This window comes from Ornithodoros turicata, unplaced genomic scaffold (genome assembly GCF_037126465.1).
Source record: "Ornithodoros turicata isolate Travis unplaced genomic scaffold, ASM3712646v1 Chromosome134, whole genome shotgun sequence".
NCBI lineage: Eukaryota > Metazoa > Arthropoda > Arachnida > Ixodida > Argasidae > Ornithodoros > Ornithodoros turicata.
Genome location: NW_026999311.1, coordinates 21,177 through 93,265, shown reverse-complemented (window position 1 = coordinate 93,265; position 72,089 = coordinate 21,177). Strand labels below are relative to the sequence as shown.

Here is a 72,089-nt window from a genome sequence, read left to right as displayed (position 1 = left end):
GCGCGACAGTTCAGATTAAATTAGGAGAACGTAATTACGAGGGAAAATGCGTTATTGCTCGACTCGAATGCTGGGTTAGGACAGAGCGCGTGTGTTGGTAACACAAGCTACACACTAAAAAATTTCACACCTCTTTAGGTGTTAAAAGGGCGTGTTGCACAATTTACACCCCACACTTAACTGTCTAACACCCATTTGAGTGTAAAGTGGGTGTATCCTGCTGTTTACGCCCTCCTGCCTGCTTTTTACCCCCCCTCCGTGAGAAGGTCATCAGGCCCATAGTGTGTAAAAGGCGGGTGAGCTGCACACAGCATTTCTGTAATTTTAGCAGCGATGGGACTTATGCACCTTAGGTTTTGTTCGTTCTGTGCTGTGATGATAGTCTGTGGCGGCCGGTGTGTGATGACGAAGACGTGCCTTTGCTGCCACGCGCTACGGCGCTGGCACGGCAGTTCTACCGGCACCGTCCTATCGTGAGGCCACGACCATCTGCCCGCTGGGACATTCCATCAACGCCGGTCAGGACTCATGTAGAGGAACACCACCTCCTCTACAAGTCCATGCAGTCCAGTGTTTTTAAGTGTGGCACTGAACATTATGCACATTACTTAGAACTGCACAGAATTAAATGATATGCAAATGATGTCAGCCGACTTCTTACCCAGGCCAACTACGAAGACCCTATATATACAGTGTGGCGCAGGAAAAGTGGACCAGAGCACCCCAAGCGAGCGATACACAGAAACCTGAGGCTATATATTTATGGTACCAGAGTTAAACAAGTGTTACTGTTGACGTGCACCTGTATGTAACTTAAGTACCACAAGTATAGCCTCAAGTTTTCGTTGATTGCTCATTGGGATCTGCCACTTTCCTTGGGACACCCTGTCTAGTACGTTCCCAGTGGTCATTAGGGGGACGAACCAGGTACACCGCTCTAGGGGGTGTCACTGCTTACACCCTACAGACTTTACACCCAAACAGGTGTGAGTTATCAAACACCATTTTTACACTGGAAAGGGCGTAAAAAAGTTTAGTGTGTAGGATGGTGCTACAATGTGCTTTGAACATGAGTGTAGTTTCTGAGCTTCTTTTTTTTTTTTTTTCGGGAGACACGGTCATCTGTCTTGACAATTTATTTTTGCCTGAAAGTGGTGACTAAATATAGCTCTCGATCACGATTCCAACAACCTTCTTCGTTCGCCAATTGCCTTTACGTTCTGTTTTATACTCTGATGATTTCAAGTCTGAACTGACAAGGCCATCACTAATAAGCGAGGTGGACCGAACAAGATAAAGAGACAAAAAAAATATGAAACTTTTGCCCGCTACGAGGCGCTCTCTGATAAGTTTAAACTGTCAGCGGAGGGAAAGAGGGAAATGAAGATAAAGTGGATGGCGAATTGTAGTCAAGCAGTGCAGTATTATTCTGTACGTATTTTGAATGCCAAAGTAGTGTTTCAGTATCGACATATCATATCTGGCGCTTCGTAACCTGGACCTACAGTCACGGGGCTTTCTATTGTCAGCACTGAATGCATTCTGGAGGGAAGGTAAATTGCCCGGAATCCTAGAAATGCGCACGCGTTGTTCTCTCGCTGAGCCCAGACAAGGTTCCTTCGCAATTGTCCTTATTTAGGCCGGTGAGCCTGACCAGTTGTGTCGAAATCCTCTTGTAGCGCATCATACCTCACACACTCCAGTGGTGATTCCAGAAGAGAGATCATTTTTCCGCCAAGAAATGTATGGTTCCCGTCGGCATCACTCGGCTGTCCTGGATTCTGTCCGCAGCACAGGAAGCAATGGCTCGCAAAAGAATAATGGTGGATTGTATTCGTCGACCTGAAACGGGCGTATGGCACAGCCAGTTGCCTTTTCGTCTTCAATGTGCTTACTTGTGCTTCTTTTCGGCATCAAGGGGAAAGCGTGTGGGCACAGATTTCCCTCGCGGTAGTACCCTGTTCATCCACACATCTGAGGGAAATCCCGCACCCGTTCCATCAGACTACGGCGTACCACACAGGAGTACTCTTCTCTTCAACGTAGTTATGGTAGGGTCTTAAGGACCTACGTCTCATCATAAGCGTCATAAACAGAGATGTTGCCTACTCCGCCCTGTCCTAAACCAGCGTTCAAATCAAGGTACTGTAATACAGGGCCAACCCGAAACAGAGGTGAACTTCAAGCACTGCGGCCGCATTCCAAAAAAAAAATGTTTCATATCTTGAGTCCAAATAGGACTCGTATCGGATATTAAGCTGATATAAGAACAGAAACACACAAAAAAAATCAAGCCCTAACATATATTCCTCGTAATCACGTTCTCACAATTCAGTTGAACTGTTACCCACCCAAAAAGTGAACTGCCGAACCACAGTTTCATCATAGAAGATGAGAAGGGTATACCGCTGTGGATTTCACATTCCAATTCACACCTTCAGCCTGTCTCGCTGACATTCTTGCTCGACGATTGCTCGTTTCCTGTCCTTCCCAGGTGGGAAATATCAAGTTGTTTATGAAACAGGTACCCCTTTGAGAAACCACTTAAAAATTTTGCGCTTTAAAATCCACTTGGAAGCCGTTCCACTTTGGAAACCACTTGGTAGTGGTTCCACTTCGGAAACCACTTACATACGATTTTCCACTTTGGGACCTATTTGCAAGTGGTTCCACTTGCAGAACCACTTGCTAGTGAGTCCACTTCAGTTTTCAGCTTACACTCTACGCCCAGTAACGGTTACGTACCGCGGCTAACGTGATAAAATAATATGTACCTCATGCACGTACCGTTTCGTGCATGAGGTACATGATGCGATACGATGCGCCTTCGCCACGTACGAACGAGATCAGACAAACGTCAAATATTGTCACTTCTCATTTCAAGCTTCCAACCTGACATGGACAGGGGAATCGTGCCACCAACGAAGTCCAAACTGAAACAGTCTCACACATTCGCGACGTGCATAAAACACACACACACACACAATGAGGTATTGAGCAACACACTATTTTATTACGAAAATACATACCTTGAAAGTGGCACACAGGTTGACACAATAATGGAGGACACCTCGCGCGCACTGTCGGGAAGTGTTTCACAAGTATAGACATGTTTCAATGTCACAAGGTATCGCAGAACGGACAGACAATATGGCTAGCTGCAGACCGCGTTTCTTAAGGTGACCAGGGACGACATGAATCCCGGGAAATTTCGAGATCTAATATTGAAGTGCAGCATGAAGAAAACCAAATCTGAATTGTTCAAGGAAAAGTTCAGTCATATATTAGTCATGTTGGAACTGTAAGGTGGTCCACTGGCTTACCCTTCCAAGGGAGCTATTCTCGATGAAACTAATGCGTGCATTACTTGCACGTCACGAGCTCTTGGGTGGAGTCCACGCGACACGTTCCGCCCGAACGCTCCGCCCATTTCTATGGACGTTTGTCCCTAGCGAAGTCATTTCCAAGTACATTTTTTGCAGTGGCATGCTCTGTTGTAAGGGAACGTAACGAGGTGGCGCTACGTACAAGATGTAATAAATGTGGGAGCAAAACGCAAGCGAAATCGTAACGCTGCAGTAGAAACGTTCATGAGAAAGCCGTTCATGAGAACATTTTATTTCCAGCTTTACAGTTTCGTCAAAAACTTGCAGAGAGTCCTTTATGTAGACATGCATGTGAAGATTTCCAAAGCGATACACTGGCGCCACACCCTACGCTTTGACTTTTTGCAACATTACATCGAGGAGTTGTCCCTAGATTTTCCCTAGCCGGCAGACACAAGCCAACATCGTGTTAGGCCGTACGTCATTTTGACGTAAGCAATGACGTACGGCATCACTTTTAACGCAGAAAAGTAAGGCAGCGTAGGGGGTGCATTACTTTGATCAAGGACGACGGTATGATCGACATAGCATACATACTTTGGGTTATGGCGTTATATCTTGTTCGGCAACTGTTTTCGCGACTCGACGGTGGCGTACACTGCATTTGTTTGGGATAATGAACACCGGTGTATGTTCCCAAGCAGCACAATGTACTGAAAGTCGGGTGCAACAGGGGTGGACGGTATGTGTCTTATCGATGTTCCTTAGTTTCACGAGTCTGTTCAAGGCCTTCCACCTACCCGTCCACCCCTTTTGCACTCGACTTTCAGTACATTTTGCTGCTTGGGTTGTTGTTGGTCCGTACTTCACCACATAGCACCGCGCGTTCGATGTGCTTCGCCACACAACATCTCCATTGAGCCGTTTCTCCGATGTAACGCCGTGCAAGCAAAGGGATGGTCTCAGTAGTTTACACAGAATTTCTTCCTGCGGGGAGCGGGGTACTTTTACACGCTTTTGACGAAGTATTGCGAAACGTCACAAAATTTAAGGGGGCCTCTTCCAGATTTTGGGGGTATTAGGGTGCGTGTGTGTAGGGGAGGGGGGGACGTCCTCCCATTCGAAGAACTTGGCAAACGCTGATTCTTAAGGGAAATACAAAAGGCGTTGGCTATGCGGCTAGGCATGGTCACTTAGATGGTCACTGTCGGTGATGGTACACTTGCACAAATTTTGTTCGCGCCCTTCGCGCCACTCGATTTGTTCAAAATTGCAGCAAAATTTCATGCGCGAGCGCTGTCAGGAACTTCGTAATGCAATGCGCTCACGTTCACACATTTTCTTCCCTTTAGCTCTTAGAGTCCGAGCAAATTGTCTCGTCGCAATTAAGTTGCATATTGCTACGCTCTTACATATTCCCACAAATATTTCCTTGGCATTGTGCTCTTCCGTTTCCGGTAACGGAATGCAAGGGCGGTCTCGTGAGGCGGTCTCCTAGTGCAACAATGCAACTGCATGCTTAATTGTTTCAGCATTGGTTGCGTGCGCGTGAGGTATCTTCACGCCTTCTTCGCTCGACGACCAATGATAGCTTGGAAACGAAGTAATGCACGCATTACTTCATCGAGAATAGCTCCCCAAGAAGCGAAGTCAACAGGATCGAGACTGAAATTAGCAGATGCAGCTCACGACGCAGAAATCACATTCTTCTTCGTTCTCTACCCGAGCCCGAGGCATCCGAGCGAGCACCGTGGAACGCCTGCGTGTTGCAACTTGCAATCGGGCGATATCAGCAGCGATGGCGGTATCGTGGCGAGGAGAGGCATTGAGTTTCACTTCCTATATGCGCCTAAGGCACTGAACTTGGAGTACAATGCTAGGCAGTTTCAGTAGCTCCATTGTATTGCTCTATCCAACCGACGCGACTTTGAAATCATTCAAATGATACGAAGACATGGATTGGATTGGATTGCTTGTCCTTTCGTGTTTAGTGTTCCTCATGTGATACCCCAAGTGGATCCTGTCTAACCCACTCTGACTTTCAAAGTGGTTCCAGATTAACTCACAAGGCTCTGGCTAAACCCACTTTGACTTCGGATTGAACACAATTTAGCCATAAAATGGCTTTATTTAGAGCCGCTTTGCTGACCAAGTGGTTCCAGTTTAGCCCACAACGGCTCTGACTAACCCACTCTGACTTCTGCTTTGCCAAGATAATGGTTCCATTTCAAACCACTTTGCTGACCAAGTGGTTTCACCTTAAACCACTTTGCTGACAAAGTGGTTCCACTTTCACCCATTTTGTTGTTTAAGTGGTTCCACTATATCCCACTTGGGATTCCACCTTATTTTTTCACCTGGGTTCTCGTCCGATCTCTTCTTCGCGCGTCTTCCAACGCCAGATGCCGTGCCGACGATGATGTTCCACCATTACCGAAGCATGGTATCTCGAATCCCGGGCGCCTCCATCTGCCTTCGCCGACGATATGCCACAACATCCCCGGCTACCTCTCGGGCGCCGTCAACCTGATTTGCGACGTGCTGCAGGAAAGCTCTTGCCTGCTCAACGACTGCCTCGACGCCGTCGGATACATCGTCGCCCACCATCGCCGGCATCTCTCACCCGACGATTCATCGCGCCTCGTTCGTTCCATCGTCCGCGTCATTCTTTCGCCCAACAATAACACCACCGCCATGCTTCAGGACCTCATTGAGGTCCTCCTCAGGCACCTCCACGTACTATGAGGGCTTCTGGATTTTCCTTTTTTCCCGACCCACTTCGACCCACTTGCCTGTCCCCGGACACCTTTACGACCTCGGATTCATTGGCACCCATCAACTGCGGCATTCAACCTCACCTCCCCGTGGTGGGAGCTGGTAACGGGTTCGAAACACCTCGGCGAACCCGGCCAACGAGGCTCTAATGCCACCACCAAACGCAATGGAACGTCTTTACCGCCTGCGCAGATATTATAAAAGAATACTCTGCGCAGGCGGATTGGGTCGTGGGCCAGAGAAAATTGCCATCGGAAATAGAAAATCGTCGAAGTCATCGAAGTCGTCATCTACATTCAGAAGGCTCATGAAATATTCCTCTCGTTGACACAGTCGTTGGGGATCCCGACACAGAAACTGAGACCAAACGGACACATTCTCCTCTGTCAGTTCTTCAGAAGACATGGCGGTGCACAGGACACGGATCGTGAAAGACACTTCGCAATTGGACAAGAAGTCTGACAATGATGTCAGCGCATACCATGTCGTGGAACGAATGGCGAGGCCAAAGATTGTATCATCTACCTTGAAGAAAGACCAAGGACACGAATCGCGATAGACATTTCGCAATTGGACAATAATTGTGAAAACGATGTCAGCGCAGACCATGTCGTGGAACGAATGGCGAGGCCAAAGATTGTATCATCTACCTTGAAGAAAGACCAAGGACACGAACCGCGATAGACATTTCGCAATTGAACAATAAGTGTGAAAACGATGTCAGCGGAGACCATGTCGTGGAACGAATGGCGAGGCCAAAGATTGTATCATCTACCTTGAAGAAAGACCAAGGACACGAATCGCGATAGACATTTCGCAATTGGACAATAAGTGTGAAAACGATGTCAGCGCAGACCATGTCGTGGAACGAATGGCGAGGCCAAAGATTGTATCATCTACCTTGAAGAAAGACCAAGGACACGAATCGCGATAGACATTTCGCAATTGAACAATAAGTGTGAAAACGATGTCAGCGGAGACCATGTCGTGGAACGAATGGCGAGGCCAAAGATTGTATCATCTACCTTGAAGAAAGACCAAGGACACGAATCGCGATAGACATTTCGCAATTGAACAATAAGTGTGAAAACGATGTCAGCGGAGACCATGTCGTGGAACGAATGGCGAGGCCAAAGATTGTATCATCTACCTTGAAGAAAGACCAAGGACACGAATCGCGATAGACATTTCGCAATTGAACAATAAGTGTGAAAACGATGTCAGCGGAGACCATGTCGTGGAACGAATGGCGAGGCCAAAGATTGTATCATCTACCTTGAAGAAAGACCAAGGACACGAATCGCGATAGACATTTCGCAATTGGACAATAAGTGTGAAAACGATGTCAGCGCAGACCATGTCGTGGAACGAATGGCGAGGCCAAAGATTGTATCATCTACCTTGAAGAAAGACCAAGGACACGAATCGCGATAGACACTTCCCAATTGGACAATAAATGTGACAATGATGTCAGCGCAGACCATGTCGTGGAACGAATGGCAGAACGAACAGCATGTCCTGGAAGAGAGAAACAGAATAAATTGTTCCTATTATGTCAATTCAGAAGACGTTGTGGTGGACCTCGTAAACAGCAAAAAAAAAAAAAAACTTGTGCAACGGACAGCAAGATCCACTAGCTCACCGACGAGTCAAGAACAGTCATCTGGAGCGACGTTTTCCACAGATATACCAGAGGCTTCTTCGCTTATACAGCGCTGTAACCACCCTGACTTTCCAAGCAATAAAGGAAGGAAGGAAGGATGTTGGTATTTATTGAATTCTAAACGCCTGGGCACAGGGTAAAGTGGGGCTCCTTTAAGACGGGGACAAGTTTGTGTTTCTTCCAGTGGCATTTTCTTCGCAATGCTTTTTCCTCGTCTGTGGCACCAATTTCAGCACAGTCGTTGTGTTGTCTTTGTTGACGCTCTGCACGTTACTTTTTAGAATGACATGAGACGCTGTTTTGCACGTGTGGTCGAGGTAACAGGGGCCTTTTTTTCGTTCCGCGAGGAACTAAAAAGGTCCCTCTGTGCTTTGTCACGTTGTCCCCTTGTTGGGGTTGGAAGGAAAGACGCGTCTCTAGATACGCGCAATGAATAAATTAAAGAAAAATGGTGTTCTGGCATTACGTTTTAAGGCATAAGCCAAAAAGGCGTCACGTATGGGTTTTCTTCATTTTCCTTTCTTTTTTGCTTTTTTGTTATAGATAATAGCCACTCCAGTATCCTCAAATCGGTGCCCCTAAATCCTTGCAGAAACCACGCTTATAGGTATGATAATTGTAGATAAGTTAGTATATTGCAGACTGGTAGCAGTTGACGTTCAAAGTCATCATCTGTCGTGCCATGCCAGTTTTTGGAGACAGGACGTCGTTTGACAATCCAAAAACAAAATAAGTATTTAAATAGATTAAAACGTTTCTTTTACAGAAAAGCAAGCTTTCGGACGCAGTCCGTCCTTCATCAGGTGCGATACATTGAACACTTGGGAGAGATATTTATACTACTGTACATCAAAGAAAGGGCATACAAAAGAATATACAAAAGAAAGCGATGTACAGTATGAGCATTACCAGAGAGAAAAAAACGTTGAGAGATCTCAGGTGAGCGAACATGGTAAAGAAGACCGCTGGAAGAAATATTACGCTGCTGGGGTTTGAGAACGGATAAACAATGGCAGCACTCGTGTTTAGCCTACATTCTAACGTAGAGAAGCTGAGAAAAGGCTATCGATTCTTAGGAGATTTGCAAAAGTCATACATTCTTAAAATGTGTAAAAAAGGAACAGAAAAGGTAACAAGGAAAGAAAAATAATAACCTGGAGAAATTGTAACACGTCTACTGAGAACACAAGGTATATATGTACCACGGTTTAAAGACAGAGGGCCCAGGAGTTGGTCAAAAAACGGGGATGCATTATGCCATTATACAATACGGTAGAGTTGTATCCAGGGATTTCCCTACACCCCCCTCAGGGGGGGGGGTGCATTTTTGCAACACCCCCCCTGAAACTTCTCAGGTGACTCCACCCAGCTCGGCCACCAACACGTTCTGGTAGTGAGTCCGGCGCAGCGAATTGCATCCTGTGCTGTTAAATTTGGGCTGTAGGACCACAGTCATGCAGATGATCGTACCATGCATTTGTCCAAAATCATTTGAAAGTGACTGTGCAATGCATATATTGCGCGTATGTACGAGCACGCAAACTCAATGTGGATCATCAAGAGCCATTTGCGTCCAACTCAACCAAGCGAGGTATTCTAAGGTTTTCACCGTTGATTGCTAGGTGTTCGCTGGCAAGATGGTAGACACTTATCTTTGTCGGTCGTGTGATTATGCATATTAATGTTGAAATGCCGTTCACAATGAATCTCTGTTCTAATATACTGTGTTCTAAAGTAATCACATGTACAAATAAACCGGGAAAGCTGCGCAGATATGTCACCGTTGTGCCACGATTCTTTCCGTGTCTAAGAAAAATTCCGTAAGTGGAACCTTCACCAAGCATGACCCCCCCCCCCCCCCTTGAAAGCTCGGCACCCTCCAGTAGTGAATTTCTGGGGAAATCACTGGTTGTACCCAATCTTAACGAAGGGATAACTATGAAAGCCACTAAAGCCAAATTTGGGTCAGAACATTAGGAGGCAAAGGGAGGTAGGATGGGAGAAGTTATTTTGCTCTAAAGTAAGTTGAAGTTTAGAAAAGAGTGAACGGAATGGGCATCGAAGAGCGGTAAAGGTTTTCAGCGATAGAGCGGCTTTTCAGGGCGGCTCAACAATGTTACGGGTTCTTGCTTGAACACGCAACTTTGCGATTTTTTAAAAGAAAAACCGTGCGAGCTTCAAACGTTTTCCGCGCATTACTTGGAGAGGTCTGAACTTGTAAAAAATTAGTTGGTGGAAGTTTCTTTCATAGGTAGTCCGGGAAAAAATCGCAAAGTCAGTGGATTTAGAGGGTATCTCACCGAACGCTCCAAGGACAATGATACGCGGCGGACGGGTGTCGACCGGCTTTGGCTTTGTGAAGGCAGTCCAATTGTGACTTTTTGCCAATGTGAAGCCGCACTCACCCAGTGCGCGCTCGCGCGCGCCCTGGTTTACTGCTTTTTGCGGGGCAAAAGCCCCTTGCGGCCATTCAACGCGCTTCCGGGAAAAATGCTTTGTGTTGTTCCAGTTTCCATCAATGCAAACATTATATTTTTTTTCTCAGAAATCCGCGATGGTCCAGCCATATGACTGCGACAATTCAGCTGGAATGACTCTTCACTCGTGCGACGTAGAACCAAAACTTCGTTTGCGGATATCACTTTATATTCTATACAGCCGTGGCTATGAAGCATAATTTACGCATTTGGTGCTATTTATACCGAAAAATCTCGCTGTTCAGTGCACAAACTAAACCCTGAAATATAAAGTACTGTTTCTAATAATCACTGTTTCTTATTGGTGGCGTTAATACTTTAGCTACACATGCACTGACTAATTGTATTGAAAATACAGAGTCACACATCAGTTACTTTACAACTCTACACTGCGAAATCGACCAACAGCTCCTGGTTGTCTGCTAATTGGGAGGCCAGTTGGAGACCGAGAGACCAAATGGAACAGGAGTTCCCTAACAAAGGGACCAATTGGTTCCATAATGTCCAAATGAGTGAGCGATTGGGATGCATGAATCCCTATGGATCTTCCACAACTCCAACTGGACCAATTCCTTTTTTGTTGGTTTGTTTGTTTTTGGCTGGGATAAGTGATCCTGGGAGCGAATGAACAGTTGCTAGAGCACCAACTTAACGCTCCCAGTGGTGGCACTTACACGAAAATATATTACTCTCAATAATTGGATGAGACGCACGCTCATTGGACCTTAGCGAGTGACGTTTTCCTGTTCTTCCAGGCAACGAAATCTGTCACCATTCGCCATCTTCTCTTGTTATGCATTCTATGGAGTCACAATTAAACTACGCCACGATTTTGAGTTTTTCAACGCAAGAGGAATAGCGACTAGAAAGTACCCAGAACGGTACTACTTGGCTACTTGGAAAATTAACCCCATACACTAAAGTGCGTCGTGCAATGATTAAACCTGCGCATGAGTGAGAAACACGAGGAATACTCAAACGTCTTTTTCTTATCTTTATTGGCTGCAACGTCACAGTGGTTATAGTGGAGGACGTCGTTCCAGACGTCTTAACTTGACTGGCGAGTTTGGCATTTTCTTCGCTGTTACAGAGTCCGCTCAAACAGAGTCCGCTCAAACGATAAGGTACATATTTTGCTGGTTTTGCAGATGAAATAATTCCAGGTGCTTTCGTGGATCTCGCCGTCCTTTTGTTTTATTTTGATATTTCGCTTACGGTGTCCACCGCAACGTCTTCTTGGTCTCTGTTCCAAGACATGTCATTGCAGGTGAAGTTCTCCTGGGTTTATACTCTTTAGACTCACCATTCGTTCCACGACATGGCCTGCGCTGACGTTTTCTTCGCTGTTACAGCAGAGTGCTTCGCTCAAGCGATGAGTTGCATATTTTGCAGGTTTTGAAGAATCATACTGCGTTCGTGGATCTCCTCGTCCTTTTTTTACATATTTCGCTTACGGTGTCCGCCGCAACGTCTCCTTGGTCTCTGTTCCAGGATATGTCCTTGCACATGAAATTCTCCTGGGTATATACTCTTTGGCATCACCATTCGTTCCATGACATGGCCAGCGCTGATATTTTCTTCGCTGTTACAACAGAGTCCGCTCAAACGATAAGGTGCATATTTTGCTGGTTTTGCAGATGAAAGAATTCTAGGTGCTTTCGTGGATCTCGCCGTCCTCTTTTTTATTTTGATATTTCGCTTACGGTGTCCGCCGCAACGGCTTCTTTGTCTCTGTTCCCGGACTTGTCGTTGCACGTGTAATCCTCCTGTGTATATACTCTTTGGACTCGCCATTCGTTCCACGACATGGCCTGCGCTGACGTTTTCTTCGCTGTTACAGCAGAGTGCTTCGCTCAAGCGATGAGTTGCATATTTTGCAGGTTTTGAAGAATCATACTGCGTTCGTGGATCTCCTCGTCCTTTTTTTACATATTTCGCTTACGGTGTCCGCCGCAACGTCTTCTTGGTCTCTGTTCCAGGATATGTCCTTGCACATGAAATTCTCCTGGGTATATACTCTTTGGCATCACCATTCGTTCCATGACATGGCCAGCGCTGATATTTTCTTCGCTGTTACAACAGAGTCCGCTCAAACGATAAGGTGCATATTTTGCTGGTTTTGCAGATGAAAGAATTCTAGGTGCTTTCGTGGATCTCGGCGTCCTTTTTTTTTCTTTTGATATTTCGCTTACGGTGTCCGCCACAACGTCTTCTTGGTCTTTGTTCAAAGACATGTCCTTGCAGGTGAAATTCTCCTGGGTATATGCTCTTTGGACTCACCATTCCTTACACGACATGGCATGCGCTGACGTCTTCGTCGCTGTTACATCAGAGTGCTTCGCTCAAACCATGAGGTGCATATTTTGCAGGTTTTCAGATGAAAGAATCCTATGTGCGTTCGTGGATCTCGCCGTCCTTTTTCTTTTTTCGTTTGCATATTTCGCTTGCTGACTTCATAGTCACATTAACTGCCCAACTGCCAAGCGTATATCACGTTCTTATCTTATTTCCGTGCTCCGCCATGCCTTCTCAGGAAGTGACAGAGTAGATAGCGTTCTTTTGGTCTCAGTTTCCGTGTCTGAATCTCCAACGACTGTGTTGACGAGAGGAATATTTCATGAGCCTTCTGAATGTAGATGACGACTTCGATGACTTCGACAATTTTCTATTTTCGATGACAACTTTTTCTGGCCCGCGACCCAATCCGCCTGCGCAGAGTCTTCTTTTATAATATCTGCGCAGGCGGTAAAGACGTTCCAATATCTGCTCCAAAGTGGCTGGCGAAGATGCAACTTTGGATGCCAGACCACGCGGAGCTTGTGTAGATGACCTCGGATTCCAGTGTTGCAGTATGTTGAAAGACAAGATGCTGTTGGCGACGGAGATGTATACAGGCGTCTTTGATCAGTAGTAGAGTAGATGTACACATAGTTTGCTCCATTGGAAGTAGATAGGTAGATGATGACATTTTTCCGTTTTGGTGGCGGCATTCAGAGCCTCGTTGGCCGGGTTCGCCGTGGTGTTTCGAACCCGTTACCAGCTCCCACCACGGGGAGGTGAGGTTGAATGCCGCAGTTGTTGGGAGCCAATGAATCCGATGTCATGATGGGGTCCGGGGACAGGCAAGTGGGTCGAAGTCAGAAAAGGGAATCCAGATGCTCTCACAGTGAGTGGAGATGTCTGATGAGGACCTCAATGAGGTCCGTTGGCATGGCGAGGGATGCGTCGTGGGATGAAAGGACGGCATGGGCTATGGAATGGATGAGGCGATTTGTTTCGTCAGCAGTGAAGCGGCGGTGGTGGCGGGAGACGAAATACCTCGCGAAGTCAAGGCATTCGTCCCACAGGCACAAATTGTCCTGCAGGACATCACACAGGAGGTTGACTGTGGCCGAGATGTAACCCTGGACGTTGAGGCAAAAATGGAGTTCGTTCCGGAGACCGTGAAAAGCCCCCGGAATACGTGACACGATGCGTCGATAGTGAAGGTGTATCATGATGGGCACCGCGTCAGTTGATGGTAGACGGCCGAAAATGAGAGCGGACAGGAAGTTGAGGAATCGACTCATCGTAGAGCGTGGGCGTCAGCGAGGCGAAAGAGGTAGAAGGGGTAAACTGAAATGTGAAATTGTGTTCTCGTTTTTTGTGAAACCCTTCTCATCTTTTGTGAAACGGTGGTTCGGAACTTCACGCTTTGGGTGCGCTACAGTTCATCTGAATTAGGAGAGCGTAATTACTTAAGAAAATGCGTTATTGCTCGACTTGTTAGGACAGGGCTTGTTAGGACAGGACGTTAGGACAGGGCGCGATACAGGTGTGTCCTATCTTGACCGAGGGATAAATATGAGCGCCATTGAAGTAAAATCTGGGTCAGTACATCAGGAGGCAAAGAGAAATAAAATGGCGGGAGTTATTTTGCTCTGAAGCGAGTTGAAGTTTAGAAAAGAGTGGACAAAATGAACGGAATGGGCATCGCAGAGGGATAGAGGTGTGTCCTATCTTGACCGAGGAATAAATATGAGGGTCATTGAAATCAAATCTGGGTCAGAACATCAGGAGGCAAAGGGAAATAAAATGGTGGGTATTATTTTGCTCTAAAGCAAGTTGAAGTTCAGAAAAGAGTGGACAGAATGAACGGAATGGGCATCGCAGAGCGATAGAGGTGTATCATATCTTGAGTGAGGGATAAATATGAGGGCCATTGAAGTCAAATCTGGGTCAGAACATCAGGAGGCAAAGGGAAATAAAATGGTGGGTATTATTTTGCTCTAAAGCAAGTTGAAGTTTAGAAAAGAGTGGACAAAATGAACGGAATGGGCATCGCAGAGCGATAGAGGTGTATCATATCTTGAGTGAGGGATAAATATGAGGGCCATTGAAGTCAAATCTGGGTCAGAACATCAGGAGGCAAAGGGAAATAAAATGGTGGGTATTATTTTGCTCTAAAGCAAGTTGAAGTTTAGAAAAGAGTGGACAAAATGAACGGAATGGGCATCGCAGAGCGATAGAGGTGTATCATATCTTGAGTGAGGGATAAATATGAGGGCCATTGAAGTCAAATCTGGGTCAGAACATCAGGAGGCAAAGGGAAATAAAATGGTGGGTATTATTTTGCTCTAAAGCAAGTTGAAGTTTAGAAAAGAGTGGACAAAATGAACGGAATGGGCATCGCAGAGCGATAGAGGTGTATCATATCTTGAGTGAGGGATAAATATGAGGGCCATTGAAGTCAAATCTGGGTCAGAACATCAGGAGGCAAAGGGAAATAAAATGGTGGGTATTATTTTGCTCTAAAGCAAGTTGAAGTTTAGAAAAGAGTGGACAAAATGAACGGAACGGCCATCGCAGAGCGATAGAGTTGTGTCCTATCTTGACCGAGGGATAAATATGAGCGCCATTGAAGTGAAATCTGGGTCAGAACTTCAGGAGGCAAAGGGAAATAAAATGGCAGGAGTTATTTTGCTCTAAAGTAAGTTGAAGTTTAGAAAAGACTGCAAAATGTTAACAGAATGGGCATCCGAGAGCGACAGAGGTCCGCCCAATCTTGACTGAGAGATAAATATGAGCGTCATTGAAGTAAAATTTGGGTCAGAACATCAGGAGGCAAAGAGAAATCTGATGGCTGAAGTTATTTTGCACTAAAGTAAGTTGAAGTTTAGAAAAGACTGCAAAATGTTAAGAGAATGGGCATCCGAGAGCGACAGAGGTCCGCCCAATCTTGACTGAGAGATAAATATGAGCGTCATTGAAGTAAAATTTGGGTCAGAACATCAGGAGGCAAAGAGAAATCTGATGGCTGAAGTTATTTTGCACTAAAGTAAGTTGAAGTTTAGAAGAGAGTGGACAAAGTGAACGGAATGGGCATCGCAGAGCGATAGAGGTGTGTCCTATCTTGACCGAGGGATAAATATGAGCGCCATTGAAGTAAAATCTGGGTCAGAACATTAGGAGGCAAAGGAAAATAAAATGGCGGGAATTATTTTGCTCTAAAGCAAGTTGAAGCTTAGAAAAGAGTGGACAAAATGAACGGAATGGGCATCGCAGAGCGATAGAGGTGTGTCCTATCTTGACCGAGGGATAAATATGAGCGCCATTGAAGTGAAATCTCGGTCAGAACATCAGGAGGCAAAGGGGAATCAAATGGCGGAAATTATTTTGCTCTAAGGCAAGTTGAAGTTTAGAAAAGAGTTGACAAAATGAACGGAATGGGCATCGCAGAGCGATAGAGGTGTGTCCTATCTTGACCGAGGGATAAATATGAGCGCCATTGAAGTGAAATCTGGGTCAGAACATCAGGAGGCAAAGGGGAATCAAATGGCGGAAATTATTTTGCTCTAAGGCAAGTTGAAGTTTAGAAAAGTGTGGACACAATGAACGGAATGGGCGTCGCAGAGCGATAGAGGTGTGTCCTATCTTGACCGAGGGATAAATATGAGCGCCATTGAAGTCAAATCTGGGTCAGAGCATCAGGAGGCAAAGGGAAATAAAATCGCAGGAATTATTTTGCTCTAAAGCAAGTTGAAGTTTAGAAAAGAGTGGACAAAGTGAACGGAATGGGCATCGCAGAGGGATAGAGGTGTGTCATATATTGACCGAGGGATAAATATGAGCGCCAATGAAGTAAAATCTGGGTCGGAACATCAGGAGGCAAAGGGAAATAAAATGGTAGGAATTATTTTGGTGTAAAGCAAGTTGAAGTTTAGAAAAGAGTGGACAAAATGAACGGAACGGGCGTCGCACAGCGATAGAGGTGTGTCCTATCTTGACCGAGGGATAAATATGAGCGCCATTGAAGTCAAATTTGGGTCAGGACATCAGGAGACAAAGAGAAATAAAATGACTGGAGTTATTTTGCTCTAAATTAAGTTGAAGTTTTAGAAAAGACTGGACAAAATGAACGGAATGGGCATCAGAGAACAAAAGACGTGTGTCATATCTTGAGTGAGGGATAAATATAAGCGCCATTGAAGTCAAATTTGGGTCAGAACATCAGGAGGCAAAGGGAAATCAAACTGCAGGAATTATTTTGCTCTAAAGCAAGTTGAAGTTTAGAAAAGAGTGGACAAAAGGAACGTAATGAACATCGCAGAGCGATAGAGGTGTGTCCTATCTTAACCGAGGGATAAATATGAGCGCCATTGAAGTAAAATATGGGTCAGAACATCAGGAGGCAAAGGGAAATAAAATGGCGGGTATTATTTTGCTCTAAACCAAGTTTAAGTTTAGAAAAGAGTGGACAGAATGAACGGAATGGGCATCGCAGAGCGATTGAGGTGTGTCCTATCTTGACCGAGGAATAAATATGAGCGCCATTGAGGTAAAATCTGGGTCAGAGCATCAGGAGGCAAAGGGAAATCAAACTGCAGGAATTATTTTGCTCTAAAGCAAGTTGAAGTTTAGAAAAGAGTGGACAAAAGGAACGTAATGAACATCGCAGAGCGATAGAGGTGTGTCCTATCTTAACCGAGGGATAAATATGAGCGCCATTGAAGTAAAATATGGGTCAGAACATCAGGAGGCAAAGGGAAATAAAATGGCGGGTATTATTTTGCTCTAAACCAAGTTTAAGTTTAGAAAAGAGTGGACAGAATGAACGGAATGGGCATCGCAGAGCGATTGAGGTGTGTCCTATCTTGACCGAGGAATAAATATGAGCGCCATTGAGGTAAAATCTGGGTCAGAACATCAGGAGGCAAAGGGAAAGAAAATGTCAGGAATTATTTTGCTCTAAAGCAAGTTTAAGTTCAGAAAATAGTGGACATAATGAACAGAATGGGCATCGCAGAGCGATAGAGGTGTGTCCTATACTGACCGAGGGATAAATATGAGCGCCATTGAAGTAAAATCTGGGTAAGTACATCAGGAGGCCAAGGGAAATAAAATTGCAGGAATTATTTTGTTCTAAAGCAAGTTTAAGTTTAGAAAATAGTGGACATAATGAACAGAATGGGCATCGCAGAGCGATAGAGGTGTGTCCTATCTTGACCGAGGGATAAATATGAGCGCCAATGAAGTAAAATCTGGGTAAGTACATCAGGAGGCAAAGGGAAATCAAATTGCAGGAATTATTTTGCTCTAAAGCAAGTTGAAGTTTAGAAAAGAGTGGACAAAAGGAACGGAATGAACATCGCAGAGCGATAGAGGTGTGTCCTATCTTAACCGAGGGATAAATATGAGCGCCATTGAAGTAAAATCTGGGTCAGAACATCAGGAGGCAAAGGGAAATAAAATGGCGGGTATTATTTTGCTCTAAACCAAGTTTAAGTTTAGAAAAGAGTGGACAGAATGAACGGAATGGGCATCGCAGAGCGATTGAGGTGTGTCCTATCTTGACCGAGGAATAAATATGAGCGCCATTGAAGTAAAATATGGGTCAGAACATCAGGAGGCAAAGGGAAATAAAATGGCGGGTATTATTTTGCTCTAAACCAAGTTTAAGTTTAGAAAAGAGTGGACAGAATGAACGGAATGGGCATCGCAGAGTGATTGAGGTGTGTCCTATCTTGAGTGAGGGATAAATATGAGCGCCATTGAAGTCAAATCTGGGTCAGAGCATCAGGAGGCAAAGGGAAATCAAACTGCAGGAATTATTTTGCTCTAAAGCAAGTTGAAGTTTAGAAAAGAGTGGACAAAAGGAACGTAATGAACATCGCAGAGCGATAGAGGTGTGTCCTATCTTAACCGAGGGATAAATATGAGCGCCATTGAAGTAAAATATGGGTCAGAACATCAGGAGGCAAAGGGAAATAAAATGGCGGGTATTATCTTGCTCTAAACCAAGTTTAAGTTTAGAAAAGAGTGGACAGAATGAACGGAATGGGCATCGCAGAGCGATTGAGGTGTGTCCTATCTTGACCGAGGAATAAATATGAGCGCCATTGAGCTAAAATCTGGGTCAGAACATCAGGAGGCAAAGGGAAAGAAAATGTCAGGAATTATTTTGCTCTAAAGCAAGTTTAAGTTCAGAAAATAGTGGACATAATGAACAGAATGGGCATCGCAGAGCGATAGAGGTGTGTCCTATACTGACCGAGGGATAAATATGAGAGCCATTGAAGTAAAATCTGGGTAAGTACATCAGGAGGCCAAGGGAAATAAAATTGCAGGAATTATTTTGTTCTAAAGCAAGTTTAAGTTTAGAAAATAGTGGACATAATGAACAGAATGGGCATCGCAGAGCGATAGAGGTGTGTCCTATCTTGACCGAGGGATAAATATGAGCGCCAATGAAGTAAAATCTGGGTAAGTACATCAGGAGGCAAAGGGAAATCAAATTGCAGGAATTATTTTGCTCTAAAGCAAGTTGAAGTTTAGAAAAGAGTGGACAAAAGGAACGGAATGAACATCGCAGAGCGATAGAGGTGTGTCCTATCTTAACCGAGGGATAAATATGAGCGCCATTGAAGTAAAATCTGGGTCAGAACATCAGGAGGCAAAGGGAAATAAAATGGCGGGTATTATTTTGCTCTAAACCAAGTTTAAGTTTAGAAAAGAGTGGACAGAATGAACGGAATGGGCATCGCAGAGCGATAGAGGTGTGTCTTATCTTGAGTGAGGGATAAATATGAGCGCCGTCGAAGTACAATCTGGGTCAGAACATCAGGAGGCAAAGCGAAATAAAATGGTAGGAATTATTTTGCTCTAAACCAAGTTTAAGTTTAGAAAATAGTGGACATAATGAACGGAATGGGCATCGCAGAGCGATAGAGGTGTGTCCTATATTGACCGAGGGATAAATATGAGCGCCATTGAAGTAAAATCTGGGTCGGAACATCAGGAGGCAAAGGGAAATAAAATGGTAGGAATTATTTTGCTCTAAACCAAGTTTAAGTTTAGAAAAGAGTGGACAGAATGAACGGAATGGGCATCGCAGAGCGATAGAGGTGTGTCTTATCTTGAGTGAGGGATAAATATGAGCGCCGTCGAAGTACAATCTGGGTCAGAACATCAGGAGGCAAAGCGAAATAAAATGGTAGGAATTATTTTGCTCTAAACCAAGTTTAAGTTTAGAAAATAGTGGACATAATGAACGGAATGGGCATCGCAGAGCGATAGAGGTGTGTCCTATATTGACCGAGGGATAAATATGAGCGCCATTGAAGTAAAATCTGGGTCGGAACATCAGGAGGCAAAGGGAAATAAAATGGTAGGAATTATTTTGCTCTAAACCAAGTTTAAGTTTAGAAAATAGTGGACATAATGAACGGAATGGGCATCGCAGAGCGATAGAGGTGTGTCTTATCTTGAGTGAGGGATAAATATGAGCGCCGTCGAAGTACAATCTGGGTCAGAACATCAGGAGGCAAAGCGAAATAAAATGGTAGGAATTATTTTGCTCTAAACCAAGTTTAAGTTTAGAAAAGAGTGGACAGAATGAACGGAATGGGCATCGCAGAGCGATAGAGGTGTGTCCTATATTGACCGAGGGATAAATATGAGCGCCATTGAAGTAAAATCTGGGTCGGAACATCAGGAGGCAAAGGGAAATAAAATGGTAGGAATTATTTTGGTGTAAAGCAAGTTGAAGTTTAGAAGAGAGTGGACAAAGTGAACGGAATGGGCTTCGCAGAGCGATAGAGGTGTGTCCTATCTTAACTGAGGGATAAATATGAGTGCCATTGAAGTAAAATCTGGGTCAGAACATCAGAAGGCAAAAGGAAATAAAATGGCGGGAATTATTTTGCTCTAAAGCAAGTTGAAGTTTAGAAAAGAGTAGACAAAATGAACGCAACGGGCATCGCGGAGCGATAGAGGTGTGCCCTATATTGACCGAGGGATAAATATGAGCGCCATTGAAGTCAAATTTAGGTCAGAACATCAGGAGGCAAAGGGAAAAAAAATGGCAGAAGTTATTTTGCTCTAAAGTAAGATGAAGAGTGCAAAAAGTGAATGGAACAGGCATCGCAGAGCGATAGAGATGTGTCCTATCTTGACTGAGAGATAAATATGAGCGCCATTGAAGTACAATCTAGGTCGGAACATCAGGAGGCAAAGAGAAATCGGATGGCAGAAGTTATTTTGCTCTAAAGTAAGTTGAAGTTTAGAAAAGACTGCAAAATGTTAACAGAATGGGCATCCGAGAGCGACAGAGGTCCGTCCAATCTTGGCTGAGGGATAAATATGAGCGTCATTGAAGTAGAATTTGTGTCAGAACATCAGGAGGCAAAGAGAAATCTGATGGCTGAAGTTATTTTGCACTAAAGTAAGTTGAAGTTAGAATGCACAAAATGAACGGAATGGGCATCGCAGAGCGATAGAGGTGTGTCCTATCTTGACCGAGGAATAAATATGAGCGCCATTGAGGTAAAATCTGGGTCAGAACATCAGGAGGCAAAGGGAAAGAAAATGTCAGGAATTATTTTGCTCTAAAGCAAGTTTAAGTTCAGAAAATAGTGGACATAATGAACAGAATGGGCATCGCAGAGCGATAGAGGTGTGTCCTATACTGACCGAGGGATAAATATGAGCGCCATTGAAGTAAAATCTGGGTAAGTACATCAGGAGGCCAAGGGAAATAAAATTGCAGGAATTATTTTGTTCTAAAGCAAGTTTAAGTTTAGAAAATAGTGGACATAATGAACAGAATGGGCATCGCAGAGCGATAGAGGTGTGTCCTATCTTGACCGAGGGATAAATATGAGCGCCAATGAAGTAAAATCTGGGTAAGTACATCAGGAGGCAAAGGGAAATCAAATTGCAGGAATTATTTTGCTCTAAAGCAAGTTGAAGTTTAGAAAAGAGTGGACAAAAGGAACGGAATGAACATCGCAGAGCGATAGAGGTGTGTCCTATCTTAACCGAGGGATAAATATGAGCGCCATTGAAGTAAAATCTGGGTCAGAACATCAGGAGGCAAAGGGAAATAAAATGGCGGGTATTATTTTGCTCTAAACCAAGTTTAAGTTTAGAAAAGAGTGGACAGAATGAACGGAATGGGCATCGCAGAGCGATAGAGGTGTGTCTTATCTTGAGTGAGGGATAAATATGAGCGCCGTCGAAGTACAATCTGGGTCAGAACATCAGGAGGCAAAGCGAAATAAAATGGTAGGAATTATTTTGCTCTAAACCAAGTTTAAGTTTAGAAAATAGTGGACATAATGAACGGAATGGGCATCGCAGAGCGATAGAGGTGTGTCCTATATTGACCGAGGGATAAATATGAGCGCCATTGAAGTAAAATCTGGGTCGGAACATCAGGAGGCAAAGGGAAATAAAATGGTAGGAATTATTTTGCTCTAAACCAAGTTTAAGTTTAGAAAAGAGTGGACAGAATGAACGGAATGGGCATCGCAGAGCGATAGAGGTGTGTCTTATCTTGAGTGAGGGATAAATATGAGCGCCGTCGAAGTACAATCTGGGTCAGAACATCAGAAGGCAAAGCGAAATAAAATGGTAGGAATTATTTTGCTCTAAACCAAGTTTAAGTTTAGAAAATAGTGGACATAATGAACGGAATGGGCATCGCAGAGCGATAGAGGTGTGTCCTATATTGACCGAGGGATAAATATGAGCGCCATTGAAGTAAAATCTGGGTCGGAACATCAGGAGGCAAAGGGAAATAAAATGGTAGGAATTATTTTGCTCTAAACCAAGTTTAAGTTTAGAAAATAGTGGACATAATGAACGGAATGGGCATCGCAGAGCGATAGAGGTGTGTCTTATCTTGAGTGAGGGATAAATATGAGCGCCGTCGAAGTACAATCTGGGTCAGAACATCAGGAGGCAAAGCGAAATAAAATGGTAGGAATTATTTTGCTCTAAACCAAGTTTAAGTTTAGAAAAGAGTGGACAGAATGAACGGAATGGGCATCGCAGAGCGATAGAGGTGTGTCCTATATTGACCGAGGGATAAATATGAGCGCCATTGAAGTAAAATCTGGGTCGGAACATCAGGAGGCAAAGGGAAATAAAATGGTAGGAATTATTTTGGTGTAAAGCAAGTTGAAGTTTAGAAGAGAGTGGACAAAGTGAACGGAATGGGCTTCGCAGAGCGATAGAGGTGTGTCCTATCTTAACTGAGGGATAAATATGAGTGCCATTGAAGTAAAATCTGGGTCAGAACATCAGAAGGCAAAAGGAAATAAAATGGCGGGAATTATTTTGCTCTAAAGCAAGTTGAAGTTTAGAAAAGAGTAGACAAAATGAACGCAACGGGCATCGCGGAGCGATAGAGGTGTGTCCTATATTGACCGAGGGATAAATATGAGCGCCATTGAAGTCAAATTTAGGTCAGAACATCAGGAGGCAAAGGGAAAAAAAATGGCAGAAGTTATTTTGCTCTAAAGTAAGATGAAGAGTGGAAAAAGTGAATGGAACAGGCATCGCAGAGCGATAGAGATGTGTCCTATCTTGACTGAGAGATAAATATGAGCGCCATTGAAGTACAATCTAGGTCGGAACATCAGGAGGCAAAGAGAAATCGGATGGCAGAAGTTATTTTGCTCTAAAGTAAGTTGAAGTTTAGAAAAGACTGCAAAATGTTAACAGAATGGGCATCCGAGAGCGACAGAGGTCCGTCCAATCTTGGCTGAGGGATAAATATGAGCGTCATTGAAGTAGAATTTGTGTCAGAACATCAGGAGGCAAAGAGAAATCTGATGGCTGAAGTTATTTTGCACTAAAGTAAGTTGAAGTTAGAATGCACAAAATGAACGGAATGGGCATCGCAGAGCGATAGAGGTGTGTCCTATCTTGACCGAGGAATAAATATGAGCGCCATTGAGGTAAAATCTGGGTCAGAACATCAGGAGGCAAAGGGAAAGAAAATGTCAGGAATTATTTTGCTCTAAAGCAAGTTTAAGTTCAGAAAATAGTGGACATAATGAACAGAATGGGCATCGCAGAGCGATAGAGGTGTGTCCTATACTGACCGAGGGATAAATATGAGCGCCATTGAAGTAAAATCTGGGTAAGTACATCAGGAGGCCAAGGGAAATAAAATTGCAGGAATTATTTTGTTCTAAAGCAAGTTTAAGTTTAGAAAATAGTGGACATAATGAACAGAATGGGCATCGCAGAGCGATAGAGGTGTGTCCTATCTTGACCGAGGGATAAATATGAGCGCCAATGAAGTAAAATCTGGGTAAGTACATCAGGAGGCAAAGGGAAATCAAATTGCAGGAATTATTTTGCTCTAAAGCAAGTTGAAGTTTAGAAAAGAGTGGACAAAAGGAACGGAATGAACATCGCAGAGCGATAGAGGTGTGTCCTATCTTAACCGAGGGATAAATATGAGCGCCATTGAAGTAAAATCTGGGTCAGAACATCAGGAGGCAAAGGGAAATAAAATGGCGGGTATTATTTTGCTCTAAACCAAGTTTAAGTTTAGAAAAGAGTGGACAGAATGAACGGAATGGGCATCGCAGAGCGATAGAGGTGTGTCTTATCTTGAGTGAGGGATAAATATGAGCGCCGTCGAAGTACAATCTGGGTCAGAACATCAGGAGGCAAAGCGAAATAAAATGGTAGGAATTATTTTGCTCTAAACCAAGTTTAAGTTTAGAAAATAGTGGACATAATGAACGGAATGGGCATCGCAGAGCGATAGAGGTGTGTCCTATATTGACCGAGGGATAAATATGAGCGCCATTGAAGTAAAATCTGGGTCGGAACATCAGGAGGCAAAGGGAAATAAAATGGTAGGAATTATTTTGCTCTAAACCAAGTTTAAGTTTAGAAAAGAGTGGACAGAATGAACGGAATGGGCATCGCAGAGCGATAGAGGTGTGTCTTATCTTGAGTGAGGGATAAATATGAGCGCCGTCGAAGTACAATCTGGGTCAGAACATCAGGAGGCAAAGCGAAATAAAATGGTAGGAATTATTTTGCTCTAAACCAAGTTTAAGTTTAGAAAATAGTGGACATAATGAACGGAATGGGCATCGCAGAGCGATAGAGGTGTGTCCTATATTGACCGAGGGATAAATATGAGCGCCATTGAAGTAAAATCTGGGTCGGAACATCAGGAGGCAAAGGGAAATAAAATGGTAGGAATTATTTTGCTCTAAACCAAGTTTAAGTTTAGAAAATAGTGGACATAATGAATGGAATGGGCATCGCAGAGCGATAGAGGTGTGTCTTATCTTGAGTGAGGGATAAATATGAGCGCCGTCGAAGTACAATCTGGGTCAGAACATCAGGAGGCAAAGCGAAATAAAATGGTAGGAATTATTTTGCTCTAAACCAAGTTTAAGTTTAGAAAAGAGTGGACAGAATGAACGGAATGGGCATCGCAGAGCGATAGAGGTGTGTCCTATATTGACCGAGGGATAAATATGAGCGCCATTGAAGTAAAATCTGGGTCGGAACATCAGGAGGCAAAGGGAAATAAAATGGTAGGAATTATTTTGGTGTAAAGCAAGTTGAAGTTTAGAAGAGAGTGGACAAAGTGAACGGAATGGGCTTCGCAGAGCGATAGAGGTGTGTCCTATCTTAACTGAGGGATAAATATGAGTGCCATTGAAGTAAAATCTGGGTCAGAACATCAGAAGGCAAAAGGAAATAAAATGGCGGGAATTATTTTGCTCTAAAGCAAGTTGAAGTTTAGAAAAGAGTAGACAAAATGAACGCAACGGGCATCGCGGAGCGATAGAGGTGTGTCCTATATTGACCGAGGGATAAATATGAGCGCCATTGAAGTCAAATTTAGGTCAGAACATCAGGAGGCAAAGGGAAAAAAAATGGCAGAAGTTATTTTGCTCTAAAGTAAGATGAAGAGTGGAAAAAGTGAATGGAACAGGCATCGCAGAGCGATAAAGATGTGTCCTATCTTGACTGAGAGATAAATATGAGCGCCATTGAAGTACAATCTAGGTCGGAACATCAGGAGGCAAAGAGAAATCGGATGGCAGAAGTTATTTTGCTCTAAAGTAAGTTGAAGTTTAGAAAAGACTGCAAAATGTTAACAGAATGGGCATCCGAGAGCGACAGAGGTCCGTCCAATCTTGGCTGAGGGATAAATATGAGCGTCATTGAAGTAGAATTTGTGTCAGAACATCAGGAGGCAAAGAGAAATCTGATGGCTGAAGTTATTTTGCACTAAAATAAGTTGAAGTTAGAATGCACAAAATGAACGGAATGGGCATCGCAGAGCGATAGAGGTGTGTCCTATCTTGACCGAGGAATAAATATGAGCGCCATTGAGGTAAAATCTGGGTCAGAACATCAGGAGGCAAAGGGAAAGAAAATGTCAGGAATTATTTTGCTCTAAAGCAAGTTTAAGTTCAGAAAATAGTGGACATAATGAACAGAATGGGCATCGCAGAGCGATAGAGGTGTGTCCTATATTGACCGAGGGATAAATATGAGCGCCATTGAAGTAAAATCTGGGTCGGAACATCAGGAGGCAAAGGGAAATAAAATGGTAGGAATTATTTTGCTCTAAACCAAGTTTAAGTTTAGAAAAGAGTGGTCAGAATGAACGGAATGGGCATCGCAGAGCGATAGAGGTGTGTCTTATCTTGAGTGAGGGATAAATATGAGCGCCGTCGAAGTACAATCTGGGTCAGAACATCAGGAGGCAAAGCGAAATAAAATGGTAGGAATTATTTTGCTCTAAACCAAGTTTAAGTTTAGAAAATAGTGGACATAATGAACGGAATGGGCATCGCAGAGCGATAGAGGTGTGTCCTATATTGACCGAGGGATAAATATGAGCGCCATTGAAGTAAAATCTGGGTCGGAACATCAGGAGGCAAAGGGAAATAAAATGGTAGGAATTATTTTGCTCTAAACCAAGTTTAAGTTTAGAAAATAGTGGACATAATGAACGGAATGGGCATCGCAGAGCGATAGAGGTGTGTCTTATCTTGAGTGAGGGATAAATATGAGCGCCGTCGAAGTACAATCTGGGTCAGAACATCAGGAGGCAAAGCGAAATAAAATGGTAGGAATTATTTTGCTCTAAACCAAGTTTAAGTTTAGAAAAGAGTGGACAGAATGAACGGAATGGGCATCGCAGAGCGATAGAGGTGTGTCCTATATTGACCGAGGGATAAATATGAGCGCCATTGAAGTAAAATCTGGGTCGGAACATCAGGAGGCAAAGGGAAATAAAATGGTAGGAATTATTTTGGTGTAAAGCAAGTTGAAGTTTAGAAGAGAGTGGACAAAGTGAACGGAATGGGCTTCGCAGAGCGATAGAGGTGTGTCCTATCTTAACTGAGGGATAAATATGAGTGCCATTGAAGTAAAATCTGGGTCAGAACATCAGAAGGCAAAAGGAAATAAAATGGCGGGAATTATTTTGCTCTAAAGCAAGTTGAAGTTTAGAAAAGAGTAGACAAAATGAACGCAACGGGCATCGCGGAGCGATAGAGGTGTGTCCTATATTGACCGAGGGATAAATATGAGCGCCATTGAAGTCAAATTTAGGTCAGAACATCAGGAGGCAAAGGGAAAAAAAATGGCAGAAGTTATTTTGCTCTAAAGTAAGATGAAGAGTGGAAAAAGTGAATGGAACAGGCATCGCAGAGCGATAAAGATGTGTCCTATCTTGACTGAGAGATAAATATGAGCGCCATTGAAGTACAATCTAGGTCGGAACATCAGGAGGCAAAGAGAAATCGGATGGCAGAAGTTATTTTGCTCTAAAGTAAGTTGAAGTTTAGAAAAGACTGCAAAATGTTAACAGAATGGGCATCCGAGAGCGACAGAGGTCCGTCTAATCTTGGCTGAGGGATAAATATGAGCGTCATTGAAGTAGAATTTGTGTCAGAACATCAGGAGGCAAAGAGAAATCTGATGGCTGAAGTTATTTTGCACTAAAGTAAGTTGAAGTTAGAATGCACAAAATGAACGGAATGGGCATCGCAGAGCGATAGAGGTGTGTCCTATCTTGACCGAGGGATAAATATGAGCGCAATTGAAGTAAAATCTGGGTCAGAACATCAGGAGGCAAAGGGGAATAAAATGGCGGGAATTATTTTGCTCTAAAGCAAGTTGAAGTTTTGAAAACAGTGGACAAAGTGAACGGAATGGGTATTGCAGAGCTCTAGAGGTGTGTCCTATCTCGACCGAGGGATAAATATGAGTGCCATTGAAGTCAAATTGGAGTCAGAACATCAGGAGGCAAAACCAAATAAAATGACAGGTGTTATTTTTCCCTAAAGTAAGCTGAAGTTTTGAATAGAGTGGACGAAGTGAACGGAATGGGCATCGCAGAGCGATAGAGGTGTGTCCTATCTTGACCGAGGGATAAATATGAGTGCTATTGAAGTCAAATTTAGGTCAGAACATCTGGAGGCAAAGGGAATTGGGATGGTAGAAATTATTTTGCTCTAAAATAAGTTGATGTTTGGAAAGGACTGGACAAAGTAAACGGAATGGGCATCGTAGAGCGAGAGAGGTGTGCCCAATCTTGACTGCGGGATAGATATGAGCCCTATTGAAGTCAAATTTGGGTCAGAACATCGATAAGCAAAGGGAAATGGGATGGCAGAAATTATTTTGCTCTAAAGCAAGTTGAAGTTCAGAAAACTCTGGACAAAATAAACGGAATGGGCATCGCAGAGCGAGAGAGGTGTGCCCAATCTTGACTGAGGGATATATATGAGTGCCATCAAAGTCAAATTTGGGTCTGAACATCTGGAGGCAAAGAGAAATGGGATGGTAGAAATTATTTTGCTCTAAAATAAGTTGAAGTTTTGAAAAGACTGGACAAAGTGAACGGAATGGGCATCGCACAGCAAGAGAGGTGTCCCCAATCTCGACTGAGGGAAAAATATGAGCGCTATTGAAGTCAAATTTGGGTCAGAACATCTGGAGGCAAAGGGAATGGGGATGGTAGAAATTATTTTGCTCTAAAATAAGTTTATGTTTGGAAAGAACTGGACAAAGTGAACGGAATGGGCATCGCACAGTGAGAGAGGTGTGCCCAATCTTGACCGAGGGATAAATATGAGTGCCATTGAAGTCAAATTTGGGTCAGAACATCTGGAGGCAAAAGGAAATGTGATGGTAGCAATTATTTAGCTCTAAAGTAAGCTGAAGTTTAGAAAAGAGTGGACAAATTGAACGGAATAGGGATCGCAGAGTGAGAGAGGTGTCCCCAATCTTGACTGAGGGATATATATGATTGCCATCGAAGTCAAATTTGGGTCAGAACATCTGGAAGCAAAGGGAGATGGGATGGTAAAAATAATTTTGCTCTAAAATAAGTTGAAGTTAAGAAAAATCTGGACAAAGTGAACGGAATGGGCATCGCAGAGCGATAGATGTGTGCCCAATCTGGACTGAGGGATATATATGTGTTCCATCGAAGTCAAATTTGGGTCAGAACATCTGGAGGCAAAAGGAAATGGGATCGTAGAAATTATTTTGGTCTAAAGTAAGTTGAAGTTTAGAAAAGATGGGACTGGTATCTTGAAGGACTAGCGGCTTGCCCAATCTTGCCTGACGAGTAAATAGAACTGCTATTGGTGTCGAATTTTTGTGAATATATCACGAAGGAATGTAGAAGAATATGTGAGAAGCTTGTTGCCTGATTAACTCACCTGCTGAAACAAAAAAAACAATGCATCCGAACCAGAACAAACATGTAGATAACGCAAACGACGCCACTGTGCTAAAGAGGATAAAATGGGTGGGTTATGGAGCAATAACTCACTAGGGGGGCGGATAATGGAAAAGGGCACGGAAGGGAATAGTACGTGTTTCTATCTTTGTGCTACGTGAATCGTGAAACCATTCAGCGAGACGATTAAACCACAGATCAATAGGGATATCCTCAGAAGAGGGGTTTGTGGAACACAATTCAAAAAACGTGGCGACGTCACACAGAAGAAAACAAAGGAGAAAACGTGCGACCTAGAACCACGCACTTTCCTTGCCGCTATCATTTTATATTCTATCCAGCTGTGGTTATGAAGCATAATTTACGCAATTTTGTGCTATTTATGCCGAAAAATCTCGCTCTTTGAAGCACAAACTAAACCTTGAAATATAAAATACTTTTCATATAAATCGCTGTTGCTTATTGGTAGCATTTATAGTTAGGTACACATACACTGGCTAATTGTATTGAAAATAATGAGTCACACGTCAGTTACTATACAACTCTACACGGCCAATTGGACCAACAGTTGCTGATTGTCTGCTAATTGGGAGGCCAGTTGGAGACCGAGAGGCCAAATGGAACAGGAGTTCCCTATCAGAAGTACCAATTGGACTTAATGTTCAAGTCTGAGAGCATGAAACCAAATGGTGCTTCCAATTGGTGCTCAACTACCGACTGGACGGTCCAATTTGGACTGAAAGATCCAACGGGTTTTAACATGGGACCTGTTGGGTCCCATTCATACCAATTGCGAATTCTTTTTTTTTTCTTTTTTTTTGCTGGGTTAAGTGATCCCGCCAGCGAATGAACTGTTCCCGGATCTACAACTCAACGCCCCCACTGGCGGCACTTACACGAAAAAGTAATTCTCTGACTAACTCGATGCGACGCACGCTCATTGGTCCATAGCGAGTGACGTTTTCTCACTCTGCCAGGCAACGAAATCCGGCTCACTCTCACCATCCGCCATCGTCTCTTGTTACGCATTCTATGGAGTCACAGTTAAACTACGCCACGATTTTTAGGTTTTCAACGCACGAGCAATAACGACTAGAACGTACCCAGAACGGTACTACTGGGCTACTTGGTAAATTAACCGCATACATAAACCTGCGCATGCCGTGAGAAACACAAGGAATACTCGAACACTTCAAGTCTTTTTCTCCTCTTTATTGGTTGCAACGTTACAGTGGTTACAGAGGAAGACGTCGTTCCAGATGTCTGAACTTGACTGACATTTTCTTCGCTGTTACAGCAGAATGCTTCACTGTAACGATAAAGTGCATATTTTGCTGGTTTTGCAGATGAAACAATCCTTGGTGCGTTCGTGGATCTCACCGTCCCTTTTTTAGCTTTGCATATTTCGTTTACGGTGTCCGCCGCAACATCTTCTTGGTCTCTCTTCCAGGACATGTCCTTGCAGATGAAATTCTCCTGGGTATATGCTCGTTTGCCTCACCATTCGTCCCACGACATGGCCTGCGCTGACATTTTCTTCGCAGCTACAGCAGAGTGCTTCGTTCAAATGATGACGTGCATATTTTGCAGGTTTTGCAGGTGAAAGAATCCTTGATACGTTCGTGGATCTCAGTCTTTTTTTTCTTTGCATATTTTGCTCACGGTGTCCGCCGCAACGTCTTCTTGGCCTCTGTTCCAGAACATGTCCTCGCAGGTAAAATTCTCCTTGGTATATACCCTTTAGCCTCACCATTCGTTCCACGACATGGCCTGCGCTGACATTACGCTCAAACGATGAGGTGCATATTTTGCAGGTTTTGCAGATGAAAGAATCCTTGATACGTTCGTGGATCCCGCCGTCCCCCTTTTTTTTGCATATTTCGTTTACGGTGTCCGCCGCAACATCTTTTTGGTCCCTGTTCTAGGACATGTCCTTGCAGATAAAATTCTCACTAGCCTCACCATTCCTTCCATGACATGGCCTGCGCTGACATTTTCGTCGCTTCGCTGTTCCAGCAGAGTGCTTCGCGCAAACGATGAGGTGCATATTTTGCAGGTTTTGTAGACGAAGGAATAATAGGTGCGTTCGTGGATCTCGGCGTCCTTTTTGTTTTTTTGCGTATTTCGTTTACGGTGTCCGCCGCAACGTCTTCTTGGTTTCAGTTCCAGGACACGTCCTCGCAGATGAAATTCTCCTGGGTATATACTCTTTAGCCTCACCATTGGTTCCACGACATGGTCTGCGCCCGCCGACATTTTCCTCGCTGTTACTGCAGAGTGCTTCGCTCAAACGATGAGCTGCATATTTTGCAGGTTTTGCAGATGAAAGAACCCTGGGTACGTTTGTGGATCTCGCCGTCCTTTTTTTTTCCTTTGCATATTTCGCTTGCTGACATCGTTGTCACATTAACTGCCCAACTGCGCAGCGTCTATCACGATCTTGTTTCCGTGCACCGCCATGCCTTCTGAGGAAGTGACAGAGTAGATAGCGTTCTTTTGGCCTCAGTTTCTGTGTCTGAATCTCCAACGACTGTGTCGACGAGAGTAATATTTCATGAGCCTTGTGAATGTAGATGACGACTTTGATGACTTCGACGATGATTTTCTATTTTCGAAGACAACGTTCTCTGGCCCACGGCCCAATCCGCCTGCGCAGAGTCTTCTTTTATAATATCTGCGCAGGCGGTACAGACATTCCAATTTCTGCTCCAACGTGGCTGGCGAAGATGCAACTTTGGATGCCAGACCACGCGGAGCTTGTGTAGATGACCTCGGATTCCAGTGTTGCAATATGTTGAAAGACAATATATGCTGCTGGCGACGTAGACGTATACAGGCGACTTTGATCAGTAGTGGCGTAGATGTACACATATTTCGCTCCATTGGAAATACATATGTAGATGATGACATTCTTGCATTTGGTGGCGGCATTCAGAGCCTCGTTGGCCGGGTTCGCCGTGGTGTTTCGAACCCGTTACCAGCTCCCACCACGGGGAGGTGAGGTTGAATGCCGCAGTTGTTGGGAGCCAATGAATCCGAGGTCGTGATGGGGTCCGGGGACAGGCAGTGGGTCGAAGTCAGAAAAAGGAAACCAGAAGCTCTCACAGTGAGTGGAGATGTCGGATGAGGACCTCAATGAGGTCCATGGGCATGGCAAGTGACGTGTCGTTCGATGAAAGGACGGAACGGGCGATTGAATTGATGAGGCGAATTGATTCGTCAGCCGTGAAGCGACGGTAGTGGCGGGTGATGACGTACCTCGCGAAGTCGAGGCCCTCGTGCTGCAGGCACAGATTGTCCTGCAGGACGTCACAGATGAGGTTGACTACGGCTGGCAAGTAACCCTCGACGTTACGGCAAAAATCCAGTTCATTGATGAGGCCGTGAAACGCACCAGGAATGCGGGAGACGATCCGTCGGTAGTGAAGATGAGTCATAATTGGCACCGCGTCCGGCGATGGCAGACGACCGAAGATCAGGGCAGACAGAAACCTGAAGAAGCGACTCATCGTAGGCCGAGGCGAGACGGAAAGGTTGAAGGGGTAAATTGAAATGGGGAAATTCAAGGCAGTAAACCCTTCTCATCTTTGATGAAACGGTGGTTCGGTACTTCCCCTTTTGGGTGAGCGACAGTTCAACTGAATTATCAGGACGTATATATTACGATGGAAATGTTTATTCCTCGACTCGAACGCTGTGTCGGGACAGGGCGTGTGTGTTGGTAACACAAGGCAGGATGGTGCTACAATGTGCTTCGGACATGAGTGTGTAGTATTGCGATTAGTGAGATTTTAGGCTGTCGAATACATCCTCGAGTATTAGCTGCACATTGTGCATGTGGTGTCTGCACATCTTTTTTTTAGAGAGAGATAGAGAGAGAGACACGGTCATACCTCTTGACAATTTATTCTTGCCTGAAAGTCGTGACTAAATATAGCTGTCAATCACGATTCCAACAACCTTCTTCGTTTGCCAATTGCCTTTACGTTCTGTTTTATACTCTGATAATTCAGAGTCTGCACAGACAAGGCCATCACTGATAAGCAAGGTGTACTGAACAAGACAAAGAGACAAAAAATATGAAACTTTTGACCGCTACGAGGCGCTCTTTGATACGTTAAACTGTCACCAGAGAGAAAGTGGGAGATGAAGATAAAGTGGATGGCGCGTTGTAGTCAAGCAGAGCTGTATTTTTGCGTACGTATTTTGAGTGCAAAAATAACGTTTCAGTATATACCTGGCGCTCCGTAACCTGGACGTGCAGTCACGTGGCTTTCTATTGTCAGCATCGAACGCATCCTGAAGAGAAGATAAACTGCCCGGAAGCCTGGAAATGCGCACGCGTTGTTCGCTCGCTGAACCCAGACAAGGTACCTTGCCAACTGTCCTCTTTTAGGCTGCTGCGCCTGACCAGTTGTGTCGGAAACCTCTTGTAGCGCATCATACCTCACAGAATCCAGTGGTGATTCCAGAAGAGAGATCATTCTTCCGCCAAGAAATGTTTGGTTTCCATAGCCATCACTTGGCGCTGGATTCTGTCCGCAACACCGGAAGCAATGGCTCGAAAAATAATAATGTTGGATTGTATCCGTCGACGTGAAACGGGCTTATGGCACAGCCAGTTGCCTTTTCATGTTCTATGTGCTTACTCGTGCTTTGTTTTTGATATCAAGGGGAAAGCGTTGGGTCACAGATTTTCTTCACGGAAGTACCCTGTTCGTCCACACATGTGAGGGGGATCCCGCACCCGTTCAATCAGACCATGGGGTACCACACGGAACTACTCTTCTCTTCAACGTAGTTATGGCACGGTCTTAAGGACCTGCGTCGCATCAAAAGCATCATAAACAGAGATGTTGCCTACTCCGCCCTGTCCTAAACCAGCGTTCAAATCAAGGTACTGTAATATCGGGCCAACCCGAAACAGAGGTGAACTTCAAGCACTCCGGCCGCGTTCATGGCGGCGTGATAGGCATTTCACAATTGGACAGTGAATGTGACAAGGATGTCAGCGCAGACCATGTCGTGGAACGAGTGACGAGGCCGAAGATTGTTTCATCTACCTGGAAGAGAGACCAAGGACACGAGTGGTGATAGACACTTCGGAATGGGACAGTGAATGTGACAAGGATGTCAGCGCAGACCATGTCGTGGAACGAGTGGCGAGGCCGAAGATTGTTTCATCTATCTGGAAGAGAGACCAAGGACACGAGTGGTGATAGACACTTCGGAATGGGACAGTGAATGTGACAAGGATGTCAGCGCAGACCATGTCGTGGAACGAGTGACGAGGCCGAAGATTGTTTCATCTACCTGGAAGAGAGACCAAGGACACGAGTGGTGATAGACACTTCGGAATGGGACAGTGAATGTGACAAGGATGTCAGCGCAGACCATGTCGTGGAACGAGTGGCGAGGCCGAAGATTGTTTCATCTATCTGGAAGAGAGACCAAGGACACGAGTGGTGATAGACACTTCGGAATGGGACAGTGAATGTGACAAGGATGTCAGCGCAGACCATGTCGTGGAACGAGTGACGAGGCCGAAGATTGTTTCATCTACCTGGAAGAGAGACCAAGGACACGAGTGGTGATAGACACTTCGGAATGGGACAGTGAATGTGACAAGGATGTCAGCGCAGACCATGTCGTGGAACGAGTGGCGAGGCCGAAGATTGTTTCATCTATCTGGAAGAGAGACCAAGGACACGAGTGGTGATAGACACTTGGGAATGGGACAGTGAATGTGACAAGGATGTCAGCGCAGACCATGTCGTGGAACGAGTGACGAGGCCGAAGATTGTTTCATCTACCTGGAAGAGAGACCAAGGACACGAGTGGTGATAGACACTTGGGAATGGGACAGTGAATGTGACAAGGATGTCAGCGCAGACCATGTCGTGGAACGAGTGGCGAGGCCGAAGATTGTTTCATCTATCTGGAAGAGAGACCAAGGACACGAGTGGTGATAGACACTTCGGAATGGGACAGTGAATGTGACAAGGATGTCAGCGCAGACCATGTCGTGGAACGAGTGGCGAGGCCGAAGATTGTTTCATCTATCTGGAAGAGAGACCAAGGACACGAGTGGTGATAGACACTTCGGAATGGGACAGTGAATGTGACAAGGATGTCAGCGCAGACCATGTCGTGGAACGAGTGGCGAGGCCGAAGATTGTTTCATCTATCTGGAAGAGAGACCAAGGACACGAGTGGTGATAGACACTTCGGAATGGGACAGTGAATATGACAAGGATGTCAGCGCAGACCATGTCGTGGAACGAGTGGCGAGGCCGAAGATTGTTTCATCTATCTGGAAGAGAGACCAAGGACAGGAGTGGTGATAGACACTTCGGAATGGGACAGTGAATGTGACAAGGATGTCAGCGCAGACCATGTCGTGGAACGAGTGGCGAGGCCGAAGATTGTTTCATCTATCTGGAAGAGAGACCAAGGACACGAGTGGTGATAGACACTTCGGAATGGGACAGTGAATGTGACAAGGATGTCAGCGCAGACCATGTCGTGGAACGAGTGGCGAGGCCGAAGATTGTTTCATCTATCTGGATGAGAGACCAAGGACAGGAGTGGTGATAGACACTTCGGAATGGGACAGTGAATGTGACAAGGATGTCAGCGCAGACCATGTCGTGGAACGAATGGCGGGGCCAAAGAACTCAGGATAAATTCATTTACGGCAAGAACATATCCTGGAAGAGATACAAAGAAATGAGACAAAAGTCGGCTGCCGACAGCGTTGTGGCGGACCCCGTCAACAGAAAACGTCGTGGGACGGACGACATGCGCCAAAGAATGCGCCCAGAAACCTTCCATCGCCAAAGACCTAAGCGTATAGCACTGTGACTGTCTTCGTTTGACCGTATACATCCGGTTGAAACAGCGAAGAGAATGCGGATCACGTCAGCCAAGCCCAGAACTTTAGAGCAACGTCTGCAACCAATGGAGATGAAGGAGCATTCATGTATTTCAGTATTTGTCTTTCTCTCGTGTGCACATTTAGTCCAAACGCTAGTCACTTTAGTGTATGGGTTAATTTACGTCCTGCGTATTCTTTTTCAATCGTGCGGTTAATCCTCGCTGATGGGGATAGCATTCACAATACCAACTATCCAAGTAGTACCTCAGATACAGTTCTAGATACATATCCGTGTATTCACATGCTTACGGGAGATTCTAGTGGAAGAAAAAAGCTAGGCTGCTGCGGAGTACTGCGTACTTAGCAGACGACAGTTAGCAGACGACACCGTCAGAGTGTTTTCCTATCGTCTGCTTCCTATCGTCGGAATATGATGTGGCTATGTAGCAGGGTATTCCTCACGGTTAGCGGCGGATGTGAACACTGGAAGTTGAGCTTATGCGGGAATGTGCCTCGTGTCAATTACACGGTCAGTGCCCCTACTGTCAAAGGGAGTCTGGCCAGTAATGGGACCTGCCTATACCTGAGGCTCCACCCACTTTTTAACTCATCTAGCCAATCACAGTTCGAAATGCAGTTGTCTATTATTACATTCATCCAGTACTTAGAGCTCACCGTTATTTACTGGGTGCCACCATTTTGGAAAAACTCGATTGATTTGGATTGAAACGGATATCACTCGTGACAGACCAAAACGACGGATTTTGCGCCCACTTTTAACAACGCCATCTGTGACGGAGAGTGGCACCTTGGGAAGGCTGAGAATTGCAGAATGGTAGTTGGCAGAATTGATTGGCCAGGAGAGTGGAGCAACCGCTTCTTCGTAGCAGACGATTGCCGCTATGAAGTTTAGAATCACATGTTGTAAGTAGATCGAATCAAAAATGAGCAAGGATGTATTTATAAAAAATGCAATTCTATTATGGAAATACCTACGTATAAGGGTCGTCGTTCTTGCTATTTTCTTGGCATCAAGGTCTCAACTAGGCCTAACGTTAGCGACGAAACATCCCATTCTCGCGTAAATATTGATGGCGGAGCGAAAGTTGAAGCTGATTTTGCAGATGCGTACATGAGGATATATACTCACAGTATGAAATTAAAGTAGTCTGAAAATTTTGTGTCCCGAAATCTCCGCTTCGCCGTTCCAAGCACCATCCTACATCTTGGAGAAAATTTGGTGTCATGGCAGCTCCCATAGAAAACGGTAACCAATGAGATGCGCCTAAGTTTGATTGACAAGTCGAGCCTCTTTTTAGGCTCCTCCTAATGGCGAGACTCACTTTCGCATACACGGCACAGTTCATGTCGATTTTGCAACTATTTTATTCTCCCGGGGACCATGACTACTGGCGTCGTTTAATTATGCACTCTATCGTTTAATTATGCACGTTAATGTGCCGTCCGGAGGCACACAAACGGACAGCACGTTCTGCATAACGTACGTAGGTACGTACAAGTATTTTCAGCACTGTAAGTATTTCCACACTGCCGACGTCATCCTTCCTGGAAGAATGCAAGCTTCGTAGCAGACGACAATGCCGGGTGACGTCACAGTATCTTCTTCCGAGCGAACCGCTGTGCGCTTTGCATGCTGGTATCGGTTTGGCATTGCGGCCACGTACGAATTATTTACTCGTACAAAATGAATGCGAATGTGGTATTCGGTATCAAGGAAGGGGTCCGCGTTAGGTATGATGCTCACCTAATTTTTTTTTTTAAATAAATGTTTCCGAAGTCTCCCTTTAAGGGGTAATCACTTCTGCGGAAGACAGTAGAGAAAGTTTGTTCGCACACCGCTGAGAAACGGCGTAAAATATCGTCGAAACAGAAATATTGGCGCTTTCTCCTTGCTTTACCCCTGTCAATGACATATTTTGTAGAATCCCAGGACTACCCGTTGATTGTGATTGAGCAAGAATTCGCAAATATTTTAGTGTGCGGCACTCTATCGAGATGGCAGCACATGTTCGAGACGCACCAAACTTTAATTTATTAAAAATCGACGGCTACACCTTGTCCCGTAAAAAATACGTGATTGACTAGAGAAAAGATAAGAGGACACGCAAGTACCAATATAGCTATGATAGTTTAGAATGTTCACGCGTCTTGTGCGAACGAAAATCGCCCATAGATTTCTGAAGAAGTGATTCCTCGTTCAGGAATAAGACTCAGTCAAGGCGCACACAATGAGAGCTGACAAAACAAACGCAATTAGCACACGGCATTGCGCACCGACCCAGCCGAAGCAATCTCGATTTGGATTGGCTGCCAAGGTGCCCGTTGTGCCTGGTCTTCACCTGTACAAAGGCACGATGTACTAGATTATTACGACAATGTCATCGGCACATCTTCCCAGCGTCGCATTTGGAAGGCAGTGCCTGCTTATCGGTCCGGTTATTGCTTCCTCAATTTCTGCAATACTTTATACTTGATGCTCATGCTTACTTACTTACTTTATACTTATACTTACACAGATGCTTCTTTCTGAAGTTGATTATCATCATCATTCTACGGGTTTTCATTGGAGCTGTTGCTATCGTCTGCTAGGGTAGCCGTACGTCTGTTTCTGCTCGTTCAAAATTCCGATTTTCATTGTCCAATCATGATGAGTAGGATCCCTAGCGGATCATGCGGATGGGCTCCTCATAGCAGCTGCCAATTATAACATGATCGTTATAATCTAGCAGTGATGGCCAGTAGTTAATTACATGTAGTTGAACTACCAGTTAAAAGTACCTGATTGTACTTAAAAAGTAGTTATCAACTACTTGCAGAAATGTAGTGTGCAACTACTAGTTAAACTACTATTTCGAGTAGTTAACGACAGTAGTTAGGTTACTGTAGGTGCCAACCACTTGCGATTTTGCCTCAAGCTTTACGGCACGATTGTGCTTCCGACTTTCATCCCGAGCTACTTGTTTGACGAGAACGGAGGTGCACAGCAATTGTGCCGTGCATGTGTACTAAATCTTCACTTTTATCGCTGCTTGTGACTCATACTTGGGTGTCCAAGAACACTATAGAATGTGATTCGTGTTGATGGACAACGTTAAGTAGTTAGAGATGTAGTTAAACTACGTTGCAGTAGTTAAAGAAGTAGTTTTAACTACCTCCCCTTAAAAAATAGTTGAACTGCTAGTTAAACTACCTCACCAAGTAGTTAGTAGTTTGACGAAAGAGGAAAGTCACTGAAAGGGTTAGCCAGCTGTAGGACTCGAACCCACATCTTCCGGATTACCGGTCCAGAGCTCTACCAACTGAGCTAAGCTAACACACTTCTCAGCTACTACCAATAGTGCGTCAACTGAAGGGACAAACCAGCCACCCTCTCTCACTCATCCCCCTTTCACTCTTACATTTTTCTCACTCATACACACAATCATACGACGGGATCGACGCAAGCGGCAACCGTTGAACAAGAGAGAACTGACGTTCTGACGGTGGCGCAACATAGAAAGGACAAACACATACATGGTTAGTAGTTATAGTTAAACTACTGTAGAAGTAGCTAGTGGCCATCACTGCAATCCAGTAGGTCGTGTTAAAAGTAGGCCATGGCCGAGCACACAATACCGACCATGGCGCCTCCGAGACTTGAACGTTGGGAGGAGGAGTTGTCTCCGCACCACTTCTAGGCCTCTCCCCATCGCTACTCTCTTTCCCAGCTTTTCTTCTGGCCTCTCTCCTCATGGTTTCTATGGTTACAGGTGACACGAAGGCGGAGGAAGATATATCCTTCGAAGATTTCCCTCGTGGCATCGCATCCTTCCGGGAAGAGGAGTCCAGGAAGGAGCGACGCGGGGCCGACAGTGAGACGTTCAAGTGCCGATACTGTGGTTACTCAGGCGTGCACGCGTCTGACGTCGAAAACCACGAAGGAACACACACCGAAGGGACACACACCGCCCTAAATTCTGCGAAGTGTGTTCCATTGCGTTTACGCAAGAGAGTTACCTGATGGCGCACATGAAGTGCCAGCAGCCAAGACCGGACCATCAACGAGCCCTCGAGAGGCTTCTCTCAGCAGAGACGAGCGTCCGCGGGATCGTGCAACGGTTCGCCCGCAGGAGAGGGAGGTTCCGAGGGATTCACTAAGTATCAGGCAGATGTTTTTAAACAGCTCACCAGGACCAACGGTACGCTCTAAGAAAAAAAAGGAGTGCTTCTGCTCCTTTTGGGGAACACGCGCGTTGGCACAAAAAATAGTCCCTTTCGGGAGTAAATGCACGGGAGTAAATAGATGCCACAGAGTGGACACCGCATTTCACGCGCTGTTTTAAGAGTCCCGAGTACATAATTGGTGTGCTTGCGTGAAAATACTTTGAAGCAAACCGTCAACCGTGATATATCGAGTTATACAAAGTCTTGCGCCATACATGGGGCACAATTTGCGAAGAAAGGTGCGCTAGCTGTTTCTTACTCTGTGTGGCTCGAAAATTGCTACGTTGTCTGCGTCGTACAGTCTTATGCCGCTCAAATCGACCAAGGCACATATTTACGTAGACTGTTTCATTCACGAGACGATACGCGAAGTTTAGTGACAATTTGCAGTCCTGAGAGTAAATGCCGAGACTAAATGGCGGGTTAGGGGACTAAAATAGGGAGTAATTGCGCACTAGGGTAGTAGAAGCTGCAATTACTCCCCGTTTTACTCCTTTTCTCTTAGAGTGTAGTCTTAGAGTACTACCCGCCACAGGCAACATGTGGCCAGTGTACTTTACCCCCGCACGCACAACTTGACGGTCGCTCTGTTTGTCTTGCAGGCGTCGCCAAGCAGGAAGAAGATTGTTCCTTCCAGTACTTCCCTCGGAGCACCGCAGTATCTTCGGAAGAGCGGCGCAAGATGCCCCCCTGCAGGGCCAAGAAAGCGGGCAGATTCAAGTGTAGGTTTTGCGATTACTGCAGCGATCGTTCATGCCACGTTGAGGTACACGAGAGGACCCACACGGGTGAGAAGCCGCACTTGTGCCCCTTGTGTCCCAAGTGCTTTGCAGGGAAGGGTAGCCTGAGAAAGCACATCCGGGACACACACAAGGACCGTGGCATCTACGAGTGCTCCACCAGCGGGGCTTTCCTGCGGCAAGAGCGCCTTCGAGAATACGAGATGGCGCATATCTCAAAGGCATATTCACACGAGCGACAACCTCACGGAAGATTCTAGTGGAAGAAAAGGCAAAAAAAAACACTGCTCGAAGAGACAAAGTTCCGCCCCGTGTTAGGCGCGAATTCACACGATGCGGAATATCGGGAGTGGCGTACTGCGCACTTGGCAGACGACAGTTGGCAGATGAGACTTGGCCGACGACACTTCGCAGACGACACTTGGTAGACCACACTTGGCAGACGACAGTTGGCAGACGAGACTTGGCCGACGACACTTCGCAGTCGACACTTGGCAGACGACACCGTCAACGTCTTTCCTGTCGTCTGCTAAGTATATATCTCGTGACTGTGTTGCGGGATATTCCCCACGATTAGCGGTGTACTTGAACACTGGACGTTGAGCGCTCGTGCTCAGCAGGCTATGACGTATTTCGCGTCTTCCGCATCTGCGGGGAATGTCGCCCGCGTGGATACAAGCGTAGTGTCGTGTTCCAAGGAACTTTCTTGGGGTAGTGAGAACGCATTGTGAAATAGTAGAGCTTTCAGCGTTGTCGACGGATATGTGAGAGTGGAGTTTGAACGAACACCTTTGAACCGTAGTCAGCATCAACATGTTCCATATTCCTCTCATTGGGGGAAAAATTGTTAGAAAAAATTAGTTGTTTCAAGTCTGTCTTTCAAATGTATGGAGCATTTATTTCGATGTGCTTTCTACTAGTACTGATTCCACTACCATTCAGGGTGTTTTTATTTGTTATAGAATTTTTATTTTTATAAAAAAATTTATTGATTTTTATTTTTATGAAAAACTTTTATGGAAAAACTAGTAGGTCAAAATAGATGCTGTTTAGATGGCTTATATGCATAGATCGACAAGTTACCCATCAGAAAGATCCCTTACGAGTTAAGTTACCATGTAAAAAATGTCACGTTAAGAAAAGTTCATAACGAAGTTCCTCAGCCTGAAATGTAACTCGCTGTTACGGAGTTTTTTAAAAAAACGAGTTGCTTGCAAGTTATTTCGGACACAAAATGCACAGGTGCAGCGCGTGAGCAGTTGAGCTAGACGTTGAGTTGCCTGCGGAGGAGTGCAACACGCTTAGGCCGTTTTTGTTTATGTCCAACAATGCAAACGCTTTGGATCTTACTCCCCATGGGCGCACAATGGTTCAGCTTCATTTCAGTGGCAGCGGTTCTTACTTCCTGAATAGAATACTGTCATTCATTGTTGATCACATTTTATGGCCTAAAGTGCCATGAAAGAACAGGAGAGAAGGCAAGAAAATATGTGAACGCGAGGGAATGCAGCTTTGTATACGATATTGGTATCGCTTTACAAATGTCGTTAATGGTTTTATACAATTCCCGTCAACCTTAATAATAACACTGAAAAATTGTCTAATTTCCGGGCGCGATGAAAGCCACCCTGGAGGCGCTGGACGAACGTTAAGTGAAACAGAAAAAAAAATCCTCGGGTTAAACTAACCGCAGCTGATGGCCAAATGTAACGCAGGCAGGCTGGGCCTTGTCAATCACATTTCAGTTGCTTTTTCCGCAGTCCCCCGGCGTCACCTTTTGGTGCAAAAATAAACTGAACTGAACTGAATAATTTTGTTCAAGTAAGATTAGGCTGGACCTACGATGCCAATGTCATCCGATTATGAATTCGATGACAGAACCCAGTAAACCATCTACATCCCAGCGACATCCATGTAACGTCCTGAGCGTGAGTTTTGGATATCCCAGGGAGGTTCGCAAATATGGTATAGACGTCTTTTGTACGTCCAGTGGATGGCCATTTGTCCCACTTTTTTCCACATCCACGGGACGTCCCACTGACTCAACTAATGGACATTTGGATATTCAGATGACATTGGCGCCACCTTCCGATCCGTGCGCAGGAACACATATTTCGAAACATTTTGCGAGAGTTGTGGTGGTGGTGGTGGGTGCGGGCACCATTAACGGACCTGTAACTACAGAGAGTGGTCACAGCATAACTATTTCGTTCCCTGTTTCTCCTCTGTGCCCGTTTCTGGCACTTCCTATAACGGAGACAGAGCGCGGTGGTTTAAATAAATCAAACAGAGAAACGGAAAATGTCACAGTCTAGAATACGCTTCGAAAGGTACTAGCCCAGAGAGAACACCATCTCCCACGGACGTCCAAAATAGATCCCAATGTCCATATCCGAAAATGGATCTCCGTGGGACTTCCCTGGGAGGTATAAACGTAGCCGTATATCCGCAGGAGTCCTGTTGTGGTTGTTTCACGGATTGTCCAAATCGTCTCCGTGATGGGATGCTGCATGGATCATGTATTGCAAGAGAGAGAGAGAAACGCAGGATGATGTAACACAGCACAAATTCGGCTTGCCATAAACCAACTCAGTTTCTCAAACCGTTTGTGCACGTAATCGAATTAAACTTGCACATCTCACCCTTCATTTCGACCTACAGGCGAACAGGGCTTTCGTACTTGTAGAAGCCCGCGAAAACACCAATGTGCAGTGTCTGTTTTCTGTTTGGAAATGAATACGACTTAATTTCCACAGCTTTTCGGCTGAGTGGCCCAAATCTCTTGTTGCTGTTTTCTTCTTTGTTTTGTGTGTTCTTTTCTTCTTTTTTAATGCAGCATTGATGTGCACTGGTCCTGACTGTCATACGTGACGAGTGCCTGCACTACTTCTTTTTTTTTTGCGGGGTTTCGCGTTTTAATTAGACAAGTTTGCTGTGCAGAATTTGTGCGCCTGGTGAACGTTGAAAATTAACACTGCATTCCCATGCTACTTGCATTTGGAGCGTTTAAAGGTATATTGTTCTTAATTCCTAATGTGTTTTTGTATATGTTACATCCTGTTACAATAAATTGCAATAAAAACACTATGCTTTTTGAATACGTCTCTGTTAAGACTGATAATCCTGCTAAGACAGCTGTGGGTGCATGACCTGTAAGGGTCCCATATATGTCCCTGCTATGACCTCTGAGGATCATAGCAGGACTTCCACAGGATATCAAAACTGCGGCCACGCGGAGCTCCACAGGACATCCTGGACAGGTCAATTCCAGAAAATGATCATATCCTCTGGACGTCCGGATCTCCACCTCAGGTTTTCCACGGGAAATCCACAGGAGAGCATTGTTCCCTCTGGGAGCATTCCCTTCCCAAGAGAAAACAAATACTATATATTGCTTGTCGCGCGAAGTTCCGCCGGTACTGCTCGCCTCCCAAACTACACGGAGGAGGAGCTGTCTAAGTATAATTCAATTATGCACAAAAACAGCAGGCAAATGAAGGGTTGAGTGGTGTATTAAATCTGCAACGAGGTAACGCCTGTGTTTCTTACTGCTCTTGGTCTGAGACACTCAGTAGGTTCACCGAAAGTCAAATTTGAGAGTGCCACAGAATTCCGCATCTCTGTCTCTTTCGCAATAAGTGCTCAATGTAACATAGGCGGTCAGTTTTAGAAGGAGCAAAATCTCGCAATCTTGCACAGGAATGCCCTTTGTTTCTGAGAGACGTCGTTCAGCCCCTGTTCAGCACGTACTTTTTTGTTCGTGAGGCGGTCACCGCAGAACATCCAAATCTCGGTGTACCCCAGATATTCTCCTTGGGACGTACAGAGGGTATACAGAATTGGATATCCCCAACAACTAAAATATTTTGAGGAGACAGACTGGACGTCCATGTGACGTCCATGGAACATAGCTACAGTTGTGACATCTGCGGCGTAGTTTGGGTTCAATCACGAATATTCATGGAATGTACATAGGATATGTTTTGACGTCTTGGATATCTGCGATACATTTTGGACGTCTCCAGGATATTCGTGGTTTACTGGGAGGCGTCGTATATCACACGTGAACTGCGTACGTTCCTTGTAGTTCCTTGTAGCGCTTGTAGGGGCTTGGAACATGTATCTGTTTACTGCGCCACAGGCGGATGTGATGGACCGTGGAAGACGACGAAGACGTACCTTTGCTGGCGCGCGCTACTTCCAGTATGGCGGGCTAGGAGGACTGGTGTGCCGAGCGCCTAATCTAATGCACGGGGAGCGCGTGGTCACGGCCGTGGACAAGATGCCGGCGAATTGCACCAGCTTTTGCGGTACCGCTCGCAGCGCACCACGCGGAAAGGCACATTTTTCTGGGGCTCAGAAACGCTCTTCTGTTGCGAGCCGACCACGTGCTGTTCCTGCAGCACAGATTCGCGCCGGCTGAAAAGCTTAATTGTAGTTGTACAGCCCATCTGCGCCAAAAGTCGCGAGCGCTCGCGCAAGATCTTCTCTCTGATTGTTTATTGATGGCGAATTCGGGTGGTCATTTCGGAGCAACTTTTTTTGCCAGATCTCGAGCAGTCATGTTCGCTTGGTCAAAATGAAGCAAATCTCGCATGTTCGCGTGGCGCTTTCCGAGCGCTCGGAATTTGCTAGCTAGCATTTTTTTTGCCCGGTCTCAAAACGATCGAGCAGCAGATTGCTCAACTGTACCCGGTGTCGTCACATACGCACTGCAACGATGGCGAGTGCCCTCATTGGCCCGCATGTTGAAATCACGTGGTTTAGCAGACGACAGAACTCGAAGACTTGCGACCGCGACGCCCCTAGCGTGATCCAAGTACCTAAAACCGCTAGATTCCTAGCAATCATGTTCGGGTGGCAACGGTCACGTGATCCAGCTCGGTCGCCGACCTAGCAATTTCCGAGCGCTCGGCCGTTTTGCTACGAAATGACCACCCGAATTCGCTATCAGTTTTCATGTGCAAATATAGCTCCTCCGGGACGTTGAACGATTGCTGCGTAATGCATTCTGTGAGATGAGACGCATTAAAGCAAATATTCGTTAATTCGTTAATAAACGTACAATTTTGGGGAATGCCCAATACGGGTCGGCTAGCTACCAATACATACACCCATAGACATTGATTAATAAACACCCCCTGGCATGGGCGCCGCTAGGATTTTCTCCAGGGGGGGGGACCAATGCCGACCGAGGTGGCGGGGGGGCGTTGTGGGTGCCGCGAGTGCAGGGCGGGTGCGGAGGTGTTCGGGCTGGTGCTCAAGGTACGGGATATTCTTCTAGTTCCGGATGTCGAATGCGCCCGCAGCTATACTGTTGTGGCTCAGTAACCCTATGCTTCGGAATTTTTACGTTTTGCCGTTTCTCGGCATACTGCGCCACAGGCGGATGTGGTGGACCGTGGAAGACGACGAAGACGTACCTTTGCTGGCGCGCGCTACCGGCAGTTCATCCAGCATCGCCCTAGCGTGAGGCCAAGCACGCCTGCCCGCTCTGACACTGAATTACCTTTGGTCAGTACTCGTGTGGAAGTCCATCTCCTCTACATTTGGTGACACGAACAAGGAACACACCATGTTCCGCGTAATTCGGCCCCTTCACCATCCAGAATCTCCCACCGGCCAGCGAATCACTCCGGAATCCAGGACTGTAGGTACGGTGCCTCGTTACTCCACGGACTCGCTAGGCGGTGGTGCTCCGTGCACGTTCAAGAATCCTGCATTCCAGGACGCCAAAGTGAGCTCGCATGCATCCACGACCTACTAGAACACAGCGACCATGTCATACGGACTCCTTACATACTCTTATATCTGAAGCGAAGTGAAGCACCATCGACGCATGTTATCTACACCGCCCTGTCCTAACCCGGCGTTCAAGTCAAACAATAACACATTTTCCTCGTAATTATGTTCGCCTAATTCACTTCAACTGTCGCGCACCCTAAACGTGAAGTGCTGAACTACAGTTTCAGCAAAGATGAGAAGGGTTTCACAAAAGACGAGAAGGGGGACCACAATTTCACATTTCAATTTACCCGTTCAACCTGTCTCGCTGACGCTCTCGCTCACGATGTCTCGCTTTCTTTCTTTCCTGTCTGTCTTGTTCTTCGGCCGCTTGCCAACACCGGATGCCGTCCCCATCATGATACTCTTTCATTATCGCCGCATCGTTTCTCGCCTTCCGGGGGCTTTCGAGAACCTCCGGGAGGAACTCAACATCTGCCACAACGTCGGTGGTTACGTGTCTGCCGTCGCCAACATGCTCTGTGACGTCCTGCAGGACAATCTGTGCCTGCAGGACCAGTGCCTCGACTGCGTCAGGTACGTCGTCTCCCATCACCGACGACATCTCACGGCTGACGACACTACGCGCATCATCCGTTCCATCGCCATCGCCATCCTTACGCCCGCTAATTCATCCACCGCCATGCCCAAGGACCTCATAGAGGTCCTCTTCAAACATCTCCGCACACTGTGAGGCCTTCCGGATTTTCCTTTTTTCTGACTTCGACCTTCTGCCTGTCCCCGGACCCCCATCACGACCCCGGATTCATTGGCTCCCAACAACTGCGGCATTCAACCTCACCTCCCCGTGGTGGGAGCTGGTAACGGGTTCGAAACACCACGGCGAACCCGGCCAACGAGGCTCTGAATGCCGCCACCAAAATGGAAAAATGTCATCGTCTACCTGGCTAACGCCCAATGGAGCAAAATATTCGTACATGTAAGCTACCACCGATCAAAGTCACCTGTATACCTCTACTTGGCCAGCAGCATATTGTCTTTCAACATATTGCAACACTGGAATCCGAGGTCATCTCCACAAGCTCCGCGTGGTCTGGCATCCAAAGTCGCATTCTTCGCCAACCACGTCCGAGCAGAAAATGGAACGTCTTTACCGCCTGCGCAGATATTATAAAAGAAGAGTCTGCGCAGGCGGATGGGGTCGCGGGCCAGAGAAAACTAGTATCGAAAATAGAAAATCGTCGAAGTCATCGAAGTCGTCATCTACATTCAGAAGGCTCATGAAATATTCCTCTCGTTGACACAGTCGTTGGAGATCCCGACACAGAAACTGAGACCAAAAGGACACTTTGTACTCTGTCAGTTCTTCAGAAGACATGGCGGTGCACAGGACATGGATCGTGATAGACTCTTCGCAATTGGACAATAAGTATGATAATGATGTCAGCGCAGACCATGTCGTGGAACGAATGGCGAGGCCAAAGATTGTATTATCTACCTTGAAGAAAGACCAAGGACACGAATCGTGATAGACACTTCGCAGTTGGACAATAAGTGTGACAATGATGTCAACGCAGACCATGTGGTGGAACCAGAATGGCGAGGCCAAAGATTGGATCATCTACCTTGAAGAAACACCAAGGACACGAATCCTGATAGACACTTCGCAGTTGGGCAATAACTGTGACAATGATATCAGCGCAGACCATGTCATGGAACGAATGGCGAGGCCAAAGATTGTATCATCTACCTTAAATAAAGACCAAGGACACGAATCGTGATAGACACTTCGCAGTTGGACAATAAGTGTGACAATGATGTCAGCGCAGACTATGTGGTGGAACCAGAATGGCGAGGCCAAAGATTGTATCATCTACCTTAAAGAAAGACCAAGGACACAAATCGTGATAGACACTTCGCAGATGGACAATAAGTGTGACAATGATGTCAGCGCAGACCATGTCGTGGAAGGAATGGCTGAACGAAGAACATATCCTGGAAGAGACACCAAGGAATGAAACGGAAGAAACTGCTCCTATTATTCCAATTCTTAAGAAGACGTTGTGGTGGACGCTGTAAACAGACAAAAAATATCACGTGCAACGGACGTGCAAGACCCAGGAGCACACCGAGAAGTCAAGTACAGTCATCTGGAGCCACGTTTTCCACAGATATACCAGAGGCTTCTTCGCTTATGCAGTGCTGTAACCACCGTGATTTTCCAAGCAATAAAGGAAGGCAAGAAGGATTTTGGTATTAATTGTCTTTTTCACGCCTGGCGACAGGGCTACTTTGAGACGGGGGCAAGTTGAGGATTTTTGTCCTCTGTGACACCAGGTTGAGCACAGTCGTTGTCTTGCTTTGTTGACGCTCTGCACGTGAGTCTTTAGAAGGAAGTGAGACTCTGTTTTGCAGATGTGGTCGAGATAAGAGGGGCTTTTTTCTAACGGAACAAAAAAGGCCCCTCTTACCTCGACCACACTATGCCCTTATTGGAGTTGAAGTAAAGACGCGACTGTAGAGATGCGCAATGAACAAAATAAAGAGAAAAAATGGTGTCCCTTCATGATTTTTTTTTTTTTTGCGAACGATCTATCGAAGGGATTTTTGTTCTGAAAGCGGCTTTGGTATCAGGTGACCAAAGAGATGAGATGTTCTCATTAGAACAAATTGCTACCTTTTATATTTAAAAAGCTAGAAAATTGATTACCGCAAAATCATTGACAAGAGAAAAATATTTTTGGATAGATCACACAACTGCCAAGCACGTACAGTTTGTTCTTTTTGTGTAGAGCACTACGTATTTTCTTTAGCCCCTGGCCCTTTTTTGGTGGAACACCCTGTGTAAAAAAAACTAATGCATTACATTACTTTATCGCGGTTAATAGTGCATTATTAATGCACTATTAAACTTTAAATAAGTAATGGAATTATTCTGGCAGTACTTTTTAAGGCATAAGCCACCAAGACGTCACTTATGCGTTTTCTTCCTTACTTTTTCTTCCTTTTTGCTTTTTTGTGTTATAGACAATAGCCACTCGTGTATCCCAAATTCGGTAACCCCATATGCCTACAGAAACGACGCTTATATGTATGATTACTGTAGATAAGATATATTGCGGACTGATAGCAGTTGACGTTCAAAGTTATCGTCTGTCGGCCACGCCCGTTTTGGAGACAGGACGTCGTTTGACAATCCGAAAACAAAATAAGTATTTAAAGAGATTGAAACGTTTATTTTACTGAAAAACAAGCTTTCGGACGCAGTCCGTCCTTCATCAGGTGCGATAGATTGCACACTTGAAGGATATCTATACTGCTGTACATCACAGAAAGGATATACAAAAGGATATAGAAATAGAATAAACAAAAAAAGCGATGTACATTATGAGCATTACCAGAGAAAAAACGTTGAGAGATCTCAGAGGAGCGGACGTGGTGAAGGAGACCGCTGGAAGAAATATTACGCAGCTGGGGTTTGAAAAAACATAAACAATGGCAACACTCGTGTTTAGCCTACATTCTAACGTAGGGAAGCTGAGAAAAGTCTATCGGCTATTAGGAGTTTTGCAAAAGTGGTACATTCTTAAAATGGGTAAAAAAGAAAAGGTAATAAGTAAAAAAATAAAACTTGGAGAAATTGCAACACGTCTACTGAGAACACAAGGTATATGTACCACAGTTTAAAGACAGAGGACCCAGGAGTTGGTAAAAAAAGGTAAAAAAAACGGGGCCACTAAAGTCAAATTTGGCTCGGAACATTAGGAGGCAAAGGGAAATAGGATGAGAAAAGTTACTTTGCTCTAAAGTAAGTTCAAGTTTAGAAAAGACTGGACAGGGTGAGCAGAATGCGCATCCGAGAGCAATAGAGGTGTGCCCAATTTTCAGTGAGGGATAAATATGAGTGCTGTAGAAGTAAAATTTGGTCAGAACATCAGGAGGCAAAGGGAAATGGGATGGCAGAAGTTATTTTGCTCTCAAGTAAGTTGAAGTTTAGAAAAGAGTGGAAAAAGTTAACAGAATGGGTATCGGAGGACAATAGAGTTGTGCCCAATCTTGACCGAGAGATAAATATGAGTGTCATTGAAATAAAATTTGGGTCAGAACATCAAGAGGCAAAGAGAAATTGGATGGCAGAAGTCATTTTGCTCTAAAGTGAGTTGACGTTTAGAAAAGACTGGACAAACTGAACAGAATGGATATCCGAGAACGACAGATGTCTACCCAATCTTGACCAAGGGATAAACATGAGTGCCATTGAAGTCAAATTTGGGTCAGAACATCAAGGGGCAAAGAGAAATAGGATGGCAGAAGTTATTTTGCTCTAAACTAATATGAAGTTTCGAAAAGACTGAACAAAGTGAATAGAATGGGCATCGCAGAGCGATAGAGGTCTCCCCAATCTTGACCGAGGGATAAACATGCGTGCCCTTGAAGTGAAATTTGGGTCAGAACATCAGGAGGCAAAGAGAAATAGGATGGCAGAAGTTATATTGCTCTAAAGGAAATTGAAGTTTAGAAAAGATTTGACAAAATTAACAGAATGGGTATCGGGGGAAAATAGAAGTGTGCCCAATCTTGACTGAGAGATAAATATGGGCGTCATTGAAGTAAAATTTTGGTCAGAACATCAGGAGGCAAAGGGAAATAAAATGGCAGGAGTTATTTTGCTCTAAAGTAAGTTGACGTTTAGAAAAGACTGAACAAACTGAACAGAATGGATATCCGAGATCGGCTAAGGTCTACCCAATCTTGACAAAGGGATAAACATGCGTGCCCTTGAAGTGAAATTTGGGTCAGAACATCAGGAGGCAAAGGGAAATAAAATTGAATGAATTATTTTGCTCAAAAGTAAGTTGAAGTTCAGATAAAAGTGGACAAAATGAACGGAATGAACATCGCAGAGCGATAAAGATGTGCCTTATCTCGACCGAGGGATAAATATGGGTGCCATTGAAGTCAAATCTGAGTCAGAACATCAGGAGGCAAAGGGAAATAAAATGACAGAAGTTATTTTTCTCTAAAGTAAGTTGAGGTTTAGAAAAGAGTGAACAAAGTGAACGAAACAGGCATCGCAGAGCGATGGAGTTGTGTCCTATCTTGACCGAGGGATATATATGAGTGCCATCGAAGTCAAATTTGGGTCAGAACATCTGGAACCAAAGGGAGATGGGATGGTAGAAATAATTTTGCTCTAACATAAGTTGAAGTTAAGAAAAATCTGGACAATGTGAACGGAATGGGCATCGCAGAGCGATAGATGTGTGCCCAATCTGGACTGAGGGATATATCGTAGAAATTATTTTGGTCTAAAGTAAGTTGAAGTTTAGAAAAGATGGGACTGGTATCTTGAAGGACTAGCGGCTTGCCCAATCTTGCCTGACGAGTAAATAGAACTGCTACTCGTGTCGAATTTTTGTGAATATGTCACGAAGGAATGTAGAAGAATATGTGAGAAGCTTGTTGCCTGATTAACTGACCTGCTGAAACAAAAACAACAATGCATCCGAAACAGAACAAACATGTAGATAACGCAAACGACGCCACTGTGCTAAAGAGGATAAAATGGGTGGGTTATGAAGCAATAACTCACTAGGAGGCGGATAATGGAAAAGGACACGGAAGGGAATAGTACGTGTTTCCATCTTTGTGCTACGTGAATCGTGAAAGCATCCAGCGAGACGATTAAACCACAGATCAATAGGGATATCCTCAGAAGATGGGTTTGTGGAACGCAATACAAAAAACGTGGTGACGTCACACAGAAGAAAACAAAGGCGAAAACGTGCGACCTAGAACCACGCACTTTCCTTGCCGCTATCATTTATATTCTATCCAGCTGTGGCTATGAAGCATAATTTACGCAATTTTGTGCTATTTATGCCGAAAAATCTCGCTCTTTGAGGCACAAACTAAACCTTGAAATATAAAATACTTTTCATATAAATCGCTGTTGCTTATTGGTAGCATTAATAGTTACACATATATACTATACAACATATACATATATATAACATACACAATATAACATACACTGCCTAATTGTATTGAAAATAATGAGTCACACGTCAGTTACTTTACAACTCTACACTGCCAATTGGACCAACAGTTGCTGATTGTCTGCTAATTGGGAGGCCAGTTGGAGACCGAGAGGCCAAATGGAACAGGAGTTCCCTATCAGAAGTACCAATTGGACTTATTGTTCAAGTCTGAGAGCATGAAACCAAATGGTGCTTCCAATCGGTGCTCAACTACCGACTGGACGGTCCAATTTGGACTGAAAGATCCAACAGGTTTTAACATGGGACCTGTTGGGTCCCATTCATACCAATGACGAATTCTTTTTTTTTTTTTGCTGGGTTAAGTGATCCCGGCAGCGAATGAACTGTTCCCGGAGCTCCAACTGAACGCGCCCAGTGGCGGCACTTACACGAAAAAGTAATTCTCTGACTAACTCGATGCGACGCACGCTGATTGGTCCTTAGCGAGTGACGTTTTCTCACTCTGCCAGGCAACGAAATCCGGCTCACTCTCACCATCCGCCATCGTCTCTTGTTACGCAATCTATGGAGTCACAGTTAAACTATGCCACGATTTTGAGGTTTTCAACGCACGAGCAATAACGACTAGAACGTACCCAGAACGGTACTACTGGGCTACTTGGTAAATTAACCGCATACACATCAGCGCCTCGCGCTTTGATTAAACCTGCGCATGCCGTGAGAAACACAAGGAATACTCGAACACTTCAAGTCTTTTTCTCCTCTTTATTGGTTGCGACGTTACAGTGGTTACAGAGGAAGACGTCGTTCCAGATGTCTGAACTTGACTGACATTTTCTTCGCTGTTACAGCAGAATGCTTCACTGTAACGATAAGGTGCATATTTTGCTGGTTTTGCAGATGAAACAATCCTAGGTGCGTTCGTGGATCTCACCGTCCCTTTTTTATCTTTGCATATTTCGCTTACGGTGTCCGCCGCAACATCTTCTTGGTCTCTGTTCCAGGACATGTCCTTGCAGATGAAATTCTCCTGGGTATATGCTCTTTTGCATCACCATTCGTCCCACGACATGGCCTGCGCTGACATTTTCTTCGCTGTTAGAGCAGAGTGCTTCGCTCAAACGATGACGTGCATATTTTGCAGGTTTTGCAGGTGAAAGAATCCTTGATACGTTCGTGGATCTCAGTCTTTTTTCTTTGCATATTTTGCTCACGGTGTCCGCCGCAACGTCTTCTTGGCCTCTGTTCCAGAACATGTCCTCGCAGGTAAAATTCTCCTTGGTATATACCCTTTAGCCTCACCATTCGTTCCACGACATGGCCTGCGCTGACATTACGCTCAAACGATGAGGTGCATATTTTGCAGGTTTTGCAGATGAAAGAATCCTTGATACGTTCGTGGATCTCGCCGTCCCCCTTTTTTTTGCATATTTCGTTTACGGTGTCCGCCGCAACATCTTTTTGGTCCCTGTTCTAGGACATGTCCTTGCAGATAAAATTCTCCTGGGTACGTACTCATTTGCCTCACCATTCCTTCCACGACATAGCAGAGTGCTTCGCCGAAACGATTAGGTGCATATTTTGCAGGTTTCGTAGACGAAGGAATAATAGGTGCGTTCGTGGATCTCGCCGTCCTTTTTTTTTCGTATTTCGTTTACGGTGTCCGCCGCAACGTCTTCTTAGTTTCAGTTCCAGGACATGTCCTCGCAGATGAAATTCTCCTGGGTATATACTCTTTAGCCTCACCATTCGTTCCACGACATGGTCTGCGCCCGCCGACATTTTCTTCACTGTTACTGCAGAGTGCTTCGCTCAAACGATGAGGTGCATATTTTGCAGGTTTTGCAGATGAAAGAACCATTGGTACGTTTGTGGATCTCGCCGTCCTTTTTTTTTCCTTCGCATATTTCGCTTGCTGACATCGTTGTCACATTAACTGCCCAACTGCGCAGCGTCTATCACGATCTTGTTTCCGTGCACCGCCATGCCTTCTGAGGAAGTCACAGAGTGCATAGCGTTCTTTTGGTCTCAGTTTCTGTGTCTGAATCTCCAACGACTGTGTCGACGAGAGTAATATTTCATGAGCCTTCTGAATGTAGATTACGACTTTGATGACTTCGACGATGATTTTCTATTTTCGAAGACAACGTTCTCTGGCCCACGGCCCAATCCGCCTGCGCAGAGTCTTCTTTTATAATATCTCCGCAGGCGGTAAAGACATTCCAGTTTCTGCTCCAACGTGACTGGCCAAGATGCAACTTTGGATGCCAGACCACGCGGAGCTTGTGTAGATGACCTCGGATTCCCGTGTTGCAATATGTTGAAAGACAATATATGCTGCTGGCGACGTAGACGTATACAGGCGACTTTGATCAGTAGTAGCGTAGATGTACACATATTTCGCTCCATTGGAAATACATATGTAGATGATGACATTCTTGCATTTGGTGGCGGCATTCAGAGCCTCGTTGGCCGGGTTCGCCGTGGTGTTTCGAACCCGTTACCAGCTCCCACCACGGGGAGGTGAGGTTGAATGCCGCAGTTGTTGGGAGCCAATGAATCCGAGGTCGTGATGGGGGTCCGGGGACAGGCAGAAGGTCGAAGTCAGAAAAAGGAAACCAGAAGCTCTCACAGTGAGTGGAGATGTCGGATGAGGATCTCAATAATGTCCATGGGCATGGCGAGGGATGTGTCGTTGGATGAAAGGACGGAACGGGCGATTGAATTGATGAGGCGAGTTGATTCGTCAGCCGTGAAGCGACGGTAGTGGCGGAGGATGACGTACCTCGCGAAGTCGAGGCACTCGTCCTGCAGGCACAGATTGTCCTGCAGGACGTCACAGATGAGGTTGACTATGGCTGGCAAGTAACCATCGACGTTACGGCAAAAATCCAGTTCATTGATGAGGCCGTGAAACGCACCAGGAATGCGTGAGACGATCCGGCGGTAGTGAAGATGTGTCATAATTGGCACCGCGTCTGGTGATGGCAGACCACCGAAGATCAGGGCAGACGGAAACCTGAAGAAGCGACTCATCGTAGACAGAGGGTGTCAGCGAGACGAGACAGGTTGAAGGGGTAAATTGAAATGGGGAAATTCAAGGCGGTAAACCCTTCTCGTCTTTGATGAAACGGTGGTTCGGTACTTCCCCTTTTGGGTGAGCGACAGTTCAACTGAATTATCAGAACGTATATATTACGATGAAAATGTTTGTCCCTCGACTCGAACGCTGGGTTAGGAGAGGGCGCGTTTGTTGGTAACACAAGGCAGGATGGTGCTACAATGTGCTTCGGACATGAGTGTGTAGTATTGCGATTAGTGAGATTTTAGGCTGTCGAATACATCCTCGAGTATTAGCTGCACATTGTGCATGTGGTTTCTGCACATCTTTTTTTTTAGAGAGAGAGAGAGAGAAAGACACGGTCATACCTCTTGACAATTCATTCTTGCCTGAAAGTGGTGACTAAATATAGCTGTCAATCACGATTCCAACAACCTTCTTCGTTTGCCAATTGCCTTTACGTTCTGTTTTATACTCTGATAATTTAGAGTCTGAACTGACAAGGCCATCACTGATAAGCAAGGTGTACCGAACAAGACAAAGAGACATAAAATATGAAACTTTTGACCGCTACGAGGCGCTCTTTGATACGTTAAACTGTCACCAGACAGAAAGTGGGAGATGAAGATAAAGTGGATGGCGCGTTGTAGTCGAACAGAGCTGTATTATTGCGTACGTATTTTGAGTGCCAAAATAACGTTTCAGTATATACCTGACGCTCCGTAACCTGGACTTGCAGTCACGGGGCTTTCTATTGTCAGCATCGAATGCATGCTGAAGAGAAGATAAACTGCCCGGAAGCCCGGAAATGCGCACGCGTTGTTCCCTCGCTGAACCCAGACAATGTACCTTGCCAACTGTCCTCTTTTAGGCTGCTGGGCCTGACCAGTTGTGTCGGAAACTCTTGTAGCGCATCATACCTCACAGAATCCAGTGGTGATTCCAGAAGAGAGATCATTCTTCCGCCAAGAAATGCATGGTTTCCGTAGGCATCACTCGGCGCTGGATTCTGTCCGCAACACCGGAAGCAATGGCTCGAAAAATAATAATGTTGAAAGATGAAAGTCACTGAAAAGGTTAGCTAGCTGTAGGGATCGAACCCACATCTTCTGGATTGCCGGTCCAGGGCTCTACCAATCCGGCGGCAATCCAGAAGATGTGGGTTCGATCCCTACAGCTAGCTAACCTTTTCAGTGACTTTCATCTTTTATGGTTGATTTCTTAGGCAATTTGAGGCTTTGTTTGTATCTGTCCCTTCTATGTTGTTCCCCCAGCCTCAGATCATCTGTTTATCTCTTGTAATAATGTTGGGTTGTATCCGTCGACGTGAAACGGACTTATGGCACTGCCAGTTGCCTTTTCATGTTCTATGTGCTTGCTTGTGCTTTGTTTTGATATCAAGGGGAAAGCGTTGGGTCACAGATTTCCTTCACGGAAGTACCCTGTTCATCCACGCATGTGAGGGGGGTCCCGCACCCGTTCAATCAGACCATGGGGCACCACAAGGATCTACTCTTCTCTTCAACGTAGTTATGGCAGGGTCTTAAGGTCCTGCGTCGCATCATAAGCATCATAAACAGAGATGTCGCCTACTCCGCCCTGTCCTAAACCAGCGTTCAAATCAAGGTACTGTAATACCGGGCCAACCCGAAACAGAGGTGAACTTCAAGCACTCCGGCCGCGTTCAAAAAAAAAATGTGTTCCTGATGTGAAGAAGTACCTGGGAGAGGGACCAAGGACACGAGTCGTGATAGACACTTCGCAATTGGACAGTGAATGTGACAAGGATGTCAGCGCAGACCATGTCGTGGAACGAATGGCGAGGCCAAAGCTATCATATACCTGGAAGAGAGACCAAGGACACGAGTGGTGATAGACACTTCGGAATGGGACAGTGGATGTGACAAGGATGTCAGCGCAGACCATGTCGTGGAACGAGTGCCGAGGCCGAAGATTGTTTCATCTACCTGGAAGAGAGACCAAGGACACGAGTGGTGATAGACACTTCGGAATGGGACAGTGGATGTGACAAGGATGTCAGCGCAGACCATGTCGTGGAACGAGTGCCGAGGCCGAAGATTGTTTCATCTACCTGGAAGAGAGACCAAGGACACGAGTGGTGATAGACACTTCGGAATTGGACAGTGAATGTGACAAGGATGTCAGCGCTGACCATGTCGTGGAACGAGTGGTGGGGCCAAAGAACTCAGGAGAAATTCATTTACGGCAAGAACATATCCTGGAAGAGATACAAAGAAATGAGACAAAAGTCGGCTGCCGACATCGTTGTGGCGGACCCCGTCAACAGAAAACGTCGTTGAACGGACGACATGCGCCAAGAATGCGCCCAGAAACCTTCCATCACCAAAAACCTAAGCGTATAGCACTGTGACTGTCTTCGCTTGACCGTATACATCCGGCTGAAACAGCGAAGAGAATGCGGATCGCGTCAGCGAAGCCCAGAACTTTAGAGCAACGTCTGCAACCAATGGAGATGAAGGAGCATTCATGTATTTCAGTATTTGTCTTTCTCTCGTGTGCACATTTAGTCCAAACGCTAGTCACTTTAGTGTATGGGTTAATTTACGTCCTGCGTATTCTTTTTCAATCGTGCGGTTCATCCTCGCTGATGGGGATAGCATTCACAATACCAACTATCCAAGTAGTACCTTACATACAGTTCTAGATACATACTCGTGTATTCACATACTTACGGGAGATTCTAGTGGAAGAAAAAAGCTAGGCTACTGCGGAGTACTGCGTACTTAGCAGACGACAGTTAGCAGACGACACCGTCAGAGTGTTTTCCTATCGTCTGCTACGGAATATGATGTCGCTGTGTAGCAGGGTATTCCTCACGGTTAGCGGCGGATGTGAACACTGAAAGTTGAGCGCTCGCGCTCAGAAAGCTATGAAGGGTTTAATGTCTCCAGCTTATGCGGGAATATGCCTGGTGTGAATTACACGGTCAGTGCCCCTAATGCCAAAGGCAGTCTGGCCAGTAATGGGACCTGCCTATACCTGAGGCTCCACCCACATTTTAACGTATCTAGCCAATCACGGGTCGAAATGCAGTTGTCTATTATTATATTCATCCAGTACTTAGAGCTCACCGTTATTTACTGGGTGCCACCATTTTGGAAAAAACTCGATTGATTCAGATTCAAACGGATATCACTCGTGACAGACCAAAACGACGGATTTTGCGCCCACTTTTAACAACGCCATCTGTGACGGAGAGTGGGACCTTGGGAAGGCTGAGAATTGCATAATGGTAGTTGGCAGAAGTGATTGGCCAGGAGAGTGGAGCAACGGCTTCTTCGTAGCAGACGGTTCCCGCTATGAAGTTTAGAATCACATGATGTAAGTAGATCGAATCAAAAATGAGCAAGGATGTATGTATAAAAAATGCAATTCTATTATGGAAATACCTACGTATAAGGGTCGTCGTTCTTGCTATTTTCTTGGCATCACGGTCTTAACTAGGCCTAACGTTAGCGACGAAACATCCCATTTTCGAGTAAATATTTATGGCGGAGCGAAAGTTGAAGCTGATTTTGCAGATGCGTACATGAGGATATATACTCACAGTATGAAATTAAAGTAGTCTGAAAATTTTGTGTGCCGAAATCTCCGCTTCGCCGTTCCAAGCACCATCCTACATCTTGGAGAAAATTTGGTGTCATGGCAGCTCCCATAGAAAATGGTAACCAATGAGATGCGCCTAAGTTTGATTGACAAGTCGAGCCTCTTTTTAGGCTCCTCTTAATGGCGAGACTCACGTTCGCATACACGGCACAGTTCATGTCGATTTTGAAACTATTTTATTCTCCCGGGGACCATGACTACTGGCGTCGTTTAATTATGCACTCTATCGTTTAATTATGCACTTTAATGTGACGTCCGGAGGCACACAAACGGACAGCACGTTCTGCATAACGTACGTAGGTACGTACAAGTATTTTCAGCACTGTAAGTATTTCCACACTGCCGACGTCATCCTGCCTGGAAGAATGCAAGCTTCGTAGCAGACGACAATGCCGGGTGACGTCACAGTATCTTCTTCCGAGCGAACCGCTGTGCGCTTTGCATGCTGGTATCGGTTTGGCATTGAGGCCACGTACGAATTATTTACTCGTACAAAATGAATGTGAATGTGGTATTCGGTATCAAGGAAGGGGTCCGCGTTAGGTATGATGCTCACCAATTTTTTTTTTTTTTTAAATGTTTCCGAAGTCTCCCTTTAAGGAGTAATCACTTCTGCAGAAGACAGTAGAAAAAGTTTGTTCACACACCGCTGAGAAACGGCGTAAAATATCGTCGAAACAGAAATACTGGCGCTTTCTCCTTGCTTTACCCCTGTCAATGACACATTTTGTAGAATCCCAGGACTACCCCGTTGATTGTATTGAGCGAGAATTCGCAAATATTTTAGTGTGCGACACTCTATCGTGATGGCAGCACATGTTCGAGACGCACAAAACTTTAATTTATTAAAAATCGACGGCTCAATCTTGTCCCGTAAAAAAATACGTGATTGACTAGAGAAAAGATAAGAGGACACGCAAGTACCAATATAGCTATGGTAGTTTAGAATGTTCACGCGTCTTGTGCGAACGAAAATCGCCCATAGATTTATGAAGAAGTGATTTCCCCTTAAGGAATAAGACTCAGTCAAGGCGCACACAATGAGAGCTGACAAAACAAACGCAATTCGCACACTGCATTGCGCACCGACCCAGCCGAAGCAATCTCGATTTGGATTGGCTACCAAGGTGCCGGTTGTGCCTGGTCTTCACCTGTACAAAGGCACGATGTACTAGATTATTACGACAATGTCATCGGCACATCTTCCCAGCGCCGCATTTGGAAGGCAGTGCCTGCTTATCGGCCCGGTTATTGCTTCCTCAATTTCTGCAATACTTTATACTTGATGCTTATGCTTACTTACTTACTTTATACTTATACTTACACAGATGCTTCTTTCTGAAGTTGATTATCATCATCATTCTACGGGTTTTCATTGGAGCTGTTGCTATCGTGTGCTAGGGTAGCCGTACGTCTGTTTCTGCTCGTTCAAAATTCCGATTTCCATTGTCCAATCATGATGAGTAGGATCCCTAGCGGATCATGCGGATGGGCTCCTCATAGCAGCTGCCAATTATAACATGATCGTTATAATCTAGCAGTGATGGCCAGTAATTAATTACGTGTAGTTGAACTACCAGTTAAAAGTACCTGATTGTACTTAAAAAGTAGTTATACAGTACTTGCAGAAATGTCGTGTGCAACTACTAGTTCAACTACTATTTCGAGTAGTTAACTACAGTAGTTAGGTTACTGCAGGTGCCAACCACTTCCGATTTTGCCTCAAGCTTTACGGCACGATTGTGCTTCCGACTTTCATCCCGAGCTACTTGTTTGACGAGAACGGAGGTGCACAGCAATTGTGCCGTGCATGCGTACTAAATCTTCACTTTTATCGCTGCTTGTGACTCATACTTGGGTGTCCAAGAACACTATAGAATGTGATTGGTGTTGATGGACAACGTTAAGTAGTTAGAGATGTAGTTAAACTACGTTGCAGTAGTTAAAGAAGTAGTTTTAACTACCTCCCCTTCAAAAATTGTTGAACTACTAGTTAAACTACCCTACAAAGTAGTTAGTAGTTTGATGAAAGAGGAAAGTCACTGAAAGGGTTAGCCAGCTGTAGGACTCGAACCCACATCTTCCGAGTTACCGGTCCAGGGCTCTACCAACTGAGCTAAGCTAACACGCCTTCTCAGCGACTACCAATAGTGCGTCCAACTGAAGGGACAAACCAGCCACCCTCTCTCACTCATCCCCCTTTCACTCTTACATTTTTCTCACTCATACACACAATCATACGACGGGATCGACGCAAGCGGCAACCGTTGAACAAGAGAGAACTGACGTTCTGACGCTGGCGCAACATAGAAAGGACAAACACATACATGGTTAGTAGTTATAGTTAAACTACTGTAGAAGTAGCTAGTGGCCATCACTGCAATCCAGTAGGTCGTGTTAAAAGGCCATGGCCGAGCACACAATACCGACCATGGCGCCTCCGAGACTTGAACGTTGGGAGGAGGAGTTGTCTCCGCACCACTTCTAGGCCTCTCCCCATCGCTACTCTCTTTCCCAGCTTTTCTTCTGGCCTCTCTCCTCATGGTTTCTATGGTTACAGGTGACACGGAGGCGGAGGAAGATATATCCTTCGAAGATTTCCCTCGTGGCATCGCATCCGTCCGGGAAGAGGGGTCCAGGAAGGAGCGACGCGGGGCCGACAGTGAGACGTTCAAGTGCCGATACTGCGGTTACTCAGGCGTGCACGCGTCTGACGTCGAAAACCACGAAGGAACACACACCAGAGAAGGGACACACACCGAAGGGACACACACCGCCCTAAATTCTGCGAAGTGTGTTCCATTGCGTTTAGGCACGAGAGTTACCTGATCGCGCACATGAAGTGCCAGCAGCCAAGACCGGACCATCAACGAGCCCTCGAGACGCTTCTCTCAGCAGGAAGACGAGCGTCCGCAGGATCGTACAAGGGTTCGCCCGCAGGAGAGGGAGGTTCCGAGGGATTCACTAAGTATCAGGCAGATGTTTTTAAACAGCTCACCAGGACCAACGGTACACTCTAACAAAAAAAAAGGAGTGCTTCTACTCCTTTTGGGGAACACGTGTGTTGGCACAACAAATAGTCCCTTTCGGGAGTAAATGCACGGGAGTAAATACATGCCACAGAGTGGACACCGCATTTCACGCGCTGTTTTAAGAGTCCCGAGTACATAATTGGTGTGCTTGCATGAAAATACTTTGAAGCAAACCGTCAACCGTGATATATCGAGTTATACAAAGTCTTGCGCCATACATAGGGCACAACTTGCTAAGAAAGGTGCGCTAGCTGTTTCTTACTCTGTGTGGCTCGAAAATTGCTACGTTGTCTGCGTCGTACAGTCTTATGCCGCTCAAATCGACCAAGGCACATATTTACGTAGACTGTTTCATTCAGGAGACGATACGCGAAGTTTAGTGACAATTTGCAGTCCTGAGAGTAAATGCCGAGACTAAATGGCGGGTTAGGGGACTAAAATAGGGAGTAATTGCACACTAGGGTAGTAGAAGCTGCAATTACTCCCCGTTTTACTCCTTTTCTCTTAGAGTGTAGTCTTAGAGAACTACCCGTCACAGGCAACATGTGGTCAGTGTACTTTACCCCCGCACGCGCAACTTGACGGTCGCTCTGTTTGTCTTGCAGGCGTCGCCAAGCAGGAAGAAGATTGTTCCTTCCAGTACTTCCCTCGGAGCACCGCAGTATCTTCGGAAGAGCGGCGCAAGATGCCCCCCTGCAGGGCCAAGAAAGCGGGCAGATTCAAGTGTAGGTTTTGCGATTACTGCAGCGATCGTTCGTGCCACGTTGAGGTACACGAGAGGACCCACATGGGTGAGAAGCCGCACTTGTGCCCCTTGTGTCCCAAGTGCTTTGCAGGGAAGCGTAGCCCGAGAAAGCACATCCGGGACACACACAAGGACCGTGGCATCTACGAGTGCTCCACCAGCGGGGCTTTCCTGCGGCAAGAGCGCCTTCGAGCATACGAGATGGCGCATATCTCAAAGGCATATTCACACGAGCGACAACCTCACGGAAGATTCTAGTGGAAGAAAAGGCAAAAAAAAAAAACACTGCTCGCAGAGACAAAGTTCCGCCTCGTGTTATGCGAGAATTCACACGATGCGGAATATCGGGAGTGGCGTACTGCGCAATTGGCAGACGACAGTTGGCAGATGAGACTTGGCCGACGACACTTCGCAGACGACACTTGGCAGACGACAGTTGGCAGACGAGACTTGGCCGACGGCACTTCGCAGTCGACACTTGGCAGACGACACCGTCAACGTCTTTCCTGTCGTCTGCTAAGTATATATGTTGTGACTGTGTTGCGGGATATTCCCCACGATTAGCGGTGTACTTGAACACTGGACGTTGAGCGCTCGTGCTCAGCAGGCTATGACGTATTTCGCGTCTTCCGCATCTGCGGGGAATGTCGTCCGTGTGGATACAAGTGTAGTGTCGTGTCCCAAGGCACTTTCTTGGGGTAGTGAGAACGCACTGTGAAATAGTAGAGCTTTCAGCGTTGTCGACGGATATGTGAGAGTAGACTTTGAACGAACACCTTTGAACCGTAGTCAGCATCAACATGTTCCATATCCCTCTCATTGGGGGAAAAATTGTTGGGAAAAATTAGTTGTTTCAAGTCTGCCTTTCAAATGTATGGAGCATTTATTTCGATGTACTTTCTACTAGTACTGATTCCACTACCATTCAGGGTGTTTTTATTTGTTATAGAATTTTGATTTTTATAAACATTTTTATTGATTTTTATTTTTATTAAAAACTTTTATAGAAAAACTAGTAGGTCAAAATAGATGCTGTTTAGATGGCTTATATGCATAGATCGACAAGTTACCCATCAGAAAGACCCCTTACGAGTTAAGTTACCATGTAAAAAAATGTCACGTTAAGAAAAGGAAGTTCCTCAGCCTGAAATTTTAAAAATTTATTTAAAAAAACGAGTTGCTTGCAAGTTATTTCGGACACAAATTGCACAGGTGCAGCGCGTGAGCAGTTGAGCTAGACGTTGAGTTGCCTGCGGAGGAGTGCAACACGCTTAGGCCGTTTTTGTTTATGTCCAACAATGCAAACGCTTTGGATCTTACTCCCTATGGGCGCACAATGGTTCAGCTTCATTTCAGTGGCAGCGGTTCTTACTTTCTGAATAGAATACTGTCATTCATTGTTGATCACATTTTATGGCCTGAAGTGCCATGAAAGAACAGGAGAGAAGGCAAGAAAATATGTGAACGCGAGGGAATGCAGCTTTGTATACGATATTTGTATCGCTTTACAAATGTCGTTAATTGTGTTATGCAATTCCCGTCAACCTTAATAATAACACTGAAAAAAATTGTCTAATTTCCGGGCGCGATAAAAGCCACCCCGGAGGCGCTGGACGAACGTTAAGTGAAACAGAAAAAAAAATCCTCGGGTTAAACTAACCGCAGCTGATGGCCAAATGTAACGCAGGCATGCTGGGCCTTGTCAATCACATTTCAGTTGCTTTTTCCGCAGTCCCCCCAGCGTCATCTTTTGGTGCAAAAATAAACTGAACTGAACTGAATAATTCTGTTCAAGTAAGATTAGGCTGGACCTACGATGCCAATGTCATCCGATTCGATGACAGAACCCAGTAAACAATCTACATCCCAGCGACATCCATGTAACGTCCTGAGCGTGAGTTTTGGATATCCCAGGGAGGTTCGCAAATAGGGCATAGACGTCTTTTGTACGTCCAGTGGATGGCCATTGGTCCCACTTTTTTCCACATCCACGGGACGTCCCACTGACTCAACTAATAGACATTTGGATATTCAGATGACATTGGCGCCACCTTCCGATCCGTGCGCAGGAACACATATTTCGAAACCTTTTGCGAGAGTTGTGGTGGTGGTGGTGGGTGCGGGCACCATTAACGGACCTGTAACTACAGAGAGTGGCCACAGCATAACTATTTCGTTCCCTGTTTCTCCTATGTGCCCGTTTCTGGCACTCCCTATAACGGAGACAGAGCGCGGTGGTTTAAATAAATCCCCACAGAACCAGTAACCGCCCATCAACATCCAGCGAACATCAGGTTGTGGATGCTGGGTACGTCTCACGAACGTACACATTTGCTCCCGGCTACGTTTTAACTACGCCCGTACTACCGTGCTAATCAAGAGAAAATTATGCGAAATGGACGTCGTAGGACCGCCGCTGCGGATCTTCGAGGGACATGTGGGGGTTCTCCATTCCTGGTCCATAGGTATCGCGCGCCTATGAAAATATCGTAATTTTAATCATGAGATAAACACAACGACGCAAGTGTGCACCGAAAATACTTTATTTACATGTGCATTCGTACATGCCTGCCGGCCCATGAGCAGTACAAGTAATGGAAGAACGTGACAAGGTGCTATATCCAGATCATTCCCGTTCATACAGGTCGTGACCACAATATCGCAAAGTTATGTAAACAAGAAAAAAAAAACATCCATATTACTTGCCGTATAATTAGTTGGCATCTTGTATGGAATCGACGCACCTGTATCCTTCACGCCTGATGAATGATTACCAGCCTCTTTATATTGTTCCTTTCTGTGTCTTCCGGCCTCTGGAATTCACTGGCCAAGTTCTGCCGGCGAGGCACACTGATAAAAACGACAGACTTAATACGGGCATCGTCGGTCTCTGCCTATGGCACAGACGCATACCAGCGTTTGGCCATACTTCCCGTTTACCATGCATTCTTACCTGTAACGCATAAGAGAAAACATCCCACACTCTCTGGGAGACGCTGAAACGCACACAGCAATGAATGGCTGATGCTGAGCGGTATAGCCGTTTATGCCTGAAAGAACATAAAGAACACAGTGAGTGGAACACAAAATAAAAGTAGCAGATCCCTACAGCTGACTAACCTTTTCAGTGACTTTCATCTTTCACCACGGATGTTTACCTGTATTTCGGTCATAGATAGTGGCCCCCGATGGAGAATCCGTTGCCTACAAGGCATATGCACCTAACTCTTCACAAAATTCAAGCTGTACTGGTGCTGTTCGCGTTGAAAATTACCATATTACTCCAAGTCATTGCAGACGCCGCCATGTTTCTCCAGCCTCTCCAGCGGCGTTTGAAATCATCCGCACAACGGGCTATGGCATCACGTGACTCTATCTTCTGCGCGTTGCGAAACAAAAAGCCTACTGCGCAGATTTCTCCTTTGGCGGCGACGCAGTCAGACGGCAGAGCGGGAGAGAAGGAGGAGGCGCAGGGTCAAGAGCGAAAAGGAGTGCTCGAACGGCTCTTTGTGGACACAGTGCGGATGGGGTGCGCACGGTGTCCACAGGGTGATATATGTGGGACGTCTGCTGCTGTATACTCATTGGAGCATCCCAACTAACGCGTCCAGGAGGCGTTCAATGAATGTTCACTTTAGGCTGCGGATGCTCAGACCCTTGTCGGCTGTCCAGGGGCGGTTACTGGTTCTGTGGGTCAAACAGAGAAACGGAAAATGTCACAGTCAAGAATACGCTTCGAAAGGTACTAGCATTCCCTTTCCAAGAGAAAACAAATACTATATATTGCTTGCCGCGCGAAGTTCCGCCCGGACTGCTCGCCTCCCAAACTACACGGAGGAGGAGCTGTCTAAGTAGAATTCAATTGTGCACAAAAACAGCAGGCAAATGAAGGGTTGAGTGGTGTATTAAATCTGCAACGAGCTAACGCCTGTGTTTCTTACTGCTCTTGGTCTGAGACACTCAGTAGGTTCATCGAAAGTCAAATTTGAGAGTGCCACAGAATTCCGCATCTTTGTCTCTTTCGCAATAAGTGCTCAATAGGCGGTCAGTTTTAGAAGGAGCAAAATCTCGCAATCTTGCACAGGAATGCCCTTTGTTTCTGAGAGACGTCGTTCAGCCACTGTTCAGCACTTACTTTTTTGTTCGTGAGCCGGTCACCGCAGAACATCCAAATCTCGGTGTACCCAAGATATTCTCCTTGGGACGTACAGAGGGGATACAGAATTGGATATCCCCAACAACGAAAAAATTTTGAGGAGACAGACTGGACGTCCATGTGACGTCCATGGAACATAGCTACAGTTGTGACATCTGCGGCGTAGTTTGGGTTCAATCACGAATATTCATGGAATGTACATAGGATATACGTTTTGACGTCTTGGATGTCTGCGATACATTTTGGACGTCTCCAGGATATTCGTGGTTTACTGGGAGGCGTCGTATATCACACGTGAACTGCGTACGTTCCTTGTAGTTCCTTGTAGCAATTGTAGGGGCTTGGAACATGTATCTGTTTACTGCGCCACAGGCGGATGTGATGGACCGTGGAAGACGACGAAGACGTACCTTTGCTGGCGCGCGCTACTGCCAGTATGGCGGGCTAGGAGGACTGGTCTGCCGAGCGCCTAATCTAATGCACGGGGAGCGCGCGGTCACGGCCGTGGACAAGATGCCGGCGAATTGCACGGGCTTTTGCGCTACCGCTCGCAGCGCACCACGCGGAAAGGCACATTTTTGTGGGGCTCTGAAACGCTCTTCTGTTGCGAGCCGACCACGTGCTGTTCCTGCAGCAAAGATTCGCGCCGGCTGAAAAGCTTAATTGCAGTTGTACAGCCCATCTGCGCAAAAAGTCGCGAGCGCTCGCGCAAGGTCTTCTCTCTGATTGTTTATTTATGGCCAATCCGGGTGGTCATTTCGGAGCAACTTTTTTTGCCAGATCTCGAGCAGTCATGTTCGCTTGGTCAAATTGAAGCAAATCGCGCATGTTCGCGTGGCGCTTTCCGAGCGCTCGGTATTTGCTAGCTAGCACTTTTTTTTGCCCGGTCTCAAAACGATCGAGCAGCAGATTGCTCAACTCCATCCGGTGTCGTCACATCCGCACTGCAACGGTGGCGAGTGCCCTCATTGGCCCGCATGTTGAAATCACGTGGTTTAGCAGACGACAGAACTCGAAGACTTGCGACCGCGATGCCCCTAGCGTGATCCAAGTACCTAAAACCGCTAGATTCCTAGCAATCATGTTCGGGTGGCAACGGTCACGTGATCCAGCTCGGTCGCCGACCTAGCAATTTCCGAGCGCTCGGCCGTTTTGCTACGAAATGACCACCCGAATTCGCTATCAGTTTTCATGTGCAAATATAGCTCCTCCGGGACGTTGAACGATTGCTGCGTAAGGCATTCTGTGAGATGAGACGCATTAAAGCAAATATTCGTTAATTCGTTAATAAACGTACAATTTTTGGGAATGCCCAATACGGGTCGGCTAGCTACCAATACATACACCCATAGACATTGATTAATAAACACCCCCTGGCATGGGCGCCGCTAGGATTTTCTCCAGGGGGGGGGGGCAAACCAATGCCGACAGAGGTGGCGGGGGGTCGTTATGGGTGCCGCGAGTGCAGGGCGGGTGCGGAGGTGTTCGGGCTGGTGCTCAAGGTACGGGATATTCTTCTAGTTCTGGATGTCGAATGCGCCCGCAACTATATTGTTGTGGCTCAGTAACCCTATGCCTCGGAATTTTTACGTTTTGCCGTTTCTCGGCATACTGCGCCACAGGCGGATGTGGTGGACCGTGGAAGACGACGAAGACGTACCTTTGCTGGCGCGCGCTACCGCCAGTTCATCCAGCATCGCCCTAGCGTGAAGCCAAGCACGCCTGCCCGCCCTGACACTGAATTACCGCCGGTCAGGACTCGTGTGGAAGAAGTCCATCTCCTCTACATTTGGTGACACGAACAAGGAACACACCATGTTCGGCGTAATTCGGCCCCTTCACCATCCAGAATCTCCCACCGGCCAGCGAATCACTCCGGAAGCCATGGCTGTAGACACGGTGCCTCGTTACTCCACGGACTCGCTAGGCGGTAGCGCTCCGTGCACGTTCAAGAATCCTGCATTCCAGGACGCCAAAGTGAGCTCGCATCCACGACCTACTAGAATACAGCGACCATGTCATACGGACTCCTTATATGCACTTATATCCAGGGTGTCGAACCGAACCCGAACCGAAAACCGTACCCGAACCGTTATTTTTGCCGGAACCGAACCCGAACCCGAACCGAAATTTTCAGAACACTGCTGAACCCGAACCGGAGCAGAACCATAAAAAATAATAGCGGTAACCGGTTCGCAACAAAACGGTTCGGACATAGAAGTCAGCACAAGAGTTCCTCTCTATCCCCGAACGAAGACACATCTGTATCATCATCACGCGCCTATATCATGGATTTCAGAAATTTTCACCTAGCAGTCAGACGACGACGTATAGTAAGTATACTTTCAGCATCTTTTTAACATGTTGAAGCGCAGTTGTCCTTGTGAGCGCCGCGGCGGGCGCCCCACGCACGCGGTGATGCGGCGTCTGCTCTTCAGAGACGAGGTGCCACGCGGACGAATGCAACAGGAATGGAGTAGGCCAGTTACGTAGCTTTACACGACGAATATGTGATCAAATAAGCGCCCAAGATTTCTTTTTACACGTGAGCAGTAAAAATTAAACAAGTCAGAAACATGAGAAGTGGAGAAGGAGCGTACGCAGAACGGTGCCTGTTTGATTGGTCGTAGTTTGAAAAGTAAATGTGGTTCTGCTTATTGGTAGTGCAGTTGTGTCGTGATACATTGCCTTTGTGAGGTGAGTTAACTAGTACACTGCTGTGAGCTCGGACGGAGTAAGGCTGGCAGGCTCATTTTCGACATGCTTCAGTACGGTTTCAGATGGATTCACGCTGCGAAGGCAGTGTGCCGGCAAGTACTGTCGTCTATCTTACGCTGTCCATCTTATTAGGCTTCCTTTAAGTTTATCTTGCTGGCACTGTGCGTGTGAAAAAGAGATTTTGGGAACAGAAAGTAGCTTTGGGAACAGAAACAACACCGCTTCATCAGCGTGGACTCTATTTGCAATAAGTGTTCATCCATTTCTTATATCTCTCGCTAAAGAGCTACCTCACCGCTAAAGACGTCAATGCAGACAACAGCGGTAAGCTATTAGCCACGCATTTCCTGATAAAAGCAGTTTTATGGAACATATAAAACGGAAGCGTTGAACCGGTTCGCGAACCGGTTCGGGGCTTCGAACCGGTTTGCGAACCGGTTCTGTTTTTGGCGTGGCCGAACCGGAACTGAACCGGAACGAAATCAAAACAACGCGAACCCGAACCCGAACCGAACCCGTATTTTTTGCGGTTCGACACCCTGCTTATATCTGAAGCGCAGTGAAGCACCATCGACGCATGTTATCTACACCGCCCTGTCCTATCCCGGCGTTCAAGTCGAACAATAACACATTTTCATCGTAATTATGTTCACTTAATTCAGTTCAACTGTCGCGCACCCAAACCATGAAGTGCTGAACCACCGTTTCACCAAAGACGACAAGGGGGACCACAATTTCACATTTCCATTTACCCGTTCAACCTGTCTCGCTGACGCTCTCGCTCACGATGTCTCGCTTGCTTTCCTTCCTGTCTCTCCTCTTCTTCGGCCGCCTGCCCACACCGGATGCCGTCCCGATCATGATCCTCTTTCATTATCGCCGCATCGCCTCTCGCCTTCCGGGGGCTTTCGAGAACCTCCGGAGGGAATTGACCATCTGCCACAACGTCGGCGGTTACGTGTCTGCCGTCGCCAACCTGCTCTGTGACGTCCTGCAGGACAATATGTGCCTGCAGGACGAGTGCCTCGACTGCGTCAGGTACGTCGTCTCCCATCACCGACGACATCTCACGGCCGACGACACTACGCGCATCATTCGTTCCATCGCCATCGCCATTCTCACGCCCGCCAATTCATCTACCGCCATGCCCAAGGACCTCATAGAGGTCCTCTTCAATCATCTCCGCGCACTGTGAGGCCTTTCGGATTTTCCTTTTTTCTGACTTCGACCTTCTGCCTGTCCCCGGACCCCCATCACGACCTCGGATTCATTGGCTCCCAACAACTGCGGCATTCAACCTCACCTCCCCGCGGTGGGAGCTGGTAACGGGTTCGAAATACCACGGCGAACCCGGCCAACGAGGCTCTGAATGCCGCCACCAAAACGGAAAAATGTCATCGTCTACCTGTGTAACGCCCAATGGAGCAAAATATTCGTACATGTAAGCTACTAGCGATCAAAGTCACCTGTATACCTCTACTTGGCCAGCAGCATATTGTCTTTCAACATATTGCAACACTGGAATCCGAGGTCATCTCCACAAGCTCCGCGTGGTCTGGCATCCAAAGTCGCATTCTTCGCCAACCACGTCCGAGCAGAAAATGGAACGTCTTTACCGCCTGCGCAGATATTATAAAAGAAGAGTCTGCGCAGGCGGATGGGGTCGCGGGCCAGAGAAAACTGGTATCGAAAATAGAAAATCGTCGAAGTCATCGAAGTCGTCATCTACATTCAGAAGGCTCATGAAATATTCCTCTCGTTGACACAGTCGTTGGAGATCCCGACACAGAAACTGAGACCAAAAGGACACTTTGTACTCTGTCAGTTCTTCAGAAGACATGGCGGTGCAAAGGACATGGATCGTGATAGACTCTTCGCAATTGGACAG

The 72,089-nt window shown here is 45.8% G+C and overlaps 2 protein-coding genes and 1 non-coding gene across 3 annotated transcripts; 2 read left to right on the top strand and 1 right to left on the bottom strand.

Annotated features, from left to right (window-relative positions):
* Positions 1 to 39,392: 39,392 nt before the first annotated feature.
* On the bottom strand, positions 39,393 to 39,465 carry Trnat-ggu (transfer RNA threonine (anticodon GGU)). The gene has a single exon. It is a non-coding gene; the product is annotated as a tRNA-Thr (tRNA).
* Positions 39,466 to 39,771: 306 nt separating this feature from the next.
* LOC135372247 (oocyte zinc finger protein XlCOF22-like) lies at positions 39,772 to 41,354 on the top strand. Its single transcript, XM_064605915.1, has 3 exons — positions 39,772 to 39,793; positions 39,901 to 40,002; positions 40,957 to 41,354. The coding sequence occupies exons 1-3, from the start codon at positions 39,772 to 39,774 to the stop codon at positions 41,352 to 41,354; spliced, it is 522 nt and encodes a 173-aa protein (XP_064461985.1).
* Positions 41,355 to 62,387: 21,033 nt separating this feature from the next.
* LOC135372246 (zinc finger protein 22-like) lies at positions 62,388 to 63,585 on the top strand. The gene is made up of 2 exons (XM_064605914.1): positions 62,388 to 62,559; positions 63,188 to 63,585. Exons 1-2 carry the CDS (start codon positions 62,388 to 62,390, stop codon positions 63,583 to 63,585), a joined length of 570 nt encoding a protein of 189 aa, XP_064461984.1.
* Positions 63,586 to 72,089: the final 8,504 nt, after the last annotated feature.

What these genes read in the sequence shown, in the direction of transcription:
- LOC135372247 (XM_064605915.1), top strand. Translation starts at nt 39,772, where the DNA reads ATGGCGCCTCCGAGACTTGAAC. An exon ending in GGCGCCTCCGAGACTTGAAC is followed by an intron (nt 39,794 to 39,900) that starts GTTGGGAGGAGG and finishes CTATGGTTACAG; the next exon opens with GTGACACGAAGGCGGAGGAA. An exon ending in GGAGCGACGCGGGGCCGACA is followed by an intron (nt 40,003 to 40,956) that starts GTGAGACGTTCA and finishes TTTGTCTTGCAG; the next exon opens with GCGTCGCCAAGCAGGAAGAA.
- LOC135372246 (XM_064605914.1), top strand. Translation starts at nt 62,388, where the DNA reads ATGAAGTGCCAGCAGCCAAGACCGGACCATCAACGAGCCCTCGAGACG. An exon ending in ACAGCTCACCAGGACCAACG is followed by an intron (nt 62,560 to 63,187) that starts GTACACTCTAAC and finishes TTTGTCTTGCAG; the next exon opens with GCGTCGCCAAGCAGGAAGAA.